At 43.7% G+C, this 70,971-nt stretch overlaps 2 protein-coding genes across 4 annotated transcripts; one reads left to right on the top strand and one right to left on the bottom strand.

Moving 5' to 3' along the window:
• Positions 1–9,154: 9,154 nt before the first annotated feature.
• Positions 9,155–22,072, top strand: LOC135228815 (synaptonemal complex protein 3-like). 3 transcript variants are annotated; one of them, XR_010319690.1, is made up of 9 exons: positions 9,155–10,423; positions 11,813–11,958; positions 12,149–12,218; positions 12,394–12,428; positions 13,883–14,000; positions 15,199–15,298; positions 19,010–19,108; positions 20,735–20,825; positions 21,280–21,384. XR_010319690.1 is itself a non-coding variant. In XM_064277724.1 (9 exons), exons 1-9 carry the CDS (start codon positions 10,194–10,196, stop codon positions 21,565–21,567), a joined length of 957 nt encoding a protein of 318 aa, XP_064133794.1. In that variant the 5' UTR covers positions 10,095–10,193; the 3' UTR covers positions 21,568–22,071. The 3 variants fall into 3 exon arrangements, 2 of the variants coding, with proteins under 2 accessions (XP_064133795.1, XP_064133794.1); XM_064277724.1 differs by lacking the exon at positions 20,735–20,825 and adding an exon at positions 21,514–22,071 and having other exon boundaries at positions 10,095–10,423; XM_064277725.1 differs by lacking the exons at positions 19,010–19,108; positions 20,735–20,825 and adding an exon at positions 21,514–22,072 and having other exon boundaries at positions 9,761–10,423.
• Positions 22,073–46,501: 24,429 nt separating this feature from the next.
• LOC135228958 (synaptonemal complex protein 3-like) lies at positions 46,502–57,114 on the bottom strand. The gene is made up of 9 exons (XM_064278499.1): positions 56,972–57,114; positions 55,375–55,520; positions 55,115–55,184; positions 54,907–54,941; positions 52,698–52,815; positions 51,760–51,859; positions 49,867–49,965; positions 47,268–47,372; positions 46,502–47,142 (listed from the first exon to the last, which is right to left on the bottom strand). Exons 1-9 carry the CDS (start codon positions 57,112–57,114, stop codon positions 47,089–47,091), a joined length of 870 nt encoding a protein of 289 aa, XP_064134569.1. The 3' UTR covers positions 46,502–47,088.
• Positions 57,115–70,971: the final 13,857 nt, after the last annotated feature.

The following is a 70,971-nucleotide window of genomic DNA, read 5'->3' as shown; positions in this document are numbered from 1 at the left end:
TTGACAAAGTCCCCGAATCACTTAAATGGGGGAAAAGATAGCCTTTTTAACAAATGGTGCTGGCATAACTGGATATCCACCCGCAAAAAAAAAAAAAAAAGAAAGAAACAAGACCCATATCTCACACCATGCACAAAAACGAAGTCAAAATGGATCTAAGACCCAAATATAAAATCGAAAATGATAAAGCTCATGGAAGAAAAAATAGGGACAACGTTAGGAGCCCTAATACATGGCATAAACAGTATTCAAAAGATTACTAACAATGCAGAAGAGAAACCAGATAACTGGGAGCTTCTGAAAATCAAACACCTATGCTTCATCCAAAGATGAAAAAATAGAAGTTTTTTTATCAGCTGCTGTAGTCTGAAATTGACCGAATATTCAATCAAGATCCATTGAAATTACTGGCGATTGGAATGTGAAAGTTGGAAACAAAGAAGTAGGATCAGGAGTTGGAAATCATGGCCTTGGTGAGAGAAACAATGCAAGAGATCGAATGATAGAATTTTGCAAGGCCAACAACTTCTTCACTGCAAATACCTTCTTTCACCAACATAAACACCGACTATACACATGGACCTTGCCAGATGGAACACACAGAAATCAAATTGACAACATCTGTGGAAAGAGATGATGGAAAAGCTCAATATCATCAGTCAGAACAAGGCCAGGGGCTGACTGTGGAACAGACCATCAATTGCTCATATGCAAGTTCAAGCTGAAACTGAAGAAAATCAGAGCAAGTCCACGAGAGCCAAAATATGACCTTGAGCATAACCCAACTGAATTTAGAGACCATCTCAAGAATAGATTTGATGCATTGAACACTAGCGACAGAAGACCAGACGAGTTGTGGAAGGACATCAAGGACATCATCCATGAAGAAAGCAAGAGGTCACTGAAAAGACAAGAAAGAAGAAAAGACGAAGATGGATGTCAGAGGAGACTCTGCAACTTGCTCTTGAACGTCGAGCAGTTAAAGCAAAAGGAAGAATTGATGAAGTAAAAGAACTGAACAGAAGATTTCAAAGGGCCTCTCAAGAAGACAAAGTAAAGTATTATAATGACATGTGCAAAGAGCTGGAGATGGAAAACCAAAAGGGAAGAACACGCTCGGCCTTTCTCAAGCTGAAAGAACTGAAGAAAAAATTCAAGCCTCGAGTTGCAATAGTGAAGGATTCCATGGGGAAAATATTAAGAGACGCAGGAAGCATCAAAAGAAGATGGAAGGAATACACAGAGTCATTCTACCAAAAAGAATTAGTCGATGTTCAACCATTTCAAGAGGTGGCATATGATCAGGAAGCGATGGTACTGAAGGAAGAAGTCCAAGCTGCTCTGAAGGCATTGGTGAATAACAAGGCTCCAGGGATTGATGGAATATCAATTGAGATGTTTCAACAAACAGATAAAGCGCTGGAGATGCTCACTCGTCTATGCCAAGAAATGTGGAAGACAGCTTCCTGGCCAACTGACTGGAACAGATCCATACTGATGCCTAGTCCCAAGAAAGGTGATCCAACCGAACGTGGAAATTACGGACAAATATCATTAATATCACACACAAACAAAATTTTGCTGAAGATCATTCAAAAATGGCTGCAGCAGTATATCAACAGGAATCTGCCAGAAATTCAGGCCGGTTACAGAAGAGGACGGGGAACCAGGGATATCACTGCTGATGTCAGATGGATGCTGGCTGAAAATAGAGAATACCAGAAGGATGTTTACTTGTGTTTTGTTGACTATGCAAAGACATTCGACTGTGTGGATCATAGCAAACTATGGATAAAATTGCGAAGAATGGGAATTCCAGAACACTTAATTGTGCTCTTGAGGAAACTTTACATAGCTCAAGAGGCAGTTGTTTGGACAGAACAAGGGGACACTGATTGGTTTAAAGTCAGGAAAGGTGTGCGTCAGGCTGGTATCCTTTCACCATACTTATTCAGTCTGTATGCTGAGCAAATGAATCTGAGAAAGTGGACTATATGAAGAAGAACGGGGCATCAGGATTGGAGGAAGACTCATTAACAACCTGCGTTATGCAGATGACACAACCTTGCTTCCTGAAAATGAAGAGGACTTGAAGCACTTACTGATGAAGATCAAAGACCACAGCCTTCAGTATGGATTACACCTCAACATAAAGAAAAAAAAAATCCTCAGAATTGGACCAATGAGCAACATCATGATAAACAGAGAAAAGATTGAAGTTGTCAAGGATTTCATTTTCCTTGGATCCACAATCAACAGCCATGGTAGCAGCATGCTTTGCATTGGGGAAATCTGCTGCAAAGGACCTCTTCAAAGTGTTGAAGAGCAAAGATGTCACCCAGAAGACTAAGGTGCGCCTGACCCAAGCCATGGTATTTTCAATCGCATCAACTACACGTGAAAGCTGGACGATGAGTAAGGAAACCCGAAGAAGAGTTGACGCCTTTGAACTGTGGTGTTGGCGAAGAATATTGAATATACCATGGACTGCCAAAAGAATGAACAAATCTGTCTTGGAATAAGTGCGGCCAGAATGCTCCTGAGAGGCACGGATGGCGAGACTGCGTCTTACATACTTGGGACATGTTGTCAGGAGGGCTCAGCCCCTGGAGAAGGACATCATGCTTGGCAGAGTACAGGGTCAGCGGAAAAGAGGAAGACCCTCAACGAGGTGGATTGACACAGTGGCTGCAACAATGAGCTCAAGCGTAACAACGATTGTGAGGATGACGAAGGACAGGGCAGTGTTTCGTTCTGTTGTACATAGGGTCGCTATGAGTCGGAACTGACTCGACGGCACCTAATAACAACAACAACAGCAACATGCTCATCCAAAGAGTTCACCAGAAGAGTAAAAAGATTACCTACAGACTGGGAAAAAGTGTTTAGCTATGACATTTCGGATCAGCGCCTGACCTGTAAAATCTGTATGATACTGCAAAAACTCAACTACAAACAGACACATAACCCAATTAAAAAACGGGCAAAGGGGATATGAACAGACACTTCACTAACGAAGACATTCAGGTAGCTAACAGATATATGAGGAAATGCTCAAGATCATTAGCCTTTAGAGAAATGCAAATCAAAACTACAGTGAGATTCCATTTCACTCCAGTGAAGCTGGCATTAATCCAAAACACACAAAATAATAAATGTTGGAGAGGTTGTGGGGAGACTGGAACACTTACACACTGCTGGTGGGAATGTCAAATGGTACAACCACTTTGGAAATCAATTTGGTGCTTCCTTAAAAAGCTAGAAATAGAACTACCACGATCCAGCAATCCCACTCCTTGGAATATATCCTAGAGAAATAAGAGCCTTTACACAAACAGATATATGCACACCCATGTTCATTGTAGCACTGTTTACAGTAGAAAAAGTTGGAAGCAACCAAGGTGCCCATCAATGGATGAATGGATAAATAAATTACGGCATATTCACACAATGGAATATTACACGTCGATAAAGAACAATGATGAATCTATGAAACATTTCGTAACATGGAGGTATCAGGAAGGCATTATGCTGAGTGCAATTAGTCAGTTGCAAAAGGACAAATATTGTGTAACACCACTATTATAAGAACTTGAGAAACAGTCTAAACAGAGAAGAAACTATTCTTTGATGGTTACGCGAGGGGGGAGGGAGGCAGAGGGGTATTCACTAAGTAGATAGTAGATAAGAACTACTTTAGGTGAAGGGAAAGACAACACGCAATACTGGAGAGGTCAGCACAACTGGACTAAACTGAAAGCAAAGAAGTTTCCTGAATAAACTGAATGCTTCAAAGGCCAGTGTAGCAGGGGCGGGGGGTTGTGGACCATGCTTTCACGAGACATCTAAGTCAACTGGCATAATGAAATCTGTTAAGAAAACCTTCTCTATCCCACTTTGGAGAGTGGCGTCTGGGGTCTTAAACGCTAGCAAGCAGCCATCTGAGATGCATCAATTGGTCTCAAGCCACCTGGAGCAAAGGGGGATGAAGAACACTAAGGACACAAGGTAATTATGAGCCCAAGAGACACAAGGGGCCACATAAACCAGAGACGACATCAGCCTGAGACCAGGAGAACTAGACCGTGCCGGGCTGCAACGGATGACTACCCTGACAGGGGACACAGCAGAGAACCACTGAGGGAGCAGGACAGCAGTGGGATGCAGACCCCAAATGCTCCTAAAAAGACCAGACTTAATGGTCTGACTGAGACTAGAGCAACCCTGGTGGCCATGGTCCACAGACCTTCTGTTAGTCCAAGACAGGAACCATTCCCAAAACCAACTCTTCAGACAAGGATTGAACTGGACTGTGGGAGAGAAAATGATACTGGTGAGGAGTGAGCTTCTCTTTTCAAGCAGACACGAGACTACGTTGGCATCTCCTATCTGGAGGGGAGATGAGAGGGCAAAGGGTCTCAGAAGCTGTCAGAATGGACACGAAAAGAGAGAGTGGAGGGAAGGAGGGGGCTGTGTGATTAGGGGGAAAGCAATTAGGATTATATAGCAAGGTGTACACAAATTTTTGTATGAGAGAGTGAGTTGATTTGTAAACTTTCACTTAAAGCACAATAAAAATTTAAAAAAAGGAATAAAATTAACACGGATAGGTTGAAAGTAAAAGGATGGAAAAAAATAGTAAAAAACCAGAAGGGTTGGAGGTTGTCGGTATGTCTGACCTCCACCTCATAGCAATCAGCCTTGGGCTGTGGATGCTCATGGTGATTCTGTCTCTCACTCGAGAAGTTAGAGGGGAGTCAGCCGCCACTGCCATGCCATTTTTACTGAATCCTTAGCCAGGTAGAAGCAGCCCCCTTTTTCCTGGGGACCCTGCAATGACTTCATCCAAGGCAGTGTCTCAAGAGATTTTTCTTCTCTTACCCAACATCCATCCCCCGCTAATTTTTCATTGCTTCCAGACTGATGGCAGGGTGCGGTATCATCCCAGCCAAAGGAGGAAAACAGCGTTCCTGTTTGGGTGGGAAACACCTTATATTCAGAAGGAGCTGCAGGACCTGCAAGAGCTGGGATAATACATGTGGGAATGGGTTTTGAGCATGTGGGACCCGCGGGGGGCAGGGGGGCAGATTATAAGTCAATACCTTGGAGAACTTCTTGACATGGGAGCACACACCTGGGACTCGGGGCTCAAGGTCCTGGAACCGACATAATATGCTTCTGGGGTGGAATCCTTCACCTGGACTGCAGCCTTCAGTAAATGAGGTGGAGATACTGGAAGGGTGTTGAGCAATTGCTCAGAAGGTCGGGGGAATGGAGTATTAGAAATGTTTTAATTTGTCAGGCCAGAGATCCAATCTCCAAGCTGAGTCTTTGGGAGGACAGAGAGACACTCCTGTAAGAAGAAACATGCTGGTGAGGAGTCACACTGCATCTTTGAGAAGCTTAGTGTGGGCCCTCCTCTGCACGCTATGGTTGGAAACAAGAGATGCTACCATGGAACTGCTCATCAACGGCAGATGTAAACAGGTGGCATTTAAACCAGGAGCGGGACGGGATCACGGGAGAACATACAGAGAGAAGAAATAGGGTCCCAACACCTTAAGGCTAGGCACGGGAGAGGAGCCAGCCTCTGGGAGAAGACTGAAGGAGGAGCAGGTTTGGGGGCAAAATTCTAAAAGTTAAGATGAAAACAGAGGGAATAGGGTGCTACTTGGAAGTAGCATCAACTATTTTAAGAGTTCTCAAGTCGTTAAACAATATATTTCAATTGCTGCTATTGTTACGAATTTAATTGTGTCCCCCCAAAACATGTGTTGTAAATCCTTAGGTCTACTATGCCTGTGGTTGGGCTGGCTCAGTGCTTAAGCACTCAGCTGCTAACTATAAAGTCAGTGGTGCCAACCCCCAGCTGCTCCATGGGAGAAAGGTGTGGCAGTCTGCTTCTGTAAAGATTTACAACCTTGAAAACCCCATGTAGCACTTCTACTGTATGCTCTAGGGTCGCTATGAGTCTGAATCCATTCAATGTCAACGAGTTTCCTTTGCTTTTTTTTTTTTTTTAGTATGCCTGTGGTTATAATCCCATTTGGGAATGGGTTGTCTTTTTTATATTAATGAGACGGGGTTAGGGTCTCTGCAAGCTATGGTAGGAAACAAGAGATGCTACCCTGGGTTGTCTTTTTTCTGTTAATGAGACAGGATGAGTGTCTTGAGTCAATCTCTTTTGTGAAATAAATGAGATTAAATAAGCAAGAGAGTAAGCAGAGGTGGGGAAGATAGATGCCAGGCCACATGGAGATCTTCAAGGCACCAGGAAACAGAGCTGAAGAGACAAGAACCTTCCCCCAGAGCCAAAAGACAGAAAGCCTTCCCCTGGAGCTGGTGCCCTGAATTCAGACTTCTAGCATCCTAGACTGTGAGAGAATACATTTTTGTTTGTTAAAGCTATACACTTGTGGTGTTTCTGTTTTAGAAGCACTGGAAACCCGAGACAGACGTATAATATGAAGTCACATAAACGTGTCGTCATTCTCTATTGCTTGACATTTTATTTGACTCCAACTTTACATTTCAGATAACACCATGATGAAAATTCTGATTTAATATTCTGCACATCTCTGTTTCCTTTGGATAAATTTCCAGAAGAATAATTTCAGGACCAAATGCAGTGAAAACTTTTAAAGGCTGAGATAACATTGTATGAAACTGCCCCTTACAAAGAATGTTCCAATTTACCACAGCAATACCTGAGACTATTTCCCCTCACCGTTGCAACAGTAGAGATTATCGACATTTAAAACTTCTCGTTTAACCACGTTGCTGGAAAAAAACCACTCTCTCGGTGTTTTACTTTTGGTTTGTTTGATTACCTTTGAGATTCAACGTTCTTTCTTGTTTATTGGCCATTCGTTTTTCCTCTTCGGTGAAATAACTATTCACGTGCTTTGCCCATTTTTGTGTTATGGTCATCTTTTTATTATTGATTTATATGAGCTCTTTACATATTAACGACATTAACTAACCCTTTGCTAACATGTTGTAAGCTGTTTCACAAATTGTTACTGGCCTCTTTTTTAAGGTAGGTTATAAATTTTTATAGCATCATACATACTACTTTACCTTTGTGGTTTCCTTACTTCCTTTTATGCTTTGAAAAACCTCCCCTACTCCCAAAACCCCCCACGAGTCTGTCAGTTTGTCGTACTGTGGGGATTTGCTTGTTGCTGTGATGCTGGAAGCTATGCCACTATTATTCCAGATACCAACATGGTCACCTATGTCGGACAGGTTTTAGCTGAGCTTCTGGACTAAGACAGACTAGGAAGAAGGACCCAGTGGTCTACATCTGGAGAGAAATAGCCAGGGAAAACCTTATGAACAGCAGCGGAACACTGTCTGATATAGTACCAGAAGATGAGCCCCACAGGTTGCAAGGGCCTCAAAAGACGACTAGGGAAAAGTAGAGGCAACCTTAATGACATGGATCGACTCAAGCTTTTGGGACCTTCATTTGCTGAGGTGGCATGATTCAAAAGGAGAAGAAACAGATGGAGACATACATTAATGATCAGAACCATGAATGTACAAAAGATGAATCTAGGAAAATTGGAAATTGTCAAAAATGAAATGGAACGCATAAACATCGTAGGCATTAAAAAAAAATGGGTTGGATTGGTCATTTTGAATCAGACAATCATATGATCTACTGTATCGGGAATGACAACTTGGAGAGGAATGGTGTTGCATTCCTCGTCAAAAAGAACATTTCAAGATCTATCCTGAAGTATAACGCTGTCAGTGATAGGAGAACATCCATATGCCTACAAGGAAGAGCAGTTGAAATGACTATTATTCAAGTTTACCTACCACCCACTAAGGCCAAAGATGAAGAAATAGAAGATTTTTGTCAGCTGCTACAGTCCGAAATTGATCGAACATGGAATCAGGATGCATTGAGAACCACTGGTGATTGGAATGTGAAAGTTGGAAACAAAGAAGGATCGGCGGCTGGAAAATACTGCCTTGGTAATAGAAACAATGCCGGAGATCGAATGATAGAATTTTGCAAGACCAACGACTTCTGCATTGCAAATACCTTCTTTCACCAATGTAAATGGCGACTATACACATGGCCTCGCCAGCTGGAATACACTGGAATCAAATTGACTACATCTGTGGAAAGAGACGATGAATATCATCAGTCAGAATGAGGCCAGGGTCTGACTGTGGATCAGACCATCAATTGCTCAGATGAAGGCTCATGTGTCCACTTGAGCTAAGAAGCACATTCCTCACCAGTAGAATTTTATGTCTTGTAGTCCAGTCTAAAGTTTGTCTGAAGTGTTGGCTTCGAGAATGGTTTTAGTTTTAGGCTAACAGAGAGTCCAGGGTCCATGACCCCTGGGGTCCCTCCAGTCTCACTGAGACCATTAAGTCTGGTCTTTTTACTAGAATTGGAGGTCTGCACCTCACTTTTCTCCTGTTCCACCAGGGATTCTCTGTTACGTTCCCTGTCAGGGCAGTCATGGGTGGTAGCCGGGCACCATCTAGTTCTTCCGGTCTCAAGCTGATGAAATCTGTGGTTTATGTAGCCCTTTCTTTCTGTTGGGCTCACGTTTTCCACATGTCCTTGGTGTTTTTCATTCTCCTTTCCTCCAGGTGGGTTGAGCCCAACTGATCCATCTTAGATGGCCACTTGCTAGTTTTAAGACCCCAGACACCACTCACCAAAGTGGCATGCAAACCATTTTCTTAATAAACAAACACTTATGCTCGTCAAAAGACTTCGCCAAAGGAGTAAAGAGACTATCTACAGAGTGGGGAAAAAAAAATTTGGCTACAACAAATCGGATCAGGGTCTAATCTCTAAAATCTACATGATCCTGCAAAAATTCAGCAATGAAAAAACAAACAAACCAATTGAAAAATGGGCAAAGGGGATATGGACAGACACTTCACTAACGAAGACATTCAGGTAGCTAACAGATACATGAGGAAATGCTCGTGATCATTAGCCATTAGAGAAATGTAAATCAAAACTACGACGAGATTACATCTTTAAGAAAGAACTTCATTGCCACGTGCAGGGCACGGAGCAGAGAGGAAGTTCCTCAGACATGGCTCACCAAGTTACAGGGAAGCAGGGCTTATTTGTAATTTGGGCGGCAAGATAGCGCCAGGCAGGCGAACTGGGGAGGGAAAATTCTAGAAGGTGGCCAGGAAACAGGAGGTAACTTAGTTCTTGTCAGAACTGGCACTTTGGGATAGGGCCCAGGTGATGATTTTCCTTTTGATTCTTTCCTCCTGATGCTGCATCCTCTGATGAGGTCATTTAGCAGTCACAGCAGGTCCTTCTGGGCATGCAAGCTGAGCCAAATCTGGCTTGGGCTAGTTTAAGGTCTAATAGAAAGTTACTGGTATTTGTAGGATCACGTTGCCATTGGACCAAAGCAAAAGCTAAGAGGTTTCCTGGACACATCCAAGCACTTCAATGGACAGAGAAGTTGAGGCTGGGGCCTGGGGAGCATAGTATCTGGGAGATGTAGGTCAATTGGCATAACAAAATTTATTAAGAAAATGGTCTGCATCCCACTTTGGTGAGTGGCATCTGGGGCCTTAAAGGCTTGTGAGTGGCCATCTAAGATGCATCAATTGGTCCCAACTCACTAGGAGCAAAGGAGAATGAAGAACACCAAAGACACTGACTTCCCCCGCATAAGTGTTTGTATTTTGGGCACCCAATGCTGTTGGCTTTAAGGACTGGGAGACAGCACTTCTTCTTAGACCCCTGTCACAGGTGGTAGGTGGAGAGGGTGGAGTTACCAGGCTTGAGGACGCTGCTTAATGGATCCAGTGTCAAATGTCAAGGACCTGAAACTCCACCATAGAGCTGATATAGTTGAACTTAGACTTAAGTTATATACCCTGTTGTACTGTGCTAATGAGGGTCTATGCTGTTGAAATCAGGTCTCTGCAGGGGTGAAAGGCATTGAATGTCCTTAGACCCATTATGCCTGTGTCTAGGCAAACCCTGGCAAAATAAACCAATCACGGAAGGACAAATATTGTATGACCTCGCTTCTATAAAAGGACAAGAAAAGGCAAAGGTACACAGACCAAAGTTTATTAGTGGTTGCGAGGGGCGGGGCGGGGGAAAAGGAGTTGTGTTTCATTAACTCCCCTATGTTTGTGATTTGCAACTTACAAGTTAAAGGAAGAAATTGGAAAGCAACATGTTAACTATTAAGAACTTGGCACCAGCCTGCAGGTCTGTTTCCGCCAGGGGGCGGGGCTCCGCCGAGGCCCCCCCCACCTCACGCATGCGCGCTGTGCTGGCCAATCAGCGCTGCGCCCGCTCAGGCAAGGCTGGCTTGCTCCGCCCCCTCCGGAAGTGCCTCAGAGGAGCTTTCCGGTGGCCAGCTGCCTCGCTCTGGGAGTGTTGCCGCTACAGCCTTTACCTCAGGTGAGGGGCGGGCAGTGTGGGGCGGCTGGGATCCCGGCGGGTCTGCGGTGGCCATCGGGTTCATCAGGTTGACGAGGGGCGTGTGTTCAGTGCGAGACACCCCCCCAAGTCACCTGTGCCCGGTGAGGTGACTGTTCGCCGGGGCCTGATCCGGCCACTGAGTGGAAGGCGGAAGGAGGGGGTGGTGGGGTGGGCCTCTCTGAGGGCCTAGGGTGATGGGAGTCAGTGGGGCATGGAAGGTCTGGGAGGGAGGACGCCTGAGAGGGGAGGGGCCGGATGATGGGAGAGGAGGGAGGGGGGAGGACAGTTGAGAGGGGAGGTAGGGCAGGGGAGGGAGGGCGGGTGAGAGGGGAGGAGGACAGGTGAGGGGGTGGGGAGGCAGGATAGGGGAGGGGGGAGAAGGGAGGATGGGTGAGTGGGAAGGGAGGGAGGATGAGGGATGGGGGACAGGAGTGGATGACAGGTGAGGGGAGGAGGGAGGACAGGTGTGGGGGGAGGGAGGAAAGGGGAGGGGGAGAGAGGAGGGCAAACTGGTGAGGGGGTAAGGGAGGGAGGACAGGTGGAGGAGAGGGAGGACAGGTGGAGGAGAGGGAGGACAGGGTGAGGGGATGGGGAGGGAGGACAGGCGAGGGGAGGGGGAGGGAGGAAGAATGAGGGATGGGGGACAGGAGTGGATGACAGGAGTGGGGGGAGAGAACAGGGGAGGGGGAGAGAGGAGGGCAAACTGGTGAGGGGGTAAGGGAGGGAGGACAGGTGGAGGAGAGGGAGGACAGGTGGAGGAGAGGGAGGACAGGTGAGGGGATGGGGATGGAGGACAGGTGAGGGGGAGGGAGGGAGAGGGGGGAAGAGGAAGGAAAACTGGTGCAGGGGAAGGGGAAGGAGGACAGGCGAGGGTTGAGGAGGGAGGACAGGTAAGGGGGGATGACGGGGAAGCTTTGTCCCCTCAGGGACCATGACAGGTGACCAAGGGCCCTACGTTTGTCCCCTGGAGATGTCATGGTGGCCTGTGTGGACGTTCGCTCTCCAAAGCCAAGTGGCAGCAAGTCTTTATTTTATGTGTCCGTTGCTTCAGACTTCTGTCCGGCCTGCTCTGCGGGTGGCCCCCCAGCTGTCACGTTGTCCCTCTGTGACAGGGATCTGCCCCATTTAGCCTGCTAGAATCTGGCAGAGGCAGGACCAAAACCCACACGTCCCAGTGTGGACTCAGGGTTGACCCTGTCATTGTCACCTTTGTCACCTCCTGGTCCAATAATAGAAATGAGGAGACTGCAAACCTTGTTATTTAACCGAGGCGACCCTTGTGAGAGACCTCTGATGTGCAAAGCTACCCATTTGTTTAAATGGCGTGTTTGAACTCGGGAAGTTTAAGGGATCTGTTTTTTAAGTCAGCAAACAGAATCTAATTATGGCACCCACTGGAAGAAAGGGAACGGGGAGACCTGGGAGACGCGTGGTGAAGGATCAGGATAGAGAAGCCTCTGGCACGGAAGATAAAAAAGATCTGAGTGGTTCTGAGCCGAACGGGAAGGAGGAAGGTACAGTGTCCCTAACTAACAACTTGGCAAGTGTGGCGCATAGGGCACACTTTAGTCTTTTTCTTTTCCATTTACTGTAAAACCTTTTGTTGGCCAAAAGCCCAAAAGCCTCCAGGATGTAGATATGACGCCATTGAAAATTAACTCGTATAACATACTTAATTTAAAACTGTTTTTCATTTCAATGAAGGAAAGAGTCCAGTAACTGATAAGGATGGAAGAAAAAGACCATCTGCAGGATCAACTGAGGAAGAGCTAGGGTAATGTGTTCAAGCAACATTTGCCCATCGGGTGGGGTACTTTTAAGAAAAGTCGACTTTGATTCATTTAGCAAGTATCGCATGTGAAACAGTTGGTGTGAGACATTTCCTCCCAAACAAGCATGCCATTTTTTTGTGCCCTTCCTTAAAAATTGTTCACGTAATTTCTTCACAGGGCCGAAGTAGAGAATATGTTCGAAATACTTGGAGGTAAGTCTTAGGAATTACTGGCATTTAAACAAAATTGTTGTAAATCCTATAACTTGGATAACAGGGAATGTCAGTGAGCTACAAGACTGGAATTTAATGCCTTGTGTTCATGTATAGATTTTTGCGTAGATGTTTAGTGTGACTCAGTCTTCGATAATTTCTTCACTTAACTTTTCTAATTGTTTGTGTGAACACTGAAAATAGTCCTAACAGCGGTGAGGTGAGAATGATGCTTTTTGATGCATGAACGGATATAATGGATAATGGAATATTAGAAATAAATGGATGTGAAAAGCTTCTATCCTTCTTTGTATTTACACAGTAAATCATATATCAGTTTTTAATTTTCTCAGTGTCATTATTTTCTGTGACTTTTGTGTGTTCATTTGAGGGGCACAGTGTAAATTAAAACCTCTAACTGGCCGTTTTTAAATCAATATGCTGTTTAGTGGAGAAGAAAAGACAACTTGGCTAAGTGGTGATCGATGTGTAATCCGATCCAAAAATCCTAACTTTTAAATTAGTATGTCATCTTTTAGTTACAGTAACTGTGCTAGAGGATAATAATCTGAAAAAGAAGCCAGACTCAGTTTTTGGCTCTTTTATATGGACAAGTGATATAGCAAGTATTTTCGAAAGCTTTTCTGTATTTGGTGGTGAAAAAGTGCTTGTTTTGTGAGTTTTCATAGAAATCATTATGGATAGATACTGGAAGTATAAAATACTTCTGTAACAATGCAGCTCCTTCATGATTACGGCAAATTAACTACCGATGGCAGAGCCATAGCATAAAATCATATGCTCAGCAAAGCATTGTCTGAAGTATTAAACATTGTATGAAATGAAGCGCTTACAGGTAAAAATGTCATATAAACACTTCCTCAGAAGCAGTTAGTCAGGCGTTCCTGAACAAATGTATTTACTTAATGTGGAATTTTTCTATCTATGGTCATTTTCTCTTTTAGTAAAATATATGTAAAGCTTCACTGACTAGATTTTTAAAAATTGGTCTTACTTGATGTAATTATTTATCCTTTGGGGACTATTGAATAGAATATTTTGCGTGTTTCATACAGTGAGTTCTGACAATATGTCTTCTGCGTGTGTCCTTTGAATTGGAAGATACTGCTTTCTTGTGGGGAAATTAAAGCCAGTCCTTGAGACCCTTTATGTATATTTTGGAAAATGGAAAATGTTTTATTGGCCTTTTTTTTTTTTAATCACCCATAAGTTAACAATTGTCCTGCAATGAGCAAAATTACAACTGGGAGACTAGTAACTGAAATTTTCACGGAAAAAATAAAGGGAACAAATAAGCTTCCTTTTGAAATGATGTCTAATTCTTAAATATCAAATCTTTCCAATATTGTTGACCCAACATTACCCAAATTGATTTGAATATGTGTACATGAAGTAATAGTCAGCATAAATTTCAATGCATATTTTCAATACAGGTGACATCACCAAGGCTCTTCTTGAAAAGAGAAGAAGGTTAGAAACGAATACCAATGCTTCTCTCAAACTCAGTAACCAGAAAGTTGAGAATGCTTGGAAAACAGAAAAAGAGCAAAGGTAAAGTTCCTGGATTTTTAGAGCTACAACATTTGTATCAATTCTTCTTATTCATGGGTGCAAATTACTGGAGAAAAATACTATTATCTTCTGTTTATTGGAGTCTCTAGTGAAATATATTTGGCTTGATTTTTCTCTGAGCTAATAAATTCCTTGCTCCTATAACCTCACCCTTTCGCTGCATTGAGGTATATTTCCTCTTATAAAGATACCTTTTTTCCCCCCTTAAAATAACAGTGGAGTTTTCTTACTGTAAGGAGCTCTGGCGGCACAGTGGTTAAGCGCTTGGCTGCTAACCAAAAAGGTTGTCGGTTCAGACCCGCCAGCTGCTCCTCAGGAGAGAGTTGTTGCAGTCTGCTTCCATAAAGATTAATGCCTTGGAAACCCTATGGGACAGCTCTACTCTGTCCTATAGGGTCACTATGAGTCAGAATCGACTCAACGGCAACGGGTTTCTTACTGTAAATGTACTTACATTCATTCCAGAAATATGGAAGCTGAATAAAAGGTAAATGTCAAACCATTAGTCTTGTGATAAAAAAAGGTCTTGTGATAGTTAACTTTATTCAGTAATGTGGTGAAAAGTCAATCTTATATTGTAAATAATTTTTATATTTTAGCAGAATTGAGTTTTTTCTTTTGTACAAAATCTTTGTTGTGCCAAATTGGGGAAAAATTTAATGAAACATCCTTGTTTGGAAATCTTATATGATAAATAGACCTCGTTGGATCTATTTATCATGCACGAACCTATGTGTTACTCATTAAGAGAAAATGAAAATTAAAATCCTTGGAGGTAAAATGAATATTTCTGGAAAATTTACATACACAATCAAAGTTCCTTAATTTTCGAGAGCTACAGTATGTGAGATAGCGTCTCTGTTATCCTGTTAGGGAAAAAATACCTTTGGAATTAGTAAATTATTCATTTTACTTTTCAGTTGCCCATCTGAAGATTTAAGCTGCTATTATTCCCGTCTTCTTTTATAGTATAAATTATAAAAAGAAGGGAATAAATAGGCTTGCCTTGTGAAATGATGCCTAATTTTGAAATATCAAATGTCTTCCCAATAGTGCTCGAACATTACCCATATTAAGTGGAATATGTGTACACTAAGTAATCAAATCAACTTTATTTTGAAAGTGCTTATTTTTTCAGATTGGTATGAAATATGACAGTGTTCATTATGTTTTACAGGCAGGATCGTACTGTGCAATGCTCTCAGCAGCTTTCGACTTTTTTTCAGCAGTGGGATACAGATGTGCAGAAAGCTGAGGAACAAGAACAAAGTCTAACTGTCGGTATCAGGCTTCCCTTTATAAGTAATCTATTGTAACTAAGTCTCAAGTAGGAATGAATGGAGAACCTAGGCTTGTAGTAGATCCACGGAACTGAGCTCGGCTCTATTACTCATTGTTGGCTGTGAGTTTTGGCCCTGGTGACTGAAAACCAAAATTTGGACATGTACACATTCATGAAAGCCTTTAGTCTTTGCTTGGTTGAGATTCTTGCAGTTCCAAGTGACAGAAATTTGCTAAAGTACCAAACAGGAATGTATTGATTTACAGAAAGAATTGCAGGGGGAGTTTAGCTGCAGGCACAGCTGGATGGGGTGGGCAAAGGTGGCTCACGCAGTGTCACCTGGGCTCTGTCTCCACCCCTTAGCAGGCTCTCTCAGTGTGGTACGCGAGATAGCCTCTTGGGATCCTAGATTACGAACAGTGTAGCAACCCCAGTGGGCTGAGACAGTCTTACTCAATAGCTCTGTCAGAAAGGCCCTCGGGAGAATTCTCACTGATCTGCCTTGGATCATTTGCCCATCCCTGAACCAGTCACGGTGGGCCAGGGCATGGTGCACTGTTGATGGCCAGACCTGGGCCACCTGCCCATCCCTATGGGGGATGGAAGTCAGTCCCACCCATATACTGTATAGCTACATTAACTAGCCTTCTCTTTCACTCTTGAATTGTTTGTGAATTTATCACACACCTTTTACCTCCACAGCGAAGCTATTGTTCACATAAAAAAAAAAAACTTGGTGTGTGTGTGTGGCGGGGGGCTTTGTCAGTCAGCTGAGGTTTGAAAAAGTTAAATTTGAGGTGCACGGGAAACACCCAAGGAGGCATGTTGAGTAGGCCACTGGCTATGTGGGCCTGGATTCAGGAGCGGGATCAGCTCTGTCGTATGCTGCTGACAGGCCAAGTAAGGTGGATTTGGCAGCGTGCGGGGCGTTGGTGTCATTAAGGAACGAGGGTTTGGTGGCACGGTGGGTGGAAAAGGCCAGTGAGTATAAGAGAGAACGGCACAGGAAGCAATGGGGTGGTAGCTGGGGAGAAAAGGAATACACGTGGGTTTTGACTGGAGAAAATAGCAAGATGTTTGTATGCTGATGGTCATGATCTAGAGGGAGAAAAGTGAAAGTTTGGAGGGGGGTGGTGGGAGGACAATTGCTGAGCAATATTCTTGAGAGTGGATGGGATCGATCTAGTGGGCAGGAGAAGAAGTCGGTTTTGGCAAGCCAGGATTGTTCCTCCATAAAAACGGGGAGACGGTAGAGTGTATGAGGGCTGATGGGTATAGGTGGGTGGTAGGTGTGGTGATAGGAGACTGGCAGTCCTCTTTGCATTGCTTCTGTTTATTTAGTGTGATAATAATTAAGTTAAGAATAAAGAGGGTGGAGGAGGCGTTGCCTTTTGAGGACCAAGGAGAAGGTAAGAAATAGTTTCCTTAGATTAGGCCAGTGCATGGGTGGTGATTGTCATTGTTGTTAGGCGCCATGGAGTCAGTTCCGGCTCATAGCAACCCCGTGTGCCACCGAACGAAACACTGCCCAGTCCTGCACCATTCTTAAAATCGTTGCTGTGCCTGAGCCCATTGTTGCAGCCACTGTGTCAATCCATCACAGTGAGGGTCTTCCTCTTTTCTGCTGACCGTGTACTTTACTAAGCATGATGCCCTTCTCCAGGGACTGGTCCCTCCTAACAACATGTCCAAAGTACCTAAGACGCAGTCTCGCCATCCTTGCTTCTAAGGAGCACTCGGGTTGTATTTCTTCCAAGACAGATTTGTTGGTTCTTTTGGCAGTCCATGGGATAGTCAATATTCTTCGCCAACACCACAATTCAAAGGTGTCAGTTCTTCTCTGGTCTTCCTTATTCATTGTCCAGCCTTCACATGCATATGATGTGATTGATAATACCATGGTTTGGGTCAGGCACACCTTAGTAATCAAAGTGACATCTTTGATTTTCAACGCTTTAAAGTGGTGTTTTGAAGCAGATTTGCCCAATACAATGTGTCTTTTGATTTCTTGACTGCTGCTTCCATGGCTGTTGATTGTGGATCCAAGTAAAACGAAATCCTTGACAATTTCAAATTCATGCTTGGGTTAGAGAAATATAATTGCCAAGAATCATTAAGGGTCCAATTTAAGTTAGTGATCGTAGTGTCAAGAACTTAAAGTGAGACCAGTCAGCGTGGTTGTGGCAGAGTACTTGGAGAATTGGGTTTTCCAAGGTTGAGGTTTAGTCAGTCAAGTGTGACAGTGAGAAGAGGGCAAGTTATATATGCACGGGGGTGATTATAACGATTGATCATGGAATTTAAGGTGGAAAAGAGGAAAGGAAAGCAAGGACATAAGGGTGGGGATAAGGGACAGTGAAAATAGTGGGATCAGTGGATGTTAGGTCCTGATAGATTATTGAACTGTAATACTAAAGAGAATGGGCTAGAAACATAGGGAAGTAGTGGTGGAATACACGGGTGTAGGGAGGGTAACAAGTGCCCAGGGACAATCTCTAAATTGTGCTCCCCCACTTAGAGCACCCAGGAGCAGTTTCTAAGTTGCACCCCCCATCTGAGAACCAAGGGGCAATCTCTCAGTTGCGCTGCCCCCCCCCCAAATTTCAAGATGAATAAAGAAACCCCACTGCCGCCGAGTAGTCCTTAATAATGGGGACGGAAATGAGAAGCCAAGCCTGCATGTGGACCGTTCGCGATTTCTTGCTGCGCCTGCATCTGAGGTGGCAGGCGGGCTGACAGGAGGGCTCTGGGGGCACCCAAACCTGTGAGTCATCCTGGCAGACACCGAGAGCCACGGCAGCAGAGAGCAGTGCCGGAACATGGCTGAAGCAGGCAGGGGCTTTCTGGAGGAGCCCAAGTCCTGCGTAGTTTGGTCTTGGACGTATCTCTGGACTGTGTGTTGCCACCCTCCCTGACAGTGTCGCCCAATGCACTCCTTCCCCCGCCCCGCCCCGCACCCTCCTAGTGATGCCGCTGGTGCCTGGTTGGACTTGCTACGCCTTTGGTTGAATAGTGGGATGTAGGAGAGTCGGTATAGTATAATAGTTAAGAGTCTGGATTCTGAAACCATACTGTTTGGGATCCAATTCTACTTCAACCAATTGATGCTGTGAAAGCATGGCAAATTATTTACCTCTATGCCTCAGTTTCCTCATCTTTGAAAGGGGAATAAAAAGAGTACCTATCTCATAGGGTTTCTTTGAAGATTAAATGAGTTCATATATAGTAAATCTATTTTAAATGGTTCGGAAGTGTATCTGACACACGGTTACCATGTCTTTGCTCTTATTAATATGATACAGACATTATAGTTATTGGTAATGACAAAACCTGGGGTATGACTATGTACGTGAGTGGCTAAAATAGGGGAGAGGACAAAATCAAGGGAAGAGGAGGTCAAGGAACTGAAAGGCTAGTGTTACTGGAAGGGTCACCTATGTGGCTATTGAGATCACCACATACTAAGACATGTTTCAAACATTGTTAAGAAAGGAAACGTCCTACTCAATGATTGGTAGATAAGATTAGTACATTTTTTTGATTATTGGTGTACGCAAATTATCTAAACTTGGTCTTAATAATTGTTAAACTAGAAAATGTCATGAAAAGTTCAAAGCTATTCCATTTAAGCTTAAGGTAGAATTATTGAGAAATTTAAATTTCACTCAAATTTGTTATCACAACTTTTTTCTTTTTTTATTTATAGAATTTGTTTCGAGAGCAACAAAAGATTTTTCAACACTATAGAATTGTTCAGGGCCAGCGACTGAAAGCAATTAAAATGATGTATGAGCAATTTGTGAAGGTCTGTTGTATTCAGTAACAATACATTCTCATAAAACCGAATGTGCGCCTAGAAGTTGAAGAGACTGTTTTTGTTTCTGAATTTATGGCAAAAACATTTTCATTACAGATTTTAAATTTTAACCATTTTCCACTTTGAATCCACTGTTCCTAATTTTACATAAGTGCTAAATATATTTTTATCTTTAGGATTCATTAATGCTTTTGTGAGGGTTATTCAAAGTAGGAAATGGCAAATTGGGAATTTTACACATAGCATGCATAAAATTGATACTTTATTAACAATTTAATCATGGTTCTCTGTTCAACAATCATTTTTTCTAGGTTACCACAATAAATATACACTTGAAAATAGGAAGTCTGCAAATAATTTCTAGATGTGTTTTTCTTGTCTGTGCCCTCAGTGTTTGTTAAACAGAAAATCCACAAGTGTAATTAATGAGTGTCTTTTATTTTCAAGCCTATGCCTTGAATATCTTATGACATACTTGCTTTTAGAATTATTGCGATGGCTAAAAATGGCTTTATATGTCAAATCATAATCACCAGAGATGGCCCAGACATATAACGGGATGAAAAAGCCAGCGTGGGATTAAGAGTTTGTGAACCGAGGATTATCAGCGATCCCGTTGGCACACGAGCAGATTCACTTCCTGCGCGTACACACTTGTTTAGGAGTCAGTGGAATCCTGGATATGTTCTTTCTTTGCTTGATGGGGGATTCCCTGGATCATCTTGTCAAATACATGTTAAAATATCACTCTTGTAACCTAATTGGAATGTTTAAGTAAACCCATAAAATAGATTTAATGAACATTCTTTAAAGGAAAAATGTACTTATCTTAAAACAGTTGTTTTTAGTCTTTCAAAAGAGAGAGCTTGTTGGCTTGCTCTCATGCCCCCTGAGAACCATTTATTCATCGGTGTGAAGATTTGATAAAGTTCTAGAAATGGTTTCTTCCAAGTGTTAACCACTCAGGGCAGGCAACTTAGTGTTGTCTTTGGCCCCTCCGCTTCCTGATCTTTCCCATCCAGGTATTATGAAGCCCTGTGATTTTTACCTCTGCAATGGTTCTTTCCTTTCTTTCTTTCTTTGAATCCCCACTTGCGCTGCCCCAGTTCAGGACCTCATCCGTCCTTTGTGTGCTGTTGAAACTCTTCCATCGGATTTCTCTCTTCTCTAGTCCGTCCTTCATAGAGAGGCCTGCAGTATCACCTTCCTGAAACATTTCCCTTCTCTCCTGGAAAACTCTCAATAGCTTCCTATTCTAAAATCTTAGGTGTTCAAGTCCCCAAATAACATGACCCCCTTTTGGAAGGTCATTTCCTGCATCCTCTCTCTCCTCCCACCCCTCCAGCTGAATTGCTTTAAGTGACCTAATGCGCCATGTGCTTCCATGAGGTTGCCTGTGCCCCCCCCGCCCATGACACTTAACTCCTCTTTCTTCCCCTGTGGAAATCTTAGTCTTTTGCTGAGTAACTGGGAACTAATCTCGTTTTCCACTGCGTAGATACAGCAAGTTGTGTTTCCACACCTATTTGTTATCAAATGTTGGTGGTATTTTTGCTGATGTGTCTCTCCTTCTCCCTGGAGTGAGGATGAGATGGTGTATCGTTTGTTTTATAGTTCCTGCACAGCGCTTAACACGGTGACGGTACTTCTTACACAGGAGGCATGAGATCGCCATTTGTTGGGTGAAGAGTAAAGATTGAAAAACGTAATTTGTATATTCCGTAACTTGCAAAGCTTCCAGTACAGATCACCTTTTTCCTCCAATGAGATCATGTTACGTTGACTGTCAGTCATACTAAGTGGCTTTAGAAAGCTTCTTAGAGAGTTTCACAGTTACGGTATTTATTGATAGGGGACCTCAGTCTTTCTCTTTGCTCCGTCTTGACCTTAACAGTTCATTAGCCCATTGTTTCAGGCAAAGTATACTAGTGTTGAAATTTTTATTCATAACAATATTTGACTCAGTCTGACGTCTTTTTAAAAATTCTTCTAGTGGGTAATTTGGTCTTTGCGTATCACTTAGAATATTTTTATTTGGAATAAACAATAAGCATCATTTGAAAATTTTGAAGTTCATACATTTGAAATTTAATTGCACAGGTTTAGAACCTGGAATGAAAAGTGGTGGTTTCTGACTGAACCAGACCTTTATGTTTTAGAGCCTCGAGGACCTCGAGAAAAGTTATGACTCTGCGTTTGATGAAGCACAAAGTGAACTTAAAGAAGAACTAGCTTTGCTGCAAAAAAAACTTTTAATGGACACAGTAAGTAGTATATATTTAAAACTGAAAACTAAGAGTTGATGTAAGCATTGAAATATTTTGTTTTCCGAAGTATGTAAAACCCTTATCAAAATATTAAACAAAGATTTCATTTCTCCTTTCATGTAACAGCATCAGGAAGAGGTGAAAATTGTTCGAGAGTCCCTTAAATCCCTGATACAATGATGACTCTTTGAAGAAAGAATTTGAATCTAAATGACATGACACAATTGTAACATTAGCTATGTGAAGCCACCTTACAGTGGTGTAAACATTCTACTTTAAATTACTGCATCTTGTTAATCAGTTACCTTGTTTATTAAGCACAAGACTCCCTTTTTGTTAACCACCAAAGAAAGCCTGAACCGCTATGTGAGTAGCAACAATTCCAAAGTCATGTGTATGGAGCTTTCAGCCCTTTGGTAGCAATGGTGACTTTTCCTCCCTTGCGCTGTTATTTAACTTCTAGCAGTCAAAATGATTTAATTTTAGGTTTTGGCCTTAGAGAACCTGTATTAGTCCCAAAAGTTAGAAAGCACATGTATGGAAGGTTACATTGTTCTTCCTTACAAAGTAATAATAATAATAAAGAATACAAAATCTATTTTCTATGTTCTTTCTTTGGGTGTATACTCATTTGATGATTGTAATAAAGGTAAGACTTCAGAAGAATATTTACTCTGTCGTAAATCATATAAGCAACTTAAATTTGTGTTCTGGAATAAAACTGCTGAAAAAATTATTTTTAAAAAGACGGGTGATATTCTAAAGGGAAGGGTTTTGCTTTTTGGCCATTTATGTTAATTTTCTTGCATGCCATGTGTGCTGTAGCTACTGTTTTTTTATATATATATATATATATATATATATATATATATATATATATATATATATATATATATATATATATAAAAGGAAATATTTCATGTTCACTTTTTTGGTGACAATGAAATTTTAACTCAGAATTCAAGGAACTAGTTCCCCAACTGCCTGTCCTTGTGTCCTAGGGCTACTGTTCAGTCAGTATGCCTGTGAACCTGTTCAGGTGCTTGATGGCATGAAGTCTTGAGGATATCTCAGTTAAGGTGTATTGAAATTTGCAGGTACAAGTCACTAAATTGTCAATCAAATGATGGAATGACCTTTAGAGCAAAAAAAAAAAGAGAATATAAAATAGATTATTGTCTCTCTTTTCTGAAACAGCATCTACTTTCATGTTCCCCCCAAATTTCAAATCTTAACCGAAATACTAAATTTTAGAGCACCTTCACATATTTCATCTTTGAACCTCACTGTAGTGAGGTTCTGGAATGTGCAGGGCATTCCATAATTACAGAAACGGAGGCTGAGAGAGCAAAAAGGCCTAGAATAAATGCCAAAGCCAGAAGGTAACAGAGCCCAGGTCTTCTGACTCCACATTCCCTCAACTTTCTGCTCTGCAACCAAGCCTCAACTTTTCTGCTAGAAGGGGCTATCCATCATTCCCTGACAGTCAATCCATTCCATCTTCTAAGTTTATTACTCCTTTGAGATTACCTGTAAGAAGGTAAAAGTTCTGGGGAAAAACAGCCTAGTTGAAGGCAGACATATACAAAATTGTGTTGTCTAAAAAATTAAGGGTGAGGGAGTCACAGAGAGAACTCCTCAGGAAGTTTGTTCACAGACCAGGGCAAGTGCTACCCTTCAGAAAGCGAAGCCCAGGAAAAAAGCCTCCAGGTGTGTCTCTGGAGAAGGCGTTCTCCTCACCCATGAGGGGAAATCTCCACACCGTCTCTTGACTTTCATTGAAAAGCTTCATCTGGCTCTGTTCTCACTAAAGAAGAACCTTCTCCCTGGCAGAGGGACTAAGGATGCCTCAGGGCACATCTGTTGGGTTTGATCCGTGTGTATGTGTATAGTCTGAAAGAAAACTGAATTCGATTCTGTAGACAGGGATTGCATCCTCAGTTCACCACAGTCTTCACTCCGGTGTGAAGCAGAGAATTCATGTATTACAAAATAGGGGTGGGAATTTCTAACACCTGAGATTTTAGCGAAGGTAAACAGTTCTGCTGGCAGTGCACACCTAAGTGCTCTAAAAGGAAACCTACAGTGACTTTTCAGATATGTTGACTAGTCACCCTCTAGCTCTAAAATATGGGTGGTTTTGCAGCCCTAAAGTATTTGTTGTTGTTAGGTGCCGTCGAGTCGGTTCCGACTCATAGCGACCCTGTGCACAACAGAACGGAACACTGCCCGGTCCTGAGCCATCCTCACAGTCGTTGTTATGCTTGAGCTCATTGTTGCAGCCGCTGTGTCAGTCCACCTCGTTGAGGGTCTCCCTCTTTTCCGCTGACCCTGTACTCTGCCAAGCATGATGTCCTTCTCCAGGGACTCATCCCTCCTGACAGCATGTCCGAAGTATGGAAGACGCAGTTTCGCCATCCTTGCCTCTAAGGAGCATTCTGGCTGCACTTCTTCCAAGACAGATTTGTTCCTTCTTTTGGCAGTCCGTGGTATAGTCAACATTCTTCGTCAACACCACAATGCAAAGGCGTCAATTCTTCTTTTGTCTTCCTTATTCATTGTCCAGCTTTCACATGTATTTGATGCGATTGATTGAAAAACACCATGGCTTGGGCCAGGCGCACCTTTGTCCTCCACGTGACATCTTTGCTTTTCAGCACTTTACAGAGGTCTTCTGTAACAGATTTGCCCAATGCAATGTGTTGTTTGATTTCTTTTTTTTTTTTTTAATTTTATTAACTTTTATTGAGCTTCAAGTGAACGTTTACAAATCAAGTCAGACTGTCACATATAAGTTTATATACACCTTACTCCGTACTCCCACTTGCTCTCCCCCTCTTGAGCCAGCCCTTCCAGTCTCTCCTTTCGTGACGATTTTGCCAGCTTCCAACTCTCTCTGTCTTCCCATCCCCCCTCCAGACAGGAGATGCCAACACAGTCTCAAGTGTCCACCTGATATAATTAGCTCACTCTTCATCAGCATCTCTCTCCTACCCACTGTCCAGTCCCTTCCATGTCTGATGAGTTGTCTTCGGGGATGGTTCCTGTCCTGGGCCAACAGAAGGTTTGGGGACCATGACCGCCAGGATTCCTCTAGTCTCAGTCAGACCATTAAGTATGGTCTTTTTGTGAGAATTTGGGGTCTGCATCCCACTGATCTCCTGCTCCCTCAGGGGTTCTCTGTTGTGCTCCCTGTCAGGGCAGTCATCGGTTGTGGCCGGGCACCAACTAGTTCTTCTCGTCTCAGGATGATGTAGGTCTCTGGTTCATGTGGCCCTTTCTGTCTCTTGGGCTCATAGTTGTCGTGTGACCTTGGTGTCCTTCATTCTCCTTTGATCCAAGTGGGTTGAGACCAATTGATGCATCTTAGATGGCCGCTTGTTCGCATTTAAGACCCCAGACGCCACATTTCAAAGTGGGATGCAGCATGTTTTCATAATAGAATTATTTGGCCAATTGAGTTAGAAGTCCCCTTAAACCATGGTCCCCAAACCCCCGCCCTTGCTCCGCTGACCTTTGAAGCATTGAGTTTATCCCGGAAACTTCTTTGCTTTTGGTCCAGTCCAGTTGAGCTGACCTTCCATGTATTGAGTATTGTCCTTCCCTTCACCTGAAGCAGTTCTTATCTACTAATTAATCAGTAAAAAACCCTCTCCCACCCTCCCTCCCTTCCCCCCTCGTAACCACAAAAGTATGTGTTCTTCTCAGTTTATACTATTTCTCAAGATCTTATAATAGTGGTCTTATACAATATTTGTCCGTTTGCCTCTGACTAATTTCACTCAGCATGATGCCTTCCAGGTTCCTCCACGTTATGAACTGTTTCACAGAATCGTCACTGTTCTTTATCGATGCGTAGTATTCCATTGTGTGAATATACCACAATTTATTTAACCATTCATCCGTTGATGGACACCTTGGTTGCTTCCAGCTTTTTGCTATTGTAAACAGAGCTGCAATAAACATGGGTGTGCATATATCTGTTTGTGTGAAGGCTCTTGTTTCTCTAGGTTATATTCCTAGGAGTGGGATTTCTGGGTTGTATGGTAGTTCTATTTCTAACTGTTTAAGGTAAAGCCAGATAGATTTCCGAAGTGGTTGGACCATTTTACATTCCCCCACCAGCAGCGTATAAGACTTCCAATCTCTCCGCAGCCTCTCCAACATTTATTATTTTGTATTTTTTGGATTAATGCCAGCCTTGTTGGAGTGAGATGGAATCTCATCGTAGTTTTAATTTGCATTTCTCTTTTTTTAATGGCTAATGATCGAAAGCATTTTCTCATGTATCTGTTAGCTGCCTGAATATCTTCTTTAGTGAAGTGTGTGTTCATATCCTTTGCCCACTTCTTGATTGGGTTGTTTGTCTTTTTGTGGTTGAGTTTTAACAGAATCATGTAGATTTTAGAGATCAGGCGCTGGTCGGAGATGTCATAGCTGAAAATTCTTTCCCAGTCTGTCGGTGGTCTTTTTACTCTTTTGGTGAAGTCTTTAGATGAGCACAGGTGTTTGATTTTTAGGAGCTCCCGGTTATCTGGCTTCTCTTCGTCATTTTTGGTAATGTTTTGTATTCTGGTTATGCCTTGTATTAGGGCTCCTAAGGTTGTCCCTATTTTTTCTTCCATGATCTTTATCATTTTAGTCTTTATGTTTAGGTCTTTGATCCACTTGGAGTTAGTTTTTGTGCATGGTGTGAGGTATGGGTCCTGTTTCATTTTTCTGCAAATGGATATCCAGTTATGCCAGCACCATTTGTTAAAAAGACTATCTTTTCCCCAATTAACTGACACTGGGCCCTTGTCAAATATCAGCTGCTCATATGTGGATGGATTTATATCTGGGTTCTCAATTCTGTTCCACTGGTCTATGTGTCTGTTGTTGTCCCAGTACCAGGCTGTTTTGACTACTGTGGCTGTATAATAGGTTCTGAAATCAGGTAGAGTGAGGCCTCCCACTTTCTTCTTCTTTTTCAGTAATGCTTTGCTTATCCGAGGCTTCTTTCCCTTCCATATGAAGTTGGTGATTTGTTCCTCTATCACCTTAAAAAATGACATTGGAATTTGGATCCGAAGTGCATTGTATGTATAGATGGCTTTTGGTAGAATAGACATTTTTCCTATGTTAAGTCTTCCTATCCAGGAGCAAGGTATGTTTTTCCACTTAAGTATGTCCTTTTTAATATCTTGTAGTAGTACTTTGTAGTTTTCCTTGTATAGGTCTTTTACATCTTTGGTAAGATTTATTCCTAAGTATTTTATCTTCTTGGGGGCTACTGTGAATGGTATTGATTTGGTGATTTCCTCTTCGATGTTCTTTTTGTTGATGTAGAGGAATCCAAGTGATTTTTGTATGTTTATCTTATAACCTGAGAGTCTGCCAAACTCTTTTATTAGTTTCAGTAGTTTTCTGGAGGATTCCTTAGGGTTTTCTGTGTATAAGATCACGTCATCTGCAAATAGAGATAATTTTACTTCCTCCTTACCAATCCGGGTGCCCTTTATTTCTTTGTCTAGCCTAATTGCTCTGGCTAGGACTTCTAGCACAATGTTGAATAAGAGCGGTGATAAAGGGCATCCTTGTCTGGTTCCCGTTCTCAAGGGAAATGCTTTCAGGCTCTCTCCATTTAGAGTGATGTTGGCTGTTGGCTTTGCATAGATGCCCTTTGTTATGTTGAGGAATTTTCCTTCAATTCCTAGTTTGGTGAGAGTTTTTATCATAAATGGGTGTTGGACTTTGTCAAATGCCTTTTCTGCATCAATTGATAAGATCATGTGGTTTTTGTCTTTTGTTTTATTTATATGGTGGATTACATGAATGGTTTTTCTAATATTAAACCAGCCTTGCATACCTGGTATGAATCCCAGTTGGTCGTGGTGGATTATTTTTTTGATATGTTGTTGAATTCTATTGGCTAGAATTTTGTTGAGGATTTTTGCATCTATGTTCATGAGGGATATAGGTCTGTAATTTTCTTTTTTTGTGATGTCTTTACCTGGTTTTGGTATCAGGGAGATGGTGGCTTCATAGAATGAGTTAGGTAGTATTCCGTCATTTTCTATGCTTTGAAATACCTTTAGTAGTAGTGGTGTTAACTCTTCTCTGAAAGTTTGGTAGAACTCTGCCGTGAAGCCGTCCGGGCCAGGGCTTTTTTTTGTTGAGAGTTTTTTGATTTCAATCTCTTTTTTTTGTTATGGGTCTATTTAGTTGTTCTACTTCTGAATGTGTTAGTTTAGGTAGGTAGTGTTTTTCCAAGAATTCATCCATTTCTTCTAGGTTTTCAAATTTGTTAGAGTACAATTTTTCGTAGTAATCTGAAATGATTCTTTTAATTTCCTTTGGTTCTGTTGTGATGTGGTCCTTCTCGTTTCTTATTCGGGCTATTTGTTTCCTTTCCTGTTTTTCTTTAGTCAGTCTAGGCAATGGTTTATTAATTTTGTTAATTTTTTGAAAGAACCAGCTTTTGGCTTTGTTAATTCTTTCAATTGTTTTTCTGTTCTCTAATTCATTTAGTTCAGCTCTAATTTTTATTATTTGTTTTCTTCTGGTGCCTGATGGATTCTTTTGTTGCTCACTTTCTATTTGCTCAAGTTGTCGGGACAGTTCTCTGATTTTGGCTCTTTCTTCTTTTTGTATGTGTGCATTTATCGATATAAATTGGCCTCTGAGCACTCCTTTTGCTGTGTCCCAGAGGTTTTGATAGGAAGTATTTTCATTCTCGTTGCATTCTGTGAATTTCCTTATTCCCTCCTTAATGTCTTCTATAACCCAGTCTTTTTTCAGGAGGGTATTGTTCAGTTTCCAAGTATTTGATTTCTTTTCCCTAATTTTTTCTGTTATTGATTTCCACTTTTATGGCCTTGTGGTCTGAGAAGATGCTTTGTAATATTGCGATGTTTTGGATTCTGCAAAGGTTTGTTTTATGACCTAATATGTGGTCTATTCTAGAGAATGTTCCATGTGCGCTAGAAAAAAAAGTATACTTTGCAGCAGTTGGGTGGAGAGTTCTGTATAAGTCAATGAGGTCAATTTGGTTGATTGTTGTAATTAGGTCTTCCGTGTCTCTATTGAGCTTCTTACTGGATGTCCTGTCCTTCTCCGAAAGTGGTGTGTTGAAGTCTCCTACTATAATTGTGGAGGTATCTATCTCACTTTTCAATTCTGTTAAAATTTGATTTATGTATCTTGCAGCCCTGTCATTGGGTGCATAAATATTTAATATGGTTATGTCTTCCTGATCAATTGTCCCTTTTATCATTATGTAGTGTCCTTCTTTGTCCTTTGTGGTGGATTTAAGTCTAAAGTCTATTTTGTCAGAAATTAATATTGCTACTCCTCTTCTTTTTTGCTTATTGTTTGCTTGATATATTTTTTTCCATCCTTTGAGTTTTAGTTTGTTTGTGTCTCTAAGTCTAAGGTGTGTCTCTTGTAGGCAGCATATAGACGGATCGTGTTTCCTTATCCAGTCCGGGACTCTCTGTCTCTTTATCGGTGCGTTTAGTCCATTTACATTCAGCGTAATTATAGATAAGTGTTTAGTGTTGTCATTTTGATGCCTTTTTATGTGCGTTGTTGACAATTTCATTTTTCCACTTACTTTTTTGTGCTGAGACGTTCTTCTTTGTAAATTGTGAGATCCTCATTTTCATAGTATTTGACTTTATGTTTGCTGAGTCGTCACGTTTTTCTTGGCTTTTATTTTGAGTTATGGAGTTGTTAGACCTCTTTGTGGTTACCTTAATATTTACCCCTATTTTTCTAAGTAAAAACCTAACTTGTATTGTCCTAAATCGCCTTGTAACCCTCTCCATATGGCAGTTCTATGCCACCTGTATTTAGTCCCTCTTTTTGATTATTGTGATCTTTTACATATGGACTTCAATGATTCCCGGTTTTGAGCTTTTTTTTTTTAATTAATCTTAATTTGTTTTTGTGATTTCCCTGTTTGAGTTGATATCAGGATGTTCTGTTTTGTGACCTTGTGTTGTGCTGGTATCTGATATTATTGGTTTTCTGACCAAACAATTTCCTTTAGTATTTCTTGTAGCTTTGGTTTGGGTTTTGCAAATTCTCTAAGCTTGTGTTTATCTGTAAATATCTTAATTTCGCCTTCATATTTCAGAGAGAGTTTTGCTGGATATATGATCCTTGGCTGGCAGTTTTTCTCCTTCAGTGCTCTGTATATGTCATCCCATTGCCTTCTTGCCTGCATGGTTTCTGCTGAGTAGTCTGAACTTATTCTTATTGGTTCTCCCTTGAAGGAGACCTTTCTTTTCTCCCTGGCTGCTTTTAAAATTTTCTCTTTATCTTTGGTTTTGGCAAGTTTGATGATAATATGTCTTGGTGTTTTTCTTTTTGGATCAATCTTAAATGGGGTTCGATGAGCATCTTGGATAGATATCCTTTCGTCTTTCATGATGTCAGGGAAGTTTTCTGTCAGCAGATCTTCAACTATTCTCTCTGTGTTTTCTGTCCTCCCTCCCTGTTCTGGGACTCCAATCACACGCAAGGTATCCTTCTTGATAGAGTCCCACCTGATTCTTAGGGTTTCTTCATATTTTTTTAAATTCTTTTATCTGATTTGTTTCAGCTATGTTGGTGTTAATTCCCTGGTCCTCCAGATTTCCCACTCTGCATTCTAATTGCTCGAGTCTGCTCCTCTGACTTCCTATTGCGTTGTCTAATTCTGTAATTTTATTGTTAATCTTTTGGATTTCTGCATGCTGTCTCTCTATGCATTCTTGCAACTTATTAATTTTTCCACTATGTTCTTGAATAATCTTTTTGAGTTCTTCAACTGTTTTATCAGTGTGTTCCTTGGCTTTTTCAGCAGCTTGCCTTATTTCATTTCTGAGGTCATCCCTGATGTCTTGAAGCATTCTGTAAATTAGTTTTTTATATTCTGTATCTGATAATTCCAGGATTGTATCTTCATTTGGGAAAGATTTTGATTCTTTTGTTTGGGGGGTTGTAGAAGCTGTCATGGTCTGCTTCTTTATGTGCTTTGATATCGACTGCTGTCTCCGAGCCATCACTAAGATATTGTAGTGATTTATTCTATATTTGCTCACTGAGTCTTACCTTGTTTTGTTTTCTTTCAATATACGTGGATGGGCTACTAGATTGTGCTGTCTTGATTGTTGTAGCCCTTGACTTACTTATGACCTATTACCAGCTGGTTTGGGCTGTTGCCAGATATATATGCCTGAGTCTATTCACTCTTCTTGAGTAGAATCTGATTTTGGGTCATCAAGTGTGTGCTGCACCCTAACACCTATCCACCTTGAGAAGTAGTGGTGACAGTTGTGTGCACCAGATTCTATTAGCAGCTGGGGTTCACACTCCGGGGGGGGGGGCGGGATGCTGACAGGCTTCCCCCAACTGTCAGTGAGGTAGGTGTGTCTCTATTCCCAAAGCACCTTGGTGGGAGGGCTCTGCAGCTGTACCTTAGGCCCCCAATGCAAGTACCTCTACAGATTGGTAGGTGTCACCCTCCTTAGACCCCTAAGGCAAGAGGCTAGGTGGTCTGGGGGGAGCTTCAGCCCTCAGTTCCCTCTTGTGGGTCAGTTAGGGCTCTGTTGAATAAGCAGAGATATCAGACCTGGGAAACTTGTTTTTCCAGTAAATCTACTAAAAAAAATGCAGTCAGATCCCTATCAGAAATACCTTTGCATTATAATAGCCACCTTGTTCCCTGTAGGGATGAAAGCCCGAGATATGGATCATATATGCTTGGCTGGAGCTGGTTCTGTGTTTTTATTCCAATTAGGGAAGGATTTTTGGTCCCTGGGTTTTTTGTGATTGCTTCTCTCAGGCCGGAAGAATGGGTTAGGAAAAGACCAAAAAAAAAAAAAAAAAAAGGAAAAGAAAAGCCGTGGAGCCGGAGCCGTTCTCCCTCTGGCTCAGGAAATTCCAATGTTAATGAAGCCGCCTGGGAAGGGGAGGGTTCAGAAAAACAGGAGAGAGTAGCACCCCGGAATATAGCCAAAGTTGCTTATCTTGCTTGGGATGACTGTTTTATCTGAGATTCCCGAGGGGCGTGTCGCCTATGTGTGCTGGCTGTGTAGAGATTGCCCCCGAGGCTCTGGCCCGCAGAAGCTGCGGTCAGTTCCTCCGGTGCCAGTCCAAAGCCCAGCGTCCAGGTTCCCCTGCTGGGACGCTGCACTCCCAGCTCCAAAATCAGTCGCTGCCTCCCGGGGACTTCTCCTCCCGCCGCCTGCGCGGACCGGCTGGGCCCCCTCCCGGGGTCAGTTCAGGGGGGTAGGCTGCGCCCCATATTTGCGCCATGACAGGATGCCGTGCTCAGCTCCCCTGTGCCCAGTCCAAAGCCCGGCGCCAAGGTTCCCCGGCTGGGACACTGCACTCCCGGCTCCAAAACCAGTCACTGCCTCCCGGGGACTTCTCCTCCCGCCAGCCACGTCACCGCGCCGCCCGCGCTGACCAGCTGGGCCCCCTCCCGAGGTCAGTTCAGGGGGGTAGGGCTGCGCCCCGTGTTTGCGCCGTCACAGGATGCTGTGTTCAGCTCCCTTGGGCCCAGTCCTAAGCCCGGCGCCAAGGTTACCTGACTGGGACGCTGGCTCCAGGCTCCAAAAACAGTCGTTGCTTCCCCGTAGTTGTTCCTTCTCCGTCTCTGTCACTCAGGTCAACTCTTTAAATCTGTGTTTGTTGTTCAGGGTTCGTGGATTGTCATGTATGTGATCGATTCACTTGTTTTTCCGAGTCTTTGTTGCAAGAGGGATCCGAGGTAGCATCTACCTAGTTAGCCATCTTGGCCCCCTCCCCGTTGTTTGATTTCTTGACTGTTGCTTCCATGGGCATCGATTGTGGATCCACGTAAAATGAAATCCTTGACAACCTCAGTCTCCTCTCCGTTTACCATGATGTGGCTTATTGGTCTAGTAGTGAGGATTTTTCTTTTCTTTATGTTGAGGTGTAATCCATACAGAAGGCTGTAGTCTTTGATCTTCATCAGTAAGGGCCTCAATTTCTCTTCACTTGAAAATGCCTCCAGTATTTAGGGCGGAGACCCTGGGCCAGCAGCATCAGAATCCCCTGGGAACTTTCAGAAATGCAGATTCTCAGGCCCCACCCACACCAGCACCAGTGAGAATGGAGCCCAGCACTCTGGGTTTTATCCAGCCAACCAGGGGGTTCTGAAGCAGAGAAAGTCCTAGAACCACTGCAGCCCAGCAGTGGCTTAAGAGTGCAGTGTTTCCGGTGACTGCCTGGGTTCTAAGTACAGTTCCATCCCTTAGTAGCTGTGTGACCTTGAGCAACCTCTTTTGAACCTCAGTGTCCCTACTGAAGGTCCCTGGGTGGCGCCAACGGTTTGTTCTCAGCGACTGACGAAAGGGTGGTGGTTCAAATCCACCCAACGGCACTGTGGAAGAAAGGCCTGGCAATCCACCACCCTAAGATTACAGCCAAGAAAGCCCCATGGAGCACAGTTCTGCTCTGTAATACTTGGGGTCGCCATGAGTTGGAATCGACTGGACCGCCAGGGTTTTCCTTATCTATAAAATGACAAGAATAAACGTGTCTCCCTCCTGGGAGCGCAGGGCGGTTTCCAGGAGATGATGTGTCTAGAGCACTCAGGAGAGGCCTGGACGCGGCCCTTGGTGGGGGCCGGCTGCCTCCGTCCGTCCGTCCGTCGGTCCATCCGTCTGTCTGTCAGCCTCGGCGGCATTCAGGCCTGGGGAGTCCTCTTGCCAGCCCTTGTCCTCAAGGTTGCCCCTGATATCAAAGGGGTTCAACTCAAGCATCCCCCATGGCTCAGGTGCCTTGCTGGTTAGTTTTTACACGTTTCACCTCAACAAATGCTACTCCCCTAGCCTCCTGGGGCCTCGGTTTCCTCACCTGTGGGATGGGGATCATGAAATGCGCTCTCGGGGTGGAGCTCGGAAGAAATGAGGTCAGGAAGATGCTCTGTCCTGCCCTGTGGCCCCTACCCCTCCCTCTATGGGTTGTCAGTCCCAGTGTCTCCAGCAGGTGCGCCCCTGGGAGGCAGGCACAGTTCCCGGCTTCATCCCCCAAAACCCCCCAGCAGGCCTACTTGGGGCTCCACAAGCGCGCGCGCGGGGAGGAAGCCCGGCGCGGGGAGGAAGCCCGGCGCGGGGAGGAAGCCCGGCGCGGGGAGGAAGCCCGGCGCGGGGAGGAAGCCCGGCGCGGGGAGGAAGCCCGGCGCGGGGAGGAAGCCCGGCGCGGGGAGCGCGTTGGCTGGGCCCGCGCTGCCTGCCGTGGCCCTAGAGGTCCAGGGTTAGGGGAGAGCAGGGCCGCGGGGATGGACGGGGTGGGGTGGGGCAGGCTGGCGGGAATCTGTGCGGGCCGCAAGGCAGCGGCACGTGGGCAGAGGCCAACAATCCACACAGCGACCCCGCGCGTGTGGAAAGAGCGCTGAGCTCTCTGCCCCCTCCTGGCGCAGAGGCTCTGGCTGAGGCAGTGCTGGATTCCAGGGAGCAGGGCAGCTGGGCCACCACCTCCACTGGGATCCTAGAGGAGGGGATGAAAATGCAGATGCCAGGGCTTCAGCCCAAATACCCAGAATCAGACTCTGCGGCGGGGGGTGGGGGGATGGGGTGGGAGGGGTGGGGGTGTTGCTCGAGTCTGCATTGTAGCCACATGCCTAAGGCGATGCTGAGAGTCACTCAAGTTCAAAACCCAGACAGGCAAGCAGGCGGGTACTGGCAGCCCTCTCCAGCCGAGCTGCTATTCCAGAGGGCCGAGGGCACTGGGTTGGGTTGGGTTTGGGCATGTAACGCAAGGAACCAATTCGTCCACTGGGCGTCCCCACCCCGCCCCCCACACATCCTAAAGGTTCCATTCCTGGAAAAGCAATGATGAGTGTCCCCAAGTTGGACGTATAAATGGAGAACTGGGGAAGGTGTGCTTCGGGAGCAGAGAAAGAAATGGTTAACTTGAGGAAATTGGAGGACGATTCACAGGGCATGACTTTGGAGTAGATGTTTGCCAGGCAGAAATGTCAAGGATGTCCTACTGGCTCCCCTGCTTGCTTCTCCCCTGCGCCTTTTCACCCGTCTTTCGGTTCCCCGCTGACGTGTCAGCCCCTCAGACCTTGACCTGGCTAGCTAAAGAGGGTCCTGTTATTAAGTAAGTGCTCCCTGGCACCCGTTTGGAAACCCTGGCGGCGTAGTGGTTAAGAGCTATCTAGGGCTGCTAACCAAAAGGTCAGCACTTCAAATCCACCAGGTGCTCCTTGGAAACACTATGGGGCCGTTCTACACCGTCCTGTAGGGTCGCTATGAGTTGGAATCGACTTGATGGCCGCAGGTTTGGTTTGGTTGTTTGGCACCTGTTCATCTTCAGAGCGTTTATCCCAATTCACAGTTACACAATTTTTGTTGTCCAGTGTCTGCCTGTCCCCGTCGATGGCAAGCGTTTCAGGGTGGCAGGTGCCCATTGGGTCGCAGGCGCTCGGTAAAGCTCTACCAGATGAATTCATAGGACATCGGACAGAGGACCAGCAAAGGGAATGGCGGGGAGGGGGGCGCGGCAGGGCTCCCGCAGGCGGCTGCGAGGGAGCTCTGTGCTGATGAGGGTACCAGGATTGGTCATAATCCTTACAACCACCTTTTGAGTTCTGAGTTATTATTCCTGTTTCGAGGACAGGGAAACTGAGGCCCAGGCTCTCCAAGCTTGCACAAAAGAGTGAGGATCTCAGCAGCTGGAGCCAGGAGAGCTGGTGAAGTTGCCAAGAGGAGAACAGAAGGGGACTACCCCTTCCCCAGGGATGGCCAGAGCAAGTTACATGAAAAGCTTTCTTTTTTTTAAGTAATTTTTATTGTGCTTTAAGTGAAAGTGTACAAATCAAGTCAGTCTCTCTCACAAAAACCCATATATACCTTTCTACACATTCCCAGTTACTCTCCCCTCAATGAGACAGCCTGCTCTCTCCCTCCATTCTCTCTTTTCATGTCCTTTTCACCAGCTTCTAACCCCCTCCACCCACCCATCTACCCTCCAGGCAGGAGATGCCAACATAGTCTCAAGTGTCCACCTGATCCAAGAAGCCCACTCCTCACCAGCATCCCTCTCCAACCCATTGTCCAGTCCAATCCATGTCTGAAGAGTTGGCTTCGGGAATGGTTCCTGTCCTGGGCCAACAGAGGCCTGGGGGCCATGACCACCGGGGTCCTTCTAGTCTCAGTCAGACCATTAAGTCTGGTCTTATGAGAATTTGGGGTCTGCATCCCACTGCTCTCCTGCTTCCTCAGGGGTTCTCTGTTGTGTTCCCTGTCAGGGCTGTCACCGGTTGTAGCTGGGCACCATCTAGTTCTTCTGGTCTCAGGATGATGTAGTCTCTGGTTCATGTGGCCCTTTCTGTCTCTTGGGCTCGTAATCACCTTGTGTCCTTGGTGTTCTTCATTCTCCTTTGATCCAGGTGGGTTGAGACCAATTGCTGCATCCGAGATGGCTGCTTGCTAGTGTTTAAGACCCCAGACGCCACTCTTCAAAGTGGGTTGCAGAATGTTGTCTTAATAGACTTTATTATGCCAATTGACTTAGATGTCCCTGGAACCGTGGTCCCCAGACCCCTGCCCCCGCTACACTGGCCTTCGAAGCATTCAGTTGATTCAGGAAACTTCTTTGCTTTTGGTTTAGTCCAGTTGTGCTCACCTCCCCTGTATTGTGTGCTGTCTTTCCCTTCACCTAAAGTAGTTCTTATCTACTATCTGATTAGTGAATACCCGTCTCCCACCCTCCCTCCCTCCCCCCCTCCTGAAACCACAAAAGAACGTTTTCTTCTCAGTTTAAAGTATTTCTCAAGTTCTTATAGTAGTGGTCTTATACAATATTTGCCCTTTTGCAACTGACTAATTTCACTCTGCATAATGCCTTCCAGGTCCTGCAGAGGTGGAGGGGGAGGGAGTGGGGGCAGGGGTGCAGGAAGGGATCTAGGCAACATCAAGGGGCCATCAATACGTGTCACTTGGCTTGTTACCATGCAAAGGAAGTTAAAACACAACAAAAGTGTAAGCCCTGCCTTCCGGCATCAGTAGCTTGGACAGCTGTTTAGTGAGCACCGGTGATGTGGCAGCAGCGGTCACCCAGGGCGTGCCACCGGCCCTGCCCTCCTGGAGCTCAGGGCACAGCAGGCGCCATTTGCTAAGAAATCTGTGGCATTTGTTTCCTGGGGCTGCTGGAACAAGTGACCACAAACCGGGTGGCTTAACGCGACAGAAACTGATTCTCTCACAGTTGTGGAAGCCAGAAGTCTGAAGTCAGAATGCCAGCAGGGTCGCGCTCTCTCCGAAAGCTCTAGGGGGAAGATCCTTCTTTGCCTCTTCCAGCTCTGGTGGCTCCAGGCATTCCTTGGCTTGAGGCAGCATCGCTCCAAACTCTGCCTTCGTCTTCACATGGCTCCCTCCTGTCTTGTGTCTTTCTCTTCCTTCTGTGTGTTTTGTACAAGCACCCTTGTCATTGGGTTTAGGGGCCACTTAGATAACCCAAGATGATCCCTCAGCCACAGATCTGTCACGCCATGACATCTGCAAGGCCCTTTTTCCAAATCAGGTCACCTTCACAGGGCTCGGGTGTTAGGGTGTGGACACCTCAGTCCACTACGTGGGCCCTGCCTCAGATTCCAGGCGCCAGGTAGCCAGAAGCCTTCCTGGGGGCTCTGCCTTTCAGAGGCTGCCCTCCGGTGGTGAGGAGGGCCCGAGCTCCCTCTGAAAGCTTCATCATGCTCGCTACATACGTAGGCTTCATCTCCATGGGGAATGACCAGTCGGGGAGGAAGACTGGAGCTTCCCTGAAAGTCTTCCCACACTCAGTGCCCTCCTGGGACACCTCCGTGTGCCCTCTCTGATGTCATTAAGTCCTGTGCTCATCTTCAAAAAGAAACAGTCTCTTTTGTGCTTTAGGTGAAAGTTTACACAGCAAATTAGATTCCCATTCAAAATTCATGCACAGATTGTTCCGTGACATGGGTTACAATCCCTGCAATGTGTGAGCACTCTCCCCATTCCCATCCCGCGTGCCCCCTTTCCATCCATCCAGTCTCTCCGCCCCGCCCCTCCTTGCCTTCTCAGCTTTGCTTTTGGGTAAAAATGTCGACCCTTTGGTCTCCCATAGTTGATTGTTTAAAGGAACACATTGTTCACGGGTGCTATTGTTTATTTTATAGGCCAATCTATTATTTGGCTGAAAGGTGACCTCTGGGGCCTGAATTCATCTTAAAAGTTTTACCTCATTCCTTACATTGGTAAAGTTCCTATCCAATCTGAACGCTCCAATGCTTAGTAAGATTTGCTCTTTCCAGCAGCCTTTCCCCTATCACTGCATTTATACCTTTCCTGTCCACTTGGAATTCTTGCTGTTCAATTTCTTCGGATGTCTCTCTGAAGGTTTTCCCACACTCGGCACAGTCGTAGGGGCTGTGCCGCTCATGGAGTCTCTGATGTTTAAGAGCACCGAACTCTGACCAAAAGCCTCCCAGCAGCCACTGCCCCATTGGGTTTCTCTAGGCCACACAGTCTCCGCTGTTCGTTAAGGCCGCGCTTCTCTCCGGTGTCAGTTCTTTGAGCTCTAACAAGCACTGCACTTGGCTTAGCAGCTTTTCCACATCCTCTCTCTATGATGAGTTTTCTGGTGCTTCGTGAGGTGAGAGCCCACACCGAGGCCACTCAGAGGGCCTCTCTGTGCTCGGACTCTTCTGGTGCTGGGTGAGGGAGGAGCCTCATTTGGGACCTCTGCCCTCCAGAACTGTGAGGTAAAAAATGGGTGTGGTTTTAAGCCACTCAGGTGTTGTTGTTGTTTGGTGCCTTCCAGTCGGTTCCGACTCATAGCGACCCTATGCCCAACAGAAAGAAACACTGCCCGGTCCTGCGCCATCCTCACATTGTTGCTATGCTTGAGCCCATTGTTGCAGCCACTGTGTCACTCCATCTCACTGAGGATCTTCCTCTTTTTCCCTGACCTTCTACTTTACCAAGCACGATGTCCTTCTCCAGGGACTGGTCCCTCCTGATAACATGCTCAAAGTATGTGAGACATAGTCTCACCATCCTTGCCTCTAAGGACCATTCTGGTTGTACTTCTTCCAAGACAGATTTGTTCGTTCTTTTGGCGGTCCGTGGTAATATTCAGTATTCTTCCCCGACACCACAATTCAAAGGCGTCAACTCTTCTTCGGTCTTCCTTATTCATTGTCCAGCTTTCACATGCATATGATGCGATTGAAAATACCATGGCTTGGGTCAGGCGCACCTTAGTCTTCACGGTGATGTCTTTGCTCTTCAACACTTTGAAGAGGTCCTTTGCAGCAGATTTGCCCAATGCAATGCGTCTTTTGATTTCTTGACTGCTGCTTCCATGGCTGTTGATTGTCGATCCAAGGAAAACGAAATCCTTGACAACTTCGATCTTTTCTCCGTTTATCATGATGTTGCTCATTGGTCCAGTTGTGAGGATTTTTGTTTTCTTTATGTTGAGGTGCAGTCCATACTGAAGGCTGTGGTCTTTGATCTTCATCAGTAAGTGCTTCAAGTCCTCTTCACTTTCAGCAAGCAAGGTTGTGTCATCTGCATAACGCAGGTTGTTAATGAGTCTTCCTCCAATCCTGATGCCCTGTTCTTCTTCATATAGTCCAGCTTCTTGTATTTTTTGTTCAGCATACCGATTGAATAGGTATGGTGAAAGAATACAACCCTGATGCACACCTTTCCTGACTTTAAACCAATCAGTATCCCCTTGTTCTGTCTGAACAACTGCCTCTTGATCTATGTAAAGGTTCCTCATGAACACGACTAAGTGTTCCGGAATTCCCATTCTTCACAATGTTATTCATACTTTGTTGTGATCCACACAGTCGAATGCCTTTGCATAGTCAATAAAACACAGGTAAACATCCTTCTGGTATTCTCTGCTGTCAGCAATGATATCCCTGGTTCCACGTCCTCTTCTGAATCCGCCTTGAATTTCTAGCAGTTCCCTGTGGATACACTGCTGCAGCCACTTTTGAATGGTCTTCACCAAAATTTTGCTTGCATGTGATATTAATGCTATTGTTCAATAAATTCCGCATTCAGTTCGGTCACCTTTCTTGGGAGTAGGCATGACTGTGGATCTCTTCTAGTTGGTTGGCCAGGTAGCTGTCTTGCAAATTTCTTGGCATAGAGGAGTGAGCACTTTTATGACTAAATCCTTTTGTTCAAACATCTCAATTGATATTCTGTCAATTCCTGGAGCCTTGCTTTTTGCCAGTGCCTTCAGTGCGGCTTGGACTTCTTCCTTCAGTACCATCGGTTCCTGGTCATAAGCTATCTTCTGAAATGGCTGAACGTCGACCGATTCTTTTCTGTATTGTGACTCTGTGTATTCCTTCCATCTTCTTTTGATGCTTCCTGCGTCGTTTAGTATTTTCTCAGTAGAATCCTTCAGTATTGCAACGCGAGGTTCGAGTTTTTTCTTCAGCTCTTTCAGCTTGAGAAATGCTGAGCGCTTTCTTCCCTTTTGGTTTTCTATCTCCAGGTCTTTGCACATGTCATCATACTACTTTACTTTGTCTTCTCGAGCTGCCCTTAGCTACCCGACGTTCAAGAGCAAGTTTCAGAGTCTCTTCTGACATCCATTTTGGGTCCTTTATTTCTCTCCTGCCTTTTAAATGACCTCTTGCTTTCTTCATGGATGATGGCCCTGATGTCATCCCACAACTCATCTGGTCTTCGGTCATTAGTGTTCAATGCGTCAAATGTATTCTTGAGATGGTCTCTAAATTCGGGTGGGATATACTCAAGGTCATACTTTGGCTCTCTTCAACTTGTTCTAATTTTCTTCAGTTTCAACTTGAACTTTCATATGAGTAATTGATGGTCTGGTCCACAGTCAGCACCTGGCCTTATTTCTGACTGATGATATCGAGCTTTTCCATCGTCTCCTCCACAGATGTAGTCAGTTTGATTTCTGTGTGTTCCATCTGGTGAGGTCCACGTGTATAGTTGCGGTTTATGTTGGTGAAAGAAGGTATTTGCCATGAAGAAGTCGTTGGTCTTGCAAAATTCTATCATTCGCTCTCCGGCATTGTTTCTTTCACCAAGGCCATATTTTCCAACTACCGATCCTTCTTCTTTGTTTCCAACTTTCACATTCCACTCACCAGTGGTTATCAATGCATCCTGATGCCATGTTCGATCAATTTTAGACTGCAGGAGCTGACAAAAATCTTCTATTTCTTCATCTTTGGCCTTAGGGGTTGGTGTGTAAATTTGAATAATAGTCATATCAACTGGTCTTCCTTGTAGGTGTACGGATGTTATCCTATCACTGACAGCGTTGTACCTGAGGATAGATCTTGAAATGTTCTTTTTGACGAGGAATGCAACACCATCCCTCTCCAAGGTGTCATTCCTGGTATAGTAGACCATATGATTGTCCGATTCAAAATGACCAGTCCAGCCCATTTCAGCTCACTGATGCCTATGATGTTTATGTGTTCCATTTCATTTTTGACAATTTCCAATTTTCCTAGGTTCATATTTTGTAGATTTCCTGTTCCGATTATTAATGTGTGCTTGCATCTGTTTCTTCTCCTTCTGAATCATGCCACCTCCGAAAATGAAGGTCCCAAAAGCTTGAGTCGATCCATGTCATTAAGGTTGACTCTACAATTTGGAAGGCCCTCTTTAAAATAATACACAGTCAAGCATGAAAAGGAAAAGGTATTTATTTGGAATGACTGGAAAATAGGTAACGACCGAAAAAGATGACAACATATTATCTATATAAACATATATTTTACAGAGAGACCACGTAGGGAGTTGTGCATCCTGAAGGATGATGGAGCAGAAGTTCGAGGTGAAAGAGAGGATGCCTTTTATTGTGAACAAAACAAACACCTGATTTGTGTAGATTTTACAAAAACACGTGGTCATGTGAACACATAATCCGCGAGCGGCACTTGACTCCCTCTAGAAGGGAAATGCAGTCAGGTGCATGTAAGGCTTTAGCATTACGAGAACTCCAGCAGAATCCACTTCCAACCACACAGCAGTACACATATAGAGCATCCTGAGGGAGCTTGGAGCCTGTGCTTATTTGCTAAAGCGGAGCCTCTTCTGGTTTTAGTGAGTGGTAGGATAACTGGGAATTTCTCTTTTAGAGGAGCGGTTTCTGAATTCGTGGGCCAGTTCTGGGGACAGGCACGCGATCACCCCCTGAGTTCCACAGTTACAGGGGATGGCCCAACCTTCCTCACTCACTTCATCTCATCATTTGCCCGCCTCAAGTTCTCTCTCTCCTGATGGACACACGATAATCTTTCACTAAAGTTACTTCTTAAACAGAGGCGTGCCATCAGAACCACCAGGAGGTTTCTGTTTTCATGAACTTGAGCCGCAATGCTCTCACACAATGGGTGTCATCTCGGACACAGGAACGGCGGTGGGTGGCAGATTTACTTAGTCACCTCAGCCTCCCTTCAGCAGGAGCTGGCAGCCTCCGCAGTAACGCCCCTACTATCCAACTGTAACCCCTTCTCCTAACACACACACAGAGACACACACACACTCACTGACACACTCACTCTCACAAACTGACATTGATAGCAGACACCTTACTACGTGGTGGCTGCTCCATCCCTTCAGTCTGTAGATATCCTTGTGAAATGTTTCCGCCCCCAGGAAAGGAGAGCGAATCCCAGCTGTCATAGAAACCAGACAGAATGCCATGGAAACATTCTCCTTGGCTGTTTGCTTCCTATGGAAACCAGGAAGTCCAGATGCATACTCAGGGGCAGCGCAGGGACTGCTTTCAGTCTCTTACTCCCTCCCAGTCTAATGAATGAATGAATAAATAAGTGAATGAAATATCAGAGACGAGACCCCAAGTTCCCCACGGGGGAGGCGCTGGGGGCAGGGCAGCCTTTCACACACTGGGTTACAGAGGACGTAAGGGGGGTGGGGGATTTAACAGGCTCCTTCCTCCCTTGTTTTGACACACGCAGACTGGGGATCCAGTTGCTGTTCTGGACCACCTCTCAGCACACCGTAACACATCAAGTGACTCAACCCAAGGACCCGTGGTCACTTTGAAATGGCATGCAGAGGAGGAAAGGTGTGAGGATAAAGCGCCTGGATGTCAGAGGCAGGCAAAGCAGAAGCTCAGGCTCTTCCAGGGTCAGAGGACCCTGGGTCTACCTTTGGGCAGATCAGATGGGAATAAACAGGGTTGTGTGGAGGGAACGGCCAGAGCGCACCCCGTGGCCTGGAACTGTACTGAGGGGAAGGTGAGCCTCTCACACTGCCAATCTCTGCTCCCCAGACGCTGCTGAAAGCACACTGCCCTTGAGGATGCTCAGAGATAGGTCTCTTCCGTGCGAGTCCAGAGTTCAGAAACCAAGGTTCGGTTACATTGGCGAGGACCCCACGCCCTTATCATCGGGATACACCAGCACCTGCGTGCGGTTTCTGCCACACAGTCATTCGCTTTGCAGACACAGAGGGACACTGTGGCTCAGCTCTTCCTCCCACGCAGGAGCTCAGACGTGACCCTTCCAGAGCAGTCCCGGGCACTTCCGTGCTGGGAAACAGGCCCCCGGGACGGAGGCGCACAGTTCTGATTTCCAAGGTTTCCAGGTTCCCGTCGCCTGAGCCCTCCCGCCATGACTGACTTCAGCCGCCCTGCACATGAGGTCACTGAACACCATCTGGGGAGTGACGCTTGGAGGGAGTCAGGTGTCACGCAGGGACACGAGGCAGCTCCAGCACACCACGGACCTGGGGGCTCTAGAGCAAGACACAGCCATCCCATTCCACATGCGGTCCACACAGATGTATACCTGCGTGCGCCCTGCAGGATGGCTCGACAGGTTCTGTGTGTGGAGGGAAGGGAGAGAGACACGCAGACCCACAGCACAGCCCACGTACTTTCTCAGGAAGGACCAGTGGTGGGGGGTTCCCACGGTCAATGTGTTCAAACCAGCCACTGTCAGAAGGACAGACGTGGGGTGGCTTCTCGGCTTTGCTCACTCACCAGCTGTCTCACTTTCTGCGTGTTGCTGAACCTCTGCTTCCTACTGTCTGTTTTTGTTGGAGTGAGAACGTCTCTACCCTCGAAGGCTGATGAAGGGTCACAAAGGATAAGTGGACGTCAGCAGCTCTCAAAGGGTCGGTTCAGGGACTCTGGGGATTGGCCCCTGTGAACTAGTCTGCATATCAGAAAGGCAGAAAAAAACGTGGGATCTCTTTCCCCTTGTGATTGGGGGATTGGTGTCCTTGCAACCCCTTATATAATAACCCATGATTGTTTGGGGATGTAGCAAATATTACCCTCACATCAGGGGTATTACGATGCATGTGTGACTCAAACTACTGCAGGTATTACGTGTCGTGATGCTCGAATTGCTAGATAGTTGACGATCGAGAGCCCCTTCTAGGAGCCTGCTGTGTTCTTGTGACACAGCTCCACCGTAGTTCTATGCTTCCGGGTACAGGAGGGCATTCCAGGCTCATCTCGGACATATACTGCTGCCCCAGGCCTGGAACCAGCCATTAAGCCAGGAAGCGCTGGTTTCTTGTAGAGACCATAGTTTGGGCCCCAAGGGTCCTCCCTTGGCTTTACTTCTTGGCCTTTTCAGTGGACAGAGCTAGGCAGTAACATTTCTTATTTATTTATTTATTTGTTTTGAGAATTCATAATAACAATTGCAGTTTCTGCTGAGAGAGATCACACTGATATTTCATGATTTCGTGCTGCTATTCCCATCCAAATCCTTTCTTTTTACTTTTGTATCTCTTTTATTTTACACCGAGAATCTTGATGTCTAATGATATTAACATGATTGCTTATCCTCCCCCGTTCTCCCTCTGTGTATATGTTATACTTCAAAATAACAAGACCAGTATTACTACTAGCAATATGATTCCTGAATATAATTCAAGATGTCTCGTGGTTCTTCTTATCCTGAGGCTCTATCCCATTAGGGATACACAGTCCAATGGTTATGCTTTAAAGTCATTTGAAAAAGGTCTGCTCTGCATGGCTAAGCCACTAATGACATCTAACCAAAAAAAAAAAAAAAAACAACCAAACCCGCTGCCATCGAGTCGATTACGACTCACAGCGCCCCATAGGACAGAGGAGAACTGCCCCACAGGGTTTCCAAGGAGCACCAGGTGGATTCAAACTGCCGACCTTTTGGTGAGCAGCCGTAGCTCTCAACCGCTGCGCCACCAGGGTTTCCAAGGACATCTGACTACATCCATTCCTTTCACTTTAATTTTTAGAGCTGGCTTTTAGGTTTAATTTTCTTTTATACTTCACAAAACATGTACTGGTTTCAAAACCAAAACTGTAAAATAAAGCACTTCCATTCTTGTACTCTCCACCCTGGTCTCTCCCTCCCCCACTGGTAACCACTTCTATTTGTTTCAGTCCATCTTTTTGGTGAAAAAGAATAAGCAACACACACACACACTCCTCCGCATTTCTTGGAGACAGAATAGCACTATACATTATAGCTCTACGCCTTTCTTTTTTCACATAATGGTGTCCTCTACAGATGGCTTCACACTCGTCAACAGAGATCTCTATCGACTATGGTTTATTCGACCAGTTCCCCGTTGAGGAGCATTTAGGTTGTTGCCAGTCTGTTGCTAACACAGAAGCTAACAAATAACTCACTGTGAATAGCCTTGTACATTCATCACTTCGTGTTTTGCTGGTGCATCTTTGAGACAGTCCTCCAAATTAGATTATTGGACCAAGGGGTTCATGAACGTATCATTTTGCTGACTGCTGCCCAACTCCCTTCCGCTGGACTTGTGCCATACTGCATCTGCACTGACAATATATGAGTCTGCCTACGTCCCCTGCCCCAACCAAAGGAATTTCACGTTGACAGGCACTGTGCCAGGCTGATAGGTGAAAACCAGCATCTGCAGGGGTGGCTGGCCTCATTGCTCTTCTTTTTCGTGGTTTTGCTGCCTGTTCTTTTCCTAAATGGAACTCACAATCAACTTGTCTAGCTACAGAAAAGGAAGAACAACAACAACAAAAAAACCTCATGGCATTTTTTTATCATGATGGTACGAAATTTATGAATTTACTTAGGGAAAACTGACTCTCTACGAAGTTGAGCTTTCACGTCCGAGAACCTAGTCCCTCTTTCCCTTTATTCACAAATCTACTTTTGTGCCTTTCAGTGTGATTTATACTTGTACTTATATAGATTTTGGATATTTCTTATTCAATTTATGCCTAGTTTATTTCTGCCATTGTTCATGGGATCTTCTATTGTATCTTCCAACTGATTATCATTATACATAGGCTTTTCGCTTCTGTATATTCATTTTTCTACCTGTTACTTTACTAATTTCTCTCAATGTTTATTATAATGGGGCTTCCACTAATCCGTTCTGATTTTTATTTTGAAATTTACTTTCTCGTGTCTAATTACAGTGGCCAGTTCCTCCATTTCACATTATTAAAGAGTTAGGCATCTCTTTCTCGTTTCCAATGTTAGTAGGAATGTCTCTAGTCAGTGTCTCCCCATTAAGCAAGGCATTGGCTTCGGGGCTGAGGTTTGTAGATTTCATTACGTTAAGGTAGTTTAGCTGGCTAAATTATTCCTCAAAAGTCACTAAGTACAGCACTAACAAAATCCAAGTCTGAGAAAAAAAATTACCTGTTCTATAGAGGGTGTACTGCTTAAAACCAACTTCCACTGATCAGAGTCTTCAGACCAAAGAGAAGAAGTTGGGGGTCAGGCAGAAAGTGCGCATGCCTCTTAATTTTACTACATTCACATTATATTTGCTAACAAATATATTAGCAATAGATCCAGCTGGAGTCTTGAAGTTAAAAATTCCTTTTTCTGGGCCAGGACGCAGTATAATAAAATGAAGGAGTACTTAACTGAGTCAAGGAAAATTAAACAGAGATTTAAAAAACCTGGTGATGCTCATTCTAGTACACAGTATAGCGAGTGGCCTGTTTGAATTTGCCTGTCACTGAATAACAAACCAACCCAAGTATTAGTGACTTGAAAAAGCAACAATTTCTCCCAATTCTGGGAGTCACGACTGCGGAGAGAGCTAAGCTGGCCAGTTCCTGCGCTCTGCCTGGTCGTGGCTGGAGTCCCTCAGGCTCCCACGTGCAGCTGGTGGCTCTTTGGTTATTTTAACGATTTTTAGCAGTGCGATTTACTCTAGAACACAAAATTAAGTTGCTTCTGAGTTTTCTAAGTCGATAAAATACTTGTCCTTTGAATCGTTACTTTTGTCAGAATCTTCTCTGAAAATTAAGGAGTATGTCTACAGAAAGAAGCACAGAGAAAATCGATTTCGTTTATATCTTTATTGTATTTTTCATAAGGAAGAACAATGTAACCTTCCGTACTCGTGCTTTCTACCTTTTGGGACTGATACAGATTCTCTAAGGCCAAAACCTAAAATTAAATCATCTTGACTCTTAAAAGTTAAATAACAGCGCAAGGGAGGAAAAGTCACCGTTGCTACCAAAGGGCTGAAAGCTCCATACGCATGACTTTGAAACTGCTGCTACTCAGATAACGATTCAGGCTTTGTCTGGTGGTTAACAGAAAGGGAGTCTTGTGCTCAACAAACAAGGTAACGACCAACAAGATGCAGTAATTTAAAGTAGAATGTTTACACCACCGTAAGGTGGCTTCACCTAGCGAATATTAGAACTGCGTCATGTTACTATTCTAGCTCTTTCTTCAAAGGGTCATCAGAAGAACAGGGATCGAAGAGTCTTTCGGACAATCGCCATCTCTTGCCACTGCTGTTACACGAAAGGACAGATGACATCTTTAACATTTTGATAAGTGTTATGCATATCTCAGCAAATAAAACATTTCAATGCTTACATTAATTCTTACTGTGCAAATTTAAATATACACTACTTACAGATTCCACTAAAATTTTGTTCTGCAGCGAAGCCATGTCTTTTCTAAGTTCGCTCTGTGCTTGAGTAAGAATGTCTTCATGATTCTTCTCCATGTCCTCGACGTTCTAAAACCAAAAAGTCTGGTTCGGTCATCTCAGCTTCTAAACTTGCATGATTAAATTGCAAATGTATGAACTTTTTAATTTTCAAAAGATGCTTCCTGTTTTATTCCAAATAAAAATATTCCAAGCAATACAGAAAGGCCAAAATACCCACTAGCACAATAGAAAAGATGTCAGACTGAGTCAAATATTGTTACGGGAGGTTCAACACTAGTATACTTTGCTTGAAACAATGGGCTAATGAACTGTTAAGGTCAAGACGGAGCAAAGAGAAAGACTGAGGTTCCCTATCAATAAATACGGTAACTGTGAAACTCTCTAAGAAGCTTTCTAAAGCCACTTAGTATGACTGACAGTCAACGTAACGTGATCTCATTGGAGGAAAAAAGCGATCTGTAACGGGAGCTTTTCAAGTTACGAAAAATATAAATTATGTTTTCAATCTTTACTCCTCACCCAACAAATGGTGATCTCGTGCCTACTGTGTAAGAAGTACTGTCACCGTGTTAAGCGCTGTGCAGCAACTATAAAACGAATGATACACCATCTCATCCTCACTCCAGGGAGAAGGAGAAACACATCAGCAAAAATACCACCAACATTTGATAACAAATAGGTGTGGAAACAAAACTTGCTGTATCTACACAGTGGAAAACGAGATTAGTTCCCAGTTACTCAGCAAAAGACTAAGATTTCCACAGGGGAAGGAAGAGGAGTTAAGTGTCATCGGAGGAGGGCATAGTCAACCTCATGGAAGCACATGGTGCATTAGGTCAGTTAAACCAATTCAGCTGGAGGGGTGGGAGGAGAGAAAGGATGCAGGAAATGACCTTCCAAAAGGGCGTCATGTTATTTGGGGACTTGAACACCTAAGATTTTAGAACAGGAAGCTACTGAGAGTTTTCCAGGAGAGAAGGGAAATGTTTCAGCAAGGTAACACTGCAGGCCTCTCTCTGAGGGACGGACTAGAGAAGAGAGAAATCCGATGGAAGAGTTTTAACAGCACACAAAGGACGGATGAGGTCCTGAACTGGGGCAGCAGAAGTGGGGATTCAAAGAAAGAAAGAAAGGAAAGAACCATTGCAGAGGTAAAAATATCTGGATGGGAAAGATCAGGAAGTGGAGGGGCCAAAGACAACACTAAACTGCCTGCCCTGAGTGGTTAACACTTAGAAGAAACCATTTGTAAAATTTATCAGACTTTGACACAGATGAATAAATTGTTCTCAGGGGGCATGAGAGCAAGGCAACAAGCTCTCTACTCTGAAAGGCTTTAAAAAAACAAAAAACTCATGTAACACACACACGTATATGTGTATATGTGTGTGTATATATATTTATAGACATTAAAAGAATGTTGATATTAAATCTATTTAATGGGTTTTCTTAAACTATCCCAACTAGCTTTCAAGAGTGACACTTTAACATGTTTTTGAGCATGGTTACGCAAAATAACCTCCCATCAAAGAAAGAAGGCGTCTATGTAGAGGTCCCACTGATGCCTGCCCAAGCGTGTGCCTGCACGAACAACAAGTCAGTGTCACCGACCACGTTTTGCTAATGTAATGAGAAATCTAGTACATATTTCTCAATTCAGAAACTTTTGATCCTCCGCTGGCTTTTTCATCCTGTTTTATATGTCTGGGCCATCTCTGAACGACCCCACAAAACCATTAATGAATCCTAAAAGCCAAAACCATTTGGTGCTACGTAAAATCAGGAACAAGTCAAAACGGAAAGCGCTTAAGAATTTTAAATGCGTAAAAAATGTTTTCTCAACCCACCTGGAGCAAAGGCAAAGGAAGAACACCAAGGTCACACGACAACCAAGAACCCAAGAGACAGAAAGGGCCACATGAACCAGAGACCTACATTAACCTGAGACCAGAAGAACTAGTTGGTGCCTGGCCACAATCGATGTCTGCCCTGTCAGGGAGCACAACAGACAACTCCTGAGGGAGCAGGAGACCAATGGGATACAGACCCCAAATTCTCATGAAAAGACCATACCTAATGGTATGACTGCGACTAGAGGAATCCCAGAGACAATGCTCCCCAGAACTTCTGATGGCACAGGACAGGAACCATCCCCGAAGACAAATCATCAGGCATGAAAAGGACTGGTCAGTGGGGAGGAAAGAGATGCTGATGAAGAGTGAGCTAATTAAATCAGGTGGACACTGGAGAGTGTGTTGGCAACTCTTGACTGGAGGGGGGATGGGAAGATAGAGAGAGAGGGAAGATGGCAAAATTGGCACGAAACGAGAGACTGAAAGGGCTGACTCAATAGGGGGAGAGCAAGTGGGAGAAGGGAGTAAGATGTATGTAAACCTACATGTGACAGACTGATGGGACTGTGAATGTTCACTTGAAGCTTAATAAAAATTAATCAAAAAAAATGTTTTCTCCCATAAATTCCAAAGGAAAAAAGCATCTTCTCCTTCCACACACACATTATGTTTTATAAGAATGTATTGTGTTACCAAGGACAACAGACCTTCACGAATTGCTCATAAAGAGTTTTGACAGCTTTCAGTGTCTGGTTCTGAAGAATTCTAGTTTGTTGTAAAATCCTTTGTTGCTGTTGAATCATAACCTACAAATATACATATATATATATACAAACAAAGAAGTCGTGATAAAAATATAGGTAAAATTGAGCAATGAATAATTCTACACTAAGTTTAAAAACATTAAAATCACTGCTTCTAACATTTGGAATTCTGTTTCCCCAACCCACTCTGAGGAAATTAGTTCATGCCTTCTCTTCAGTCCTCAAAGGCAGCAACATCTCCTCCACAGTCTTTACATTTAACTGGTGACCGTACTTATTTCACTAAACAGAAGCCATCCAAAGAGGACTGCCAGTCTCCTATCACCGCGCCTACCACCCACCTATACCCATCAGCACTCATATACTCTACCGTCTCCCCGTTTTTATGGAGGAACAATCCTGGCTTGCCAAAACCGACTTCTTCTCCTGCCCACTAGATCGATCCCATCCACTCTCAAGAATATTGCTCAGCAATTGTCCTCCCACCACCCCCCTCCAAACTTTCACTTTTCTCCCTCTAGATCATGACCATCAGCATACAAACATCTTGCTATTTTCTCCAGTCAAAACCCACGTGTATTCCTTTTCTCCCCAGCTACCACCCCATTGCTTCCTGTGCCGTTCTCTCTTATACTCACTGGCCTTTTCCACCCACCGTGCCACCAAACCCTCGTTCCTTAATGACACCAACGCCCCGCACGCTGCCAAATCCACCTTACTTGGCCTGTCAGCAGCATACGACAGAGCTGATCCCGCTCCTGAATCCAGGCCCACATAGCCAGTGGCCTACTCAACATGCCTCCTTGGGTGATTCCCGTGCACCTCAATTTTAACTTTTCCAAACCTGAGCTGACTGACAAAGCCCCCCGCCACACACACACACCAAGTTTTTTTTTTTTTTGATGTGAACAATAGCTTCGCTGTGGAGGTAAAAGGTGTGTGATAAATTCACAAACAATTCAAGAGTGAAAGAGAAGGCTAGTTAATGTAGCTATACAGTATATGGGTGGGACTGACTTCCATCCCCCATAGGGATGGGCAGGTAGCCCAGGTCTGGCCATCAACAGTGCACCATGCCCTGGCCCACCGTGACTGGTTCAGGGATGGGCAAATGATCCAAGGCAGATCAGTGAGAATTCTCCCGAGGGCCTTTCTGACAGAGCTATTGAGTAAGACTGTCTCAGCCCACTGGGGTTGCTACACTGTTCGTAATCTAGGATCCCAAGAGGCTATCTCGCATACCACACTGAGAGAGCCTGCTAAGGGGTGGAGACAGAGCCCAGGTGACACTGCATGAGCCACCTTTGCCCACCCCATCCAGCTGTGCCTGCAGCTAAACTCCCCCTGCAATTCTTTCTGTAAATCAATACATTCCTGTTTGGTACTTTAGCAAATTTCTGTCACTTGGAACTGCAAGAATCCCAACCAATACAGGATGGTATTTCCTTATGGAGTCCCCTGGGATCTCAGCTAACGTGCTTGGCTGCAAACCAAAAGCTTGGAGGTTCCAGTCCACCCAGAGGCGCCTCGGAAGAAAGGCCTGGTGATCTACATCCCCAAAAATCAGACACTGAGAACCCTGTGGAGCACAGTTCTACTCTGACACACATGGGCTCGACACGAGTCGGGCTCAGCTTGATGGCAACTCTTCCTTTTTTTTTTTTTATCTGCTTCCACTTCCCTGCTTTATAGTTATCGGGGCAAAACACGCAGCCAGCAGTGACTAGTGGAACTGAGCTCCGTTCTGTGGATCTACTACAAGCCTAGGCTCTCCATTCATTCCTACTTGCGACTGAGCTACCATAGATTACGTATGAAGCCAAGCGTGATACCGACAGTTAGTTTTACTTCTCGTTCCTCAGCTTTCTTCATATCTATATCCCACTGCTGAAACAAAGCCAGAAACTGCTGAGAGTATTCATGAGTAAGCTTCTGCCTGTAAAACACAACAAGGAGCACTGTCATATTTCATGCCAATGTGAAAAAAATAAACACGTTCAAAGCAAAGTTGACATAACTTATACTACAAAAGAAGAAGGGAACAGCAGCAGCTTAAATCTTCTGACAGGAAACCGAGATGGAAAATCAGTGATTTATGGATTCCAAACATTTTTTTTTAACAGGATAAGTGAGAAGCTATTTCGTACACTTTAGCTCTTCAAAACGAAGAGAGTTTTAGAGTACATGTAATTTTTCCAGAAACATTAATTTTGTCTCCAAGCAGTTTAATTTTCACTCTCTTTTACTGAGTAACATATAAGTTCTGGTATGATAAATAGACCCAATTATGGAAGATTTCCAAACATGAATATTTCACTTAGCTTTTTCTCCCCACTTTGGCATAAGAAGCTGTACAAAAGAATATATAACCCAATTCAGCTAAACCATACAAATTATTTATAAGATTGTCCTTTTACCACATTGTTGAACACAGCGAACACTCACAAGACTAAGAGTGTATGGCATTTACCTTTTATTCAGTTTGCATATTTCTAGAATGAATACAAGTTCCTTTTATAGTAAGAACTCTAAATTGTCCTTCGAAAGGGAGGGGAGATAATATTTATCGACTTCTAGGAAATACGCCCAATTCTATGAAAGAATGAGGTTATAAGCCTAAAGAACTTATTTGCTTTGAGAACAATCGAGTCAGGTACATTTTCACTAGAGACTCCAATAAGCAGAGGATAACTGTATATTTCTTAAGTCATCTGCATCCATAAATACCAAGAAATGATACAAGTGTCGCAGCTCTAAAAAACCAACAGCCTTACCATTGCTCTTTTTGGGTTTTCCAAACATGCTCAATTTTCTCGTTACTACTTTTGACAGAAGCATTGGTATTCATTTCAAATCTTCTTCTCTTTGCAGTAAGAGTTTTTTGAATGTCAGCTATGTTGAAAATAAATATTCATTTATATTTAACGTTAAAATCTTTTAGTTTCCACATATTCAAATCAATATGGGTAGTTTTCGGTCAGCAATAATAGAAAGACATTGATAATTTTAAAAACAGGCATCATTTAAATAAAAAAAAAGGTTGTTCCTCTCCTCCCGCCCCATTTTTTTCTGTTAACACTTTTAGTTACTGTTTTCAAATTCTAATATTTCTAATATAAGATCATTTTTTTAATTTAGGGGTGGTAAACCCCAAAACCCCAGTGCTGTCAAGTCGATTTCGACTCATAGCAACGCCATAGGGTTCCCAAGGCTGTAAATCTTTACGGAAGCAGACTGCCACATCTTTTCTCCTGCGGGGCCGCTGCTGGGTTTCAACCACCAACCTTCCTGTTAGCAGTGGAACGCTTTAAGCATTGTGCCACCAGGGCTCCTAGAGATGGTAAAAAGGAGCTAAAAATTAAAACATTTTCTATTATCCAGAATGTGCGTAAAGGGTCACAAGGACAGACTTAGCTTCCTAATGAGTAAAAAGGTATAAAGGATTTATTTTTCTAAATTGATACAATATCCCCCAATTCAAAGGACACATTTAAATGGAATACTGTTAGAAGTCATTATATAACCAAAAGCTGAACCCACTGCCATCCAGTTGATTCCGACTGATAGCAACCGGCATGGACTGAACTGTGTCCCCAAAAAACATGCGTCAACTTGGTAGGATCCGCCATCTGGTGATCTGATGCAATTATCCTATCTTCCCCCATTTTGCCTGTCGTAAATCCTGATCTCTATGTGCTCCAGAGGCAGGATTAGCGTGGGATGTGTCTTGAGTCACCACCTTTACTCAAGCCACGCCCTCGCTTGAGTCACACCTTTTATCTTACAAGAGGTAACAGGAGAGACGGGGACCTGCCTACCACCAAGGAAGAAGAGCCGGGAGTGGAGCTCGTCCTTTAAACCTGGGGTCCCTGCACTGAGAACCTCCTAGACCCAGGGGAAGACTGATGCCAAGACACTTCGTACATCTCCAAGGAACACTGGGCCACAGATGTTGAAAGGAGACAAGGACCTTCCTTCCCCCAGGACAACAGAGAGAGAAAGTCTTTCCCTACAGCTACTGCCCTGAATTTGGACTTCTAGCCTCCTAAACTGTGGGAGAATAAATTTCTGTTTGTTAAAGCCATTCCCTTGTGGTATTTCTGTTATAGCTGCACTAGATGGCTAAGACAGCAACCCTGTAGGACAGAGTAGAACTGCCCCAAGTAGAACTACTCCAAGGCTGTAAATCTTTACGGAAGCAGACTGCCACATATTTCTCCCAGGGAGAAGCCGGTGGGTTCGAAGCGCCGACCTTTCGGTTAGCAGCCGCGTGCTTAACCACCGCACCACCAGGCCCTTCCCGTATATAAAACACACAAAATTATTCTATTAAAAAGTTCCCCAAGCAGGATAAACAATTAAATAAAAGAATATGATTTTAAAGAATCGAGTCAGTGATCCTTTTAAATGTATTTTCTCTGAAAGAAACAGAGGCCATAGAGAGAAAAATTCTACTTTAAGTAATTAAAGTCATTCAAGAACTCTTTTTAAGTACTTCTGTGGAGCTCTTTATATGACATTTTTACCTGTAAGTGTTTCACTTCATACAATGTTTTAATACTTCAAACAAAGCTTTGCTGAGCATATGATTTTTGCCCCCCGCTCCTCTGTCATCATTGGAAACCCTGGTGGCGTAGTGGTTAAGAGCTACGGCTGCTAACCGGAAGGCCGGCAGTTGGAATCCACCGGGCAATCCTTGGAAGCCCGATGGGGGAGTTCTACTCTGTCCTTTAGGGTCGCTATAGGTCGGAATCGACTCTATGGCAGCGGGGTTGGGTGTTTTTTTGTTTTCACCTCTATCATTGGCAGTTATTTTTCAGTAACCATGAAGGTGCTGCGCTGTCATATAAAATATTAGAGCACTATTTCATACGTGAAGCATCCATCTATATAGAGTCCACTGAATCACATTTCCTATTCTCCAAGTTACGTGATTTAAAACAATTTTGTTTAACTGCCAGTATCTCTTAAGAAAAAACTTACCTTTAAATCTTTCCAACATATCCTGTACTTCGGCCCTGTGAAGAAATTACATGAACAATTTGTAAGGAAGGGCACAAAAAATGGCATGCTCGTTTGGGAAGAAATGTCTCACACCAACTGTTTCACATATGATATTTGCTACATAAACCAAAGTCGACTTTTCTTTAAGTACCCGACCCGATGGGCAAATATTGCTTGAACACATTACCCCAGCTCTTCCTCAACTGATCCTGCAGATGGTCTTTTTCTTCCATCCTTATCAGTTACTGGACTCTTTCCTTCATTGAAATGAAAAACAGTTTTAAATTAAGTATGTTCTACGAGTTAATTTTCAATGGCGGCATATATACATTTTGGAGGCTTTTGGGCTTTTGGCCAACAAAAGGTTTTAAAGTAAATAAAAAAGAAAAAGAGTAAAGTGTGCCCTATGCGCCACACTTGCCAAGATGTTAGTTAGGGACACTGTACCTTCCTCCTTCCCGTCCAGCTCAGAACCACTCAGATCTTTTTTATCTTCCGTGCCAGAGGCTTCTCTATCCTGATCCTTCACCACGCGTCTCCCAGGTCTCCCCGTTCCCTTTCTTCCAGTGGGTGCCATAATTAGATTCTGTTTGCTGACTTAAAAAACAGATCCCTTAAACTTCCCGAGTTCAAACACGCCATTTAAACAAATGGGTAGCTTTGCACATCAGAGGTCTCTCACAAGGGTCGCCTCGGTTAAATAACAAGGTTTGCAGTCTCCTCATTTCTATTATTGGACCAGGAGGTGACAAAGGTGACAATGACAGGGTCAACCCTGAGTCCACACTGGGACGTGTGGGTTTCGGTCCTGCCTCTGCCAGATTCTAGCAGGCTAAATGGGGCAGATCCCTGTCACAGAGGGACAACGTGACAGCTGGGGGGCCACCCGCAGAGCAGGCCGGACAGAAGTCTGAAGCAACGGACACATAAAATAAAGACTTGCTGCCACTTGGCTTTGGAGAGCGAACGTCCACACAGGCCACCATGACATCTCCAGGGGACAAACGTAGGGCCCTTGGTCACCTGTCATGGTCCCTGAGGGGACAAAGCTTCCCCGTCATCCCCCCTTACCTGTCCTCCCTCCTCAACCCTCGCCTGTCCTCCTTCCCCTTCCCCTGCACCAGTTTTCCTTCCTCTTCCCCCCTCTTCCTTCCTCCCTCCCTCCCTTACTCCTCTCACAAGTCCTCCCTCCTCACTCCCCCTCCACTGTCCTCCCTCCCCCTCCCCTCGCCTGTCCTCCCTCCCCATCCCCTCAATTTTCTTCCCTCTCCTCCACCTGTCCTCCCTCCACTCCTGGCCTCCCTCCCTTACCCCCTCACCAGTTTGCCCTCCTCTCTCCCCCTCCCCTGTTCTCTCCCCCCACTCCTGTCATCCACTCCTGTCCCCCATCCCTCATTCTTCCTCCCTCCCCCTCCCCTCGCCTGTCCTCCCTCCCCATCCCCTCACCTGTCCTCCCTCTCCTCCACCTGTTCTCCCTCTCCTCCACCTGTCCTCCCTCCCTTACCCCCTCACCAGTTTGCCCTCCTCTCTCCCCCTCCCCTCTCCTCCCTCCCCCACACCTGTCCTCCCTCCTCCCCTCACCTGTCATCCACTCCTGTCCCCCATCCCTCATCCTCCCTCCCTTCCCACTCACCCATCCTCCCTTCTCCCCCCTCCCCTATCCTGCCTCCCCACCCCCTCACCTGTCCTCCTCCCCTCTCACCCGCCCTCCCTCCCCTGCCCTACCTCCCCTCTCAACTGTCCTCCCCCCTCCCTCCTCTCCCATCATCCGGCCCCTCCCCTCTCAGGCGTCCTCCCTCCCAGACCTTCCATGCCCCACTGACTCCCATCACCCTAGGCCCTCAGAGAGGCCCACCCCACCACCCCCTCCTTCCGCCTTCCACTCAGTGGCCGGATCAGGCCCCGGCGAACAGTCACCTCACCGGGCACAGGTGACTTGGGGGGGTGTCTCGCACTGAACACACGCCCCTCGTCAACCTGATGAACCCGATGGCCACCGCAGACCCGCGGAGATCCCAGCCGCCCCACACTGCCCGCCCCTCACCTGAGGTAAAGGCTGTAGCGGCAACACTCCCAGAGCGAGGCAGCTGGCCACCGGGAAGCTCCTCTGAGGCACTTCCGGAGGGGGCGGAGCAAGCCAGCCTTGCCTGAGCGGGCGCAGCGCTGATTGGCCAGCACAGCGCGCATGCGTGAGGTGGGGGGGGCCTCGGCGGAGCCCCGCCCCCTGGCGGAAACAGACCTGCAGGCTGGTGCCAAGTTCTTAATAGTTAACATGTTGCTTTCCAATTTCTTCCTTTAACTTGTAAGTTGCAAATCACAAACATAGGGGAGTTAATGAAACATAACTCCTTTTCCCCCGCCCCGCCCCTCGCAACCACTAATAAACTTTGGTCTGTGTACCTTTGCCTTTTCTTGTCCTTTTTTTTTTTTTTTAAATTTTTATTAAGCTTCAAGTGAACATTTACCATTCCAATCAGTCTGTCACATGTAGGTTTACATACATCTTACTCCCTTCTCCCACTTGCTCTCCCCCTATTGAGTCAGCCCTTACAGTCTCTCGTTTCGTGCCAATTTTACCTTCTTCCCTCTCTCTCTATCTTCCCATCCCCCCTCCAGTCAAGAGTTGCCAACACACTCTCCCGTGTCCACCTGATTTAATTAGCTCACTCTTCATCAGCATCTCTCTCCCCCCCACTGACCAGTCCTCTTCATGCCTGATGATTTGTCTTCGGGGTTGGTTCCTGACCTGTGCCATCAGAAGTTCTGGGGAGCATTGTCTCTGGGATTCCTCTAGTCGCAATCATACCATTAGGTGTGGTCTTTTAATGAGAATTTGGGGTCTGTATCCCATTGGTCTCCTGCTCCCTCAGGAGTTGTCTCTTGTGCTCCCTGACAGGGCAGACATCGATTGTGGCCGGGCACCAACTTGTTCTTCTGGTCTCAGGATATTGTAGGTCTCTGGTTCAAGTGGCCCTTTCTGTCTCTTGGGTTCTTAGTTGTCGTGTTACCTTGGTGTTCTTCCTTTGCCTTTGCTCCCGGTGGGTTGAGACCAATTAATGTATTTTAGATGGCTGCTTGTTGGCATTTAGGACCCCAGGTGCCACAATTCAAAGTGGGATGCAGAGTGTTTTCATAATAGAATTGTTTTGCCCATTGATTTAGAAGTCCTCTCAAACCAAGTTCCCCAGACCCCAGCCCCTGCTTCGCTATCCTTTGAAGCTTTCATTTTATCTCGGAAACCTCTTTACTTTTAATCCTGTCCAATTAGGCTGACCTTCCTTGTTTTGAGTGTTGTCTTTCCCTTCACCCAAAGCAGTTCCCATCTACAGATTGATCAATAAAAAGCCCTCTCCCTCCCTCCCTCCCTCCCTCCCCCCTTTGTAACCACAAAAGTATGTGTTCTTTTCCGTTTTTTCTATTTCTCAAGATCTTATAATAGTGGTCTTATACAATATTTGTCCTTTTGCAACTGACTCATTTCGCTCAGCATAATGCCTTCCAGATTCCTCCATGTTATGAAATGTTTCAGAGATTCGTCACTGTTCTTTATCGATGCGTAGTATTCCATTGTGTGAATATACCACAATTTATTTACCCATTCGTCCGCTGATGGACATCTTGGTTGCTTCCAGCTTTTTGCTATTGTAAACAGAGCTGCAATAAACATGGGTGTGCATATATCTGTTTGTGTGAAGGGTCTTGTATTTTTAGGGTATATTCCGAGGAGTGGGATTTCTGGTTTGTATGGTAGTTCTATTTCTAACTGTTTAAGATAACGCCAGATGGATTTCCACAGTGGTTGTACCATTTTACAATCCCACCAGCAGTGTATGAGAGTTCCAGTCTCTCTGCAGCCTCTCCAACATTTATTATTTTGTGATTTTTGAATTAATGCCAGTCTAGTTGGTGTCAGATGGAATCTCATCGTAGTTTTAATTTGTATTTCTCTAATGACTAATGATCGAGAGCATTTTCTCATGTATCTGTTGGCTGCCTGAATATCTTCTTTAGTGAAATGTGTGTTCATATCCTTTGCCCACTTCTTGATTGGGTTGTTTGTCTTTTTGTGGTTGAGTTTTGACAGAATCATGTAGATTTTAGAGATCAGGCGCTGGTCTGAGATGTCATAGCTGAATATTCTTTCCCAGTCTGTAGGTGGTCTTTTTACTCTTTTGGTGAAGTCTTTAGATGAGCATAGGTGTTTGATTTTTAGGAGCTCCCAGTTATCGGGTTTCTCTTCATCATTTTTGGTAATGTTTTGTATTCTGTTTATGCCCTGTATTAGGGCTCCTAGGGTAGATCCTATTTTTTCTTCCAAGATTTTTATCGTTTTAGTCTTTATGTTTAGGTCTTTGATCCACTTGGAGTTAGTTTTTGTGCATGGTGTGAGGTATGGGTCCTGTTTCATTCTTTTGCAAATGGATATCCAGGTATGCCAGCACCATTTGTTGAAAAGACTATTATTTCCCCAATTGACTGACACTGGTCCTTTGTCAAATATCAGCTGCTCATACGTGGATGGATTTATATCTGGATTCTCAATTCTGTTCCATTGGTCTATGTGCCTGTTGTTGTACCAGTACCAGGCTGTTTTGACTACTGTAGCTATATAATAGGTTCTGAAATCAGGTAGGGTGAGGCCTCCCACTTTCTTCTTCTTTTTCAGTAATGTTTTGCTTATCCGGGGATTCTTTCCTTTCCATATGAAATTAGTGATTTGTTTCTCTATTCCCTTAAAGTATGACATTGGTATTTGGATTGGAAGTGCGTTGTATGTATAAATGGCTTTTGGTAGAATAGACATTTTTACTATGTTGAGTCTTCCTATCCATGAGCAGGGTATGTTTTTCCATTTAAGCGTGTCCTTTTGAATTTCTTGTAGCAGAGTTTTATAGTTTTCTTTGTATAGGTCTTTTACATCCTTGGTAAGATTTATTCCTAAGTATTTTATCTTCTTGGGGGCTACTGTGAATGGTATTGATTTGGTTATTTCCTCTTCGGTGTTCTTTTTGTTGATGTAGAGGAATCCAAGTGATTTTTGTATGTTTATTTTATATCCTGAGACTCTTCCAAACTCTTCTATTAGTTTCAGTAGTTTTCTGGAGGATTTCTTAGGGTTTTCCATGTATACGATCATGTCATCTGCAAATAGTGATAGCTTTACTTCCTCCTTACCAATCTGAATACCCTTTATTTCTTTGTCTAGCCTAATTGCCCTGGCTAGGACTTCAAGTACGATGTTGAATAAGAGCGGTGATAAAGGGCATCCTTGTCTGGTTCCCGTTCTCAAGGGAAATGCTTTCAGGTTCTCTCCATTTAGAGTGATATTGGCCGTTGGCTTTGCATATATGCCCTTTATTATGTTGAGGAATTTTCCTTCAATTCCTATTTTGGTGAGAGTTTTTATCATAAATGGGTGTTGGACTTTGTCAAATGCCTTTTCTGCATCAATTGATAAGATCATGTGGTTTTTGTCTTTTGTTTTATTTATGTGATGGATTACATTAATGGTTTTTCTGATATTAAACCAGCCTTGCATACCTGGTATAAATCCCACTTGATCAGGGTGAATTATTTTTTTGATGTGTTGTTGGATTCTATTGGCTAGAATTTTATTAAGGATTTTTGCATCTATGTTCATGAGGGATATAGGTCTAAAATTTTCTTTTTTTGTAATGTCTTTACCTGGTTTTGGTATCAGGGAGATGGTAGCTTCATAGAATGAGTTGGGTAGTATTCCGTCTTTTTCTATACTTTGAAATACCTTCAATAGTAATGGTGTTAAGTCTTCTCTGAAGGTTTGGTAGAACTCTGCAGTGAAGCCATCTGGTCCAGGACTTTTTTTTGTTGGGAGTTTTTTGATTACCATTTCAATCTCTTTTTTTGTTATGGGTCTATTTAGTTGTTCTACTTCTGTATGTGTTAGTTCAGGTAAGTAGTGTTGTTCCAAGAATTTATCCATTTCTTCTAGGTTTTCAAATTTGTTAGAGTACAATTTTATGTAGTAATCTGATATGATTCTTTTGATTTCATTTGGTTCTGTTGTGATGTGGTCCTTCTCGTTTCTTATTCGGGTTATTTGTTTCCTTTCCTGTTTTTCTTTAGTCAGTCTAGCCAATGGTTTATCAATTTTGTTAATTTTTTCAAAGAACCAGCTTTTGGCTTTGTTAATTCTTTCAATTGTTTTTCTGTTCTCTAATTCATTTAGTTCAGCTCTAATTTTTATTATTTGTTTTCTTCGGGTGCCTGATGGATTCTTTTGTTGCTCACTTTCTATTTGCTCAAGTTGTCGGGACAGTTCTCTGATTTTGGCTCTTTCTTCTTTTTGTATGTGTGCATTTATCGATATAAATTGGCCTCTGAGCACTGCTTTTGCTGTGTCCCAGAGGTTTTGATAGGAAGTATTTTCATTCTCGTTGCTTTCTAAGAATTTCCTTATTCCCTCCTTGATGTCTTCTATAACCCAGTCTTTTTTCGGGAGGGTATTGTTCATTTTCCAAGTATTTGATTTCTTTTCCCTAGTTTTTCTGTTATTGATTTCTAGCTTCATTGCCTTGTGGTCTGAGAAGATGCTTTGTAATATTTCGATGTTTTGGATTCTGCAAAGATTTGTTTTATGCCCTAATATGTGGTCTATTCTAGAGAATGTTCCATGTGCGCTAGAAAAAAAAGTATATTTTGCAGCAGTTGGGTGGAGAGTTCTGTATAAGTCAATGAGGTCAAGTTGGTTGATTGTTGTAAGTAGGTCTTCCGTGTCTCTATTGAGCTTCTTACTGGATGTCCTGTCCTTCTCCGAAAGTGGTGTGTTGAAGTCTCCTACTATATATGTGGAGGTGTCTATCTCACTTTTCAATTCTGTTAAAATTTGATTTATGTATCTTGCAGCCCTGTCATTAGGTGCGTAAATATTTAATATGGTTATGTCTTCCTGATCAATTGTCCCTTTTATCATTATATAGTGTCCTTCTTTATCCTTTGTGGTGGATTTAAGTCTAAAGTCTATTTTGTCAGAAATTAATATTGCTACTCCTCTTCTTTTTTGCTTATTGTTTGCTTGATATATTTTTTTCCATCCTTTGAGTTTTAGTTTGTTTGTGTCTCTAAGTCTAAGGTGTGTCTCTTGTAGGCAGCATATAGATGGATCGTGTTTTTTTATCCAGTCCGTGACTCTCTGTCTCTTTATTGGTGCATTTAGTCCATTTACATTCAGCGTAATTATAGATAAGTAAGTTTTTAGTGCTGTCATTTTGATGCCTTTTTATGTGTGTTGTTGGCCATTTCATTTTTCCACATGCTTTTTTGTGCTGAGACGTTTTTCTTAGTAGCTTGTGAGATCCTCATTTTCATAATGTTTAACTTTGTGTTTATTGAGTCGTTACGTTTTTCTTGGCTTTTTTCTTGAGTTATGGAATTGATATTCCTTTTTGTGGTTACCTTTTTATTTACCCCTATTTTTCTAAGTAAAAACCTAACTTGTATCCTTCTATTTCGCCTTGTATCACTCTCCATCTGGCAGTTCAATGCCTCCTATATTTAGTCCCTCTTTTTGATTATTTTGATCGTTTAGCTATTGATTTCCATGATTTCCTGTTGTGTGTATTATTTTGTTTATTTATTTATTTTTTAGAATTAGTCTTAATTTGTTTGTTTTTGTGCTTTCCCTGTTTGAGTTGCGTTGATATCAGGACGTTCTGTTTTGTGACCTTGTATTGTGCTGGTACCTGATATTATTGGTCATCAGGCCAAACAATCTCCTTTAGCATTTCTTGCAGTCTTGGTTTAGTTTTTGCAAATTCTCTAAACTTGTGTTTATCTGTAAATATCTTAATTTCTCCTTCATATTTCAGAGAGAGTTTTGCTGGATATATGATCCTTGGTTGGCAGTTTTTCTCGTTTAGTGCTCTGTATATGTCGTCCCATTCCCTTCTTGCCTGCATGGTTTCTGCTGAGTAGTCTGAACTTATTCTTATTGATTCTCCCTTGAAGGAAACCTTTCTTGTCTCCCTGGCTGCTTTTAAAATTTTCTGTTTGTCTTTGGTTTTGGCAAGTTTGATGATGATATGTCTTGGTGTTTTTCTTTTTGGATCAATCTTAAATGGGGTTCGATGAGCATCTTGGATAGATATCCTTTCTTCTTTCATGATGTCAGGGAAGTTTTGTGTCAGGAGTTCTTCAACTATTTTCTCTGTGTTTTCTGTCCCCCCTCCCTGTTCTGGGACTCCAATCACTCGCAAGTTATCCTTCTTGATAGAGTCCCACATGATTCTTAGGGTTTCTTCATTTTTTTTAATTCTTTTATCTGATTTTTTTCCAGCTATGTTGGTGTTGTTTCCCTGGTCCTCCAGAAGTCCCAGTCTACATTCTAATTGCTCGAGTCTGCTCCTCTGACTTTCTATTGCGTTGTCAAATTCTGTAATTTTATTGTTAATCTTTTGGATTTCTACATGCTGTCTCTCTATGGATTCTTGCAACTTGTTAATTTTTCCACTATGTTCTTGAATAATCTTTTTGAGTTCTTCAACTGTTTTATCAGTGTGTTCCTTGGCTTTTTCTGCATTTATTCTAATTTCATTTGTGATATCTTTAAGCATTCTGTAAATTAGTTTTTTATATTCTGTATCTGATAATTCCAGGATTGTATCTTCATTTGGGAAAGATTTTGATTCTTTTGTTTGGGGGGTTGGAGAAGCTGTCATGGTCTGTTTCTTTATGTGGTTTGATATGGACTGCTGTCTCCGAGCCATCACTGGGAAACTAGATTTTCCAAGTAGTCAGCTGGTGCGCTGGCTCCTAGTTCTGAAAACAGTCGCTGTCTGCCCGTATTTGTTCGTCCTCCGTCTCTAAGTCTGTGCTTGTTGTTCAGAGTTCATAGATTGTTATGTATGTGATCGATTCCCTTGTTTTTCCGAGTCTTTGTTGCAAGAGGGATCCGCGGGAGCGTCCACCTAGTCCGCCATCTTGGCCCCCCTCCTCTTTTCTTGTCCTTTTATAGAAGGAGGTCATACAATATTTGTCCTTCCGTGATTGGTTTATTTTGCCAGGGTTTGCCTAGACACAGGCATAATGGGTCTAAGGACATTCAATGCCTTTCACCCCTGCAGAGACCTGATTTCAACAGCATAGACCCTCATTAGCACAGTACAACAGGGTATATAACTTAAGTCTAAGTTCAACTATATCAGCTCTATGGTGGAGTTTCAGGTCCTTGACATTTGACACTGGATCCATTAAGCAGGGTCCTCAAGCCTGGTAACTCCACCCTCTCCACCTACCACCTGTGACAGGGGTCTAAGAAGAAGTGCTGTCTCTCAGTCCTTAAAGCCAACAGCATTGGGTGCCCAAAATCAAACGCTTATGCGGGGGAAGTCAGTGTCTTTGGTGTTCTTCATTCTCCTTTGCTCCTAGTGAGTTGGGACCAATTGATGCATCTTAGATGGCCACTCACAAGCCTTTAAGGCCCCAGATGCCACTCACCAAAGTGGGATGCAGACCATTTTCTTAATAAATTTTGTTATGCCAATTGACCTACATCTCCCAGATACTATGGTCCCCAGGCCCCAGCCTCAACTTCTCTGTCCATTGAAGTGCTTGGATGTGTCCAGGAAACCTCTTAGCTTTTGCTTTGGTCCAATGGCAACGTGATCCTACAAATACCAGTAACTTTCTATTAGACCTTAAACTAGCCCAAGCCAGATTTGGCTCAGCTTGCATGCCCAGAAGGACCTGCTGTGACTGCTAAATGACCTCATCAGAGGATGCAGCATCAGGAGGAAAGAATCAAAAGGAAAATCATCACCTGGGCCCTATCCCAAAGTGCCAGTTCTGACAAGAACTAAGTTACCTCCTGTTTCCTGGCCACCTTCTAGAATTTTCCCTCCCCAGTTCGCCTGCCTGGCGCTATCTTGCCGCCCAAATTACAAATACGCCCTGCTTCCCTGTAACTTGGTGAGCCATGTCTGAGGAACTTCCTCTCTGCTCCGTGCCCTGCACGTGGCAATGAAGTTCTTTCTTAAAGATGTAATCTCGTCGTAGTTTTGATTTACATTTCTCTAATGGCTAATGATCACGAGCATTTCCTCATGTATCTGTTAGCTACCTGAATGTCTTCGTTAGTGAAGTGTCTGTCCATATCCCCTTTGCCCATTTTTCAATTGGTTTATTTGTTTTTTCATTGTTGAATTTTTGCAGGATCATGTAGATTTTAGAGATTAGACCCTGATCCGATTTGTTGTAGCCAAATTTTTTTTTCCCACTCTGTAGATAGTCTCTTTACTCCTTTGGCGAAGTCTTTTGACGAGCATAAGTGTTTGTTTATTAAGAAAATGGTTTGCATGCCACTTTGGTGAGTGGTGTCTGGGGTCTTAAAACTAGCAAGTGGCCATCTAAGATGGATCAGTTGGGCTCAACCCACCTGGAGGAAAGGAGAATGAAAAACACCAAGGACATGTGGAAAACGTGAGCCCAACAGAAAGAAAGGGCTACATAAACCACAGATTTCATCAGCTTGAGACCGGAAGAACTAGATGGTGCCCGGCTACCACCCATGACTGCCCTGACAGGGAACGTAACAGAGAATCCCTGGTGGAACAGGAGAAAAGTGAGGTGCAGACCTCCAATTCTAGTAAAAAGACCAGACTTAATGGTCTCAGTGAGACTGGAGGGACCCCAGGGGTCATGGACCCTGGACTCTCTGTTAGCCTAAAACTAAAACCATTCTCGAAGCCAACACTTCAGACAAACTTTAGACTGGACTACAAGACATAAAATTCTACTGGTGAGGAATGTGCTTCTTAGCTCAAGTGGACACATGAGCCTTCATCTGAGCAATTGATGGTCTGATCCACAGTCAGACCCTGGCCTCATTCTGACTGATGATATTCATCGTCTCTTTCCACAGATGTAGTCAATTTGATTCCAGTGTATTCCAGCTGGCGAGGCCATGTGTATAGTCGCCATTTACATTGGTGAAAGAAGGTATTTGCAATGCAGAAGTCGTTGGTCTTGCAAAATTCTATCATTCGATCTCCGGCATTGTTTCTATTACCAAGGCAGTATTTTCCAGCCGCCGATCCTTCTTTGTTTCCAACTTTCACATTCCAATCACCAGTGGTTCTCAATGCATCCTGATTCCATGTTCGATCAATTTCGGACTGTAGCAGCTGACAAAAATCTTCTATTTCTTCATCTTTGGCCTTAGTGGGTGGTAGGTAAACTTGAATAATAGTCATTTCAACTGCTCTTCCTTGTAGGCATATGGATGTTCTCCTATCACTGACAGCGTTATACTTCAGGATAGATCTTGAAATGTTCTTTTTGACGAGGAATGCAACACCATTCCTCTCCAAGTTGTCATTCCCGATACAGTAGATCATATGATTGTCTGATTCAAAATGACCAATCCAACCCATTTTTTTTTAATGCCTACGATGTTTATGCGTTCCATTTCATTTTTGACAATTTCCAATTTTCCTAGATTCATCTTTTGTACATTCATGGTTCTGATCATTAATGTATGTCTCCATCTGTTTCTTCTCCTTTTGAATCATGCCACCTCAGCAAATGAAGGTCCCAAAAGCTTGAGTCGATCCATGTCATTAAGGTTGCCTCTACTTTTCCCTAGTCGTCTTTTGAGGCCCTTGCAACCTGTGGGGCTCATCTTCTGGTACTATATCAGACAGTGTTCCGCTGCTGTTCATAAGGTTTTCCCTGGCTATTTCTCTCCAGATGTAGACCACTGGGTCCTTCTTCCTAGTCTGTCTTAGTCCAGAAGCTCAGCTAAAACCTGTCCGACATAGGTGACCATGTTGGTATCTGGAATAATAGTGGCATAGCTTCCAGCATCACAGCAACAAGCAAATCCCCACAGTACGACAAACTGACAGACTCGTGGGGGGTTTTGGGAGTAGGGGAGGTTTTTCAAAGCATAAAAGGAAGTAAGGAAACCACAAAGGTAAAGTAGTATGTATGATGCTATAAAAATTTATAACCTACCTTAAAAAAGAGGCCAGTAACAATTTGTGAAACAGCTTACAACATGTTAGCAAAGGGTTAGTTAATGTCGTTAATATGTAAAGAGCTCATATAAATCAATAATAAAAAGATGACCATAACACAAAAATGGGCAAAGCACGTGAATAGTTATTTCACCGAAGAGGAAAAACGAATGGCCAATAAACAAGAAAGAACGTTGAATCTCAAAGGTAATCAAACAAACCAAAAGTAAAACACCGAGAGAGTGGTTTTTTCCAGCAACGTGGTTAAACGAGAAGTTTTAAATGTCGATAATCTCTACTGTTGCAACGGTGAGGGGAAATAGTCTCAGGTATTGCTGTGGTAAATTGGAACATTCTTTGTAAGGGGCAGTTTCATACAATGTTATCTCAGCCTTTAAAAGTTTTCACTGCATTTGGTCCTGAAATTATTCTTCTGGAAATTTATCCAAAGGAAACAGAGATGTGCAGAATATTAAATCAGAATTTTCATCATGGTGTTATCTGAAATGTAAAGTTGGAGTCAAATAAAATGTCAAGCAATAGAGAATGACGACACGTTTATGTGACTTCATATTATACGTCTGTCTCGGGTTTCCAGTGCTTCTAAAACAGAAACACCACAAGTGTATAGCTTTAACAAACAAAAATGTATTCTCTCACAGTCTAGGATGCTAGAAGTCTGAATTCAGGGCACCAGCTCCAGGGGAAGGCTTTCTGTCTTTTGGCTCTGGGGGAAGGTTCTTGTCTCTTCAGCTCTGTTTCCTGGTGCCTTGAAGATCTCCATGTGGCCTGGCATCTATCTTCCCCACCTCTGCTTACTCTCTTGCTTATTTAATCTCATTTATTTCACAAAAGAGATTGACTCAAGACACTCATCCTGTCTCATTAACAGAAAAAAGACAACCCAGGGTAGCATCTCTTGTTTCCTACCATAGCTTGCAGAGACCCTAACCCCGTCTCATTAATATAAAAAAGACAACCCATTCCCAAATGGGATTATAACCACAGGCATACTAAAAAAAAAAAAAAAAGCAAAGGAAACTCGTTGACATTGAATGGATTCAGACTCATAGCGACCCTAGAGCATACAGTAGAAGTGCTACATGGGGTTTTCAAGGTTGTAAATCTTTACAGAAGCAGACTGCCACACCTTTCTCCCATGGAGCAGCTGGGGGTTGGCACCACTGACTTTATAGTTAGCAGCTGAGTGCTTAAGCACTGAGCCAGCCCAACCACAGGCATAGTAGACCTAAGGATTTACAACACATGTTTTGGGGGGACACAATTAAATTCGTAACAATAGCAGCAATTGAAATATATTGTTTAACGACTTGAGAACTCTTAAAATAGTTGATGCTACTTCCAAGTAGCACCCTATTCCCTCTGTTTTCATCTTAACTTTTAGAATTTTGCCCCCAAACCTGCTCCTCCTTCAGTCTTCTCCCAGAGGCTGGCTCCTCTCCCGTGCCTAGCCTTAAGGTGTTGGGACCCTATTTCTTCTCTCAGTATGTTCTCCCATGATCCTGTCCTGCTCCTGGTTTAAACATCACCTGTATGCTGATGATTGGCACATTTACATCTGCTGTTGATGAGCAGTTCCATGGTAGCATCTCTTGTTTCCAACCATAGCTTGCAGAGGAGGGCCAACACTAAAAAAAAAAAAAAAACTAAGCTTCTCAAAAATGCAGTGTGACTCCTCACCAGCACGTTTCTTCTTACAGGAGTGTCTCTCTGTCCTCCCAAAGACTCAGCTTGGAGATTGGATCTCTGGCCTGACAAATTAAAACATTTCTAATACTCCATTCCCCCGACCTTCTGAGCAATTGCTCAACACCCTTCCAGTATCTCCACCTCATTTACTGAAGGCTGCAGTCCAGGTGAAGGATTCCACCCCAGAAGCATATTATGTCGGTTCCAGGACCTTGAGCCCCGAGTCCCAGGTGTGTGCTCCCATGTCAAGAAGTTCTCCAAGGTATTGACTTATAATCTGCCCCCCTGCCCCCCGCGGGTCCCACATGCTCAAAACCCATTCCCACATGTATTATCCCAGCTCTTGCAGGTCCTGCAGCTCCTTCTGAATATAAGGTGTTTCCCACCCAAACAGGAACGCTGTTTTCCTCCTTTGGCTGGGATGATACCGCACCCTGCCATCAGTCTGGAAGCAATGAAAAATTAGCGGGGGATGGATGTTGGGTAAGAGAAGAAAAATCTCTTGAGACACTGCCTTGGATGAAGTCATTGCAGGGTCCCCAGGAAAAAGGGGGCTGCTTCTACCTGGCTAAGGATTCAGTAAAAATGGCACGGCAGTGGCGGCTGACTCCCCTCTAACTTCTCGAGTGAGAGACAGAATCACCATGAGCATCCACAGCCCAAGGCTGATTGCTATGAGGTGGAGGTCAGACATACCGACAACCTCCAACCCTTCTGGTTTTTTACTATTTTTTTCCATCCTTTTACTTTCAACCTATCCGTGTTAATTTTATTCCTTTTTTTAAATTTTTATTGTGCTTTAAGTGAAAGTTTACAAATCAACTCACTCTCTCATACAAAAATTTGTGTACACCTTGCTATATAATCCTAATTGCTTTCCCCCTAATCACACAGCCCCCTCCTTCCCTCCACTCTCTCTTTTCGTGTCCATTCTGACAGCTTCTGAGACCCTTTGCCCTCTCATCTCCCCTCCAGATAGGAGATGCCAACGTAGTCTCGTGTCTGCTTGAAAAGAGAAGCTCACTCCTCACCAGTATCATTTTCTCTCCCATAGTCCAGTTCAATCCTTGTCTGAAGAGTTGGCTTTGGGAATGGCTCCTGTCTTGGGCTAACAAAAGGTCTGTGGACCATGGCCACCAGGGTTGTTCTAGTCTCAGTCAGACCATTAAGTCTGGTCTTTTTAGGAGAATTTGGGGTTTGCATCCCACTGGTCTTCTTTTCCCTCAGGGGTTCTCAGCTGTCTTCCCTGTCAGGGCAGTCATCGGTTGTAGCCCGGCATGATCTAGTTCTTGTGGTCTCAGGTTGATGTAGTCTCTGGTTTATGTGGCCATTTCTGTCTCTTGGGCTCATAATTACCTTGTGTCCTTAGTGTTCTTCATTCTCCTTTGCTTCAGGTGGCTTGAGACCAATTGATGCACCTTAGATGGCCACTTGCTAGCATTTAAGTCCCCAGACGCCACTCTCCATAGTGGGATAGAGAATGTTCTCCTAAGAGATTTTATTATGTCAATTGATTTACATGTCCCCTGAAACTGTGGTCCCCAATCCCCGGCTTACGAAGCATTCAGTTTATTCTTTGCTTTTTTTTTTTTTCTGCTGACCTCTCCTGTACTGTGTTGTCTTTCCCTTCACCTAAAGTAGTTCTTACCTACTATCTACTTGGTGAATACCCCTCTCCCTCCCTCCCTCCCTCCCCTGTCTCATAAAAAAAAATAGCCATCAAATAATACTTTCTTCTGTGTTCAAACTGGTTCCGGAGTTCTTATAATAGTGGTATTACACAATATTTATCCTTTTGCAACTAACTAATTTCACTCAACATAATGCCTTCCTGATTCCTCCATGTTATGAAATGTTTCATAGATTCATCACTGTTTTTTATCGATGTGTAGTATTCCATTGTGTGAATATACCATAATTTATTTATCCATTTATCCGTTGATGGGCACCTTGTTTGCTTCCATCTTTTTGCTCTTGTAAACCCTGCTACAATGAACATGGGTGTGCATATATCTGTTTGTGTAAAGGCTCTTATTTCTCTAGGATATATTCCAAGGAGTGGGATTGCTGGATCATATGGTAGTTCTATTTCTGGATTTTGAAGGAAGTGCCAGATCGATTTCCAAAGTGGTTGACATTCCTACCAGCAGTGTATATGTGTTCCAGTCTCTCCACAGCCTCTCCAACATTTATTATTTTGTGTTTTTTGGATTAACGCCAGCCTCCATGGATTGAGATGGAATCTCACTGTAGTTTTGATTTGCATTTCTCTAAAGGCTAATGATCTTGAGCATTTCCTCATGTATCTGTTATCTACCTGAATGTCTTCGTTAGTGAAGTG

This window comes from Loxodonta africana, chromosome X (assembly GCF_030014295.1).
Source record: "Loxodonta africana isolate mLoxAfr1 chromosome X, mLoxAfr1.hap2, whole genome shotgun sequence".
Lineage (NCBI taxonomy): Eukaryota > Metazoa > Chordata > Mammalia > Proboscidea > Elephantidae > Loxodonta > Loxodonta africana.
Note: the sequence above shows the minus strand (reverse complement) of the source record. Positions and strands in the feature narration are given on the sequence as shown.

Coding starts and splice junctions, on each gene's coding strand:
- LOC135228958 (XM_064278499.1), bottom strand. CDS start 57,114: ATGCGCGCTGTGCTGGCCAATCAGCGCTGCGCCCGCTCAGGCAAGGCT. Junction 55,521..56,971: donor CGCTACAGCCTTTACCTCAG/GTGAGGGGCGGG, acceptor TTTTTAAGTCAG/CAAACAGAATCTAATTATGG. Junction 47,143..47,267: donor ACAAAATTTTAGTGGAATCT/GTAAGTAGTGTA, acceptor TTCGTGTAACAG/CAGTGGCAAGAGATGGCGAT.
- LOC135228815 (XM_064277724.1), top strand. CDS start 10,194: ATGTTAACTATTAAGAACTTGGCACCAGCCTGCAGGTCTGTTTCCGCC. Junction 12,219..12,393: donor TCAACTGAGGAAGAGCTAGG/GTAATGTGTTCA, acceptor ATTTCTTCACAG/GGCCGAAGTAGAGAATATGT. Junction 12,429..13,882: donor TATGTTCGAAATACTTGGAG/GTAAGTCTTAGG, acceptor TTTTCAATACAG/GTGACATCACCAAGGCTCTT.